This window comes from Rattus norvegicus, chromosome 8, assembly GCF_021556685.1.
Source record: "Rattus norvegicus strain SHRSP/BbbUtx chromosome 8, alternate assembly SHRSP_T2T, whole genome shotgun sequence".
NCBI lineage: Eukaryota > Metazoa > Chordata > Mammalia > Rodentia > Muridae > Rattus > Rattus norvegicus.
In genome coordinates, this window is record NC_141541.1 from 35,102,479 (window position 1) to 35,174,567 (window position 72,089).

At 44.3% G+C, this 72,089-nt stretch overlaps 1 protein-coding gene and 1 pseudogene across 5 annotated transcripts; both read left to right on the top strand.

Moving 5' to 3' along the window:
- The first annotated feature begins 9,941 nt into the window (after positions 1-9,941).
- On the top strand, positions 9,942-11,378 carry Rpl30-ps5 (ribosomal protein L30, pseudogene 5; annotated as a pseudogene).
- Positions 11,379-15,649: 4,271 nt separating this feature from the next.
- Positions 15,650-60,279, top strand: Snx19 (sorting nexin 19). Of its 5 annotated transcripts, none has more exons than XR_015626607.1 (12): positions 15,650-16,935; positions 17,227-17,829; positions 19,075-19,213; positions 20,193-20,293; positions 20,402-20,521; positions 21,849-21,963; positions 22,887-22,983; positions 23,450-23,630; positions 25,999-26,128; positions 47,910-48,094; positions 48,938-49,025; positions 50,058-51,612. XR_015626607.1 is itself a non-coding variant. In NM_001429801.1 (12 exon segments), coding segments are annotated over 12 exon segments (2,703 nt in total). In that variant the 5' UTR covers positions 15,650-16,140; the 3' UTR covers positions 50,191-60,279.
- Positions 60,280-72,089: the final 11,810 nt, after the last annotated feature.

Consider the following 72,089-nt stretch of genomic DNA (forward strand, 5'->3'; position numbering starts at 1 on the left):
GGATTTTTATTAGAATTGCATTAAAAATCAATTTGGGGAGAGTTGATATATTTCTCATACTGAGCCTTTTTTTCTTATGAACACTGAACATTAATGACTTTCAAAAAATTTTATAACTTCCTCCACAAAGTTCTTGCACATGTTTGCATATACTGACACCTACGTGTATTTTCTTTGGCAACTAAAGTTTTAATTTCTAATTTTTGTATATGATGTACAGAAACTTAAATGAGTTTCCTGGCCCATCACTTAGATAAACCTTCTTGTTACTTCTAATATTTTAAAGAAATTATAGGCAAGTCATTTTATCTAAAGTTTGCTTCTAGTTTCCAATCCATACTCGTTAGAGGATTCTAACTGCACTCAATGCAAATCATATCATATAATATTATATCATTTGTTTCTCGCTTTTAGGAAGAGAACAGCATGATTTTAGCTCATGCATTAGTGACTTTTCTCACTGCTGTGATAAAATATTTGACTGTATTTCATGCTGAATCCTTTACAGACAGATAGACATAAAAAAGAAAGCTGGATGGGTAGTGGAGCGCTCAGGTAGAGAAACCTCAGTACCCCAGAAGGTCACCGTTCACTACATGGTGGTTAACAGGGAGGTGGGGATTTTGCACACAGACAAATAGGAGGCAGAATTACTGCATACAGCTAAACAAGGAAGCCAGATTTATGGTATACAGTTGGGTCAAGGAGACAAATGTAGCTAATCTTGGTAGGAGTGCTCTCTGTAGGGGAGCAGTCTTCAGGCAGCGAACATCTGGGTGTGGGGGAAAGCAAACATTTTCCACACACACTATCAACACCAACACAGGCTAGAAGGGAAAGTTTTCTACATCTTTTTGGATCTGAGGCAACAATAATTGACATGGCTGAGCCCATTTCATCAATGTACGTGTAAAACTCAGACTGTAAGAATCAGCGTCTATAATTTCAACACTCTATGGAGAAGGAATGAGAGGCTGAGGCAGGCAAATCTCTGGAAGGTGATGAGCTCAATATTCTAATAGATACAGCAGGATACCCAGTGTCCTGATAGATACAGCAAGACACCGCAAAGAGACCTCATCTCAAGAAGGAAGGAAAGGACTGACACCTGAAATATAGGCTCCCTACTTACACAAGATCACACACACACACACACACACACACACACACACACACACACACACACACACCATACAGACACAGAGAGGGGAGGGAAGGGGAGGGAGATGGAGAGGAAGAGGGAGAGGGAGAGGGAGAGGGAGAGGGAGAGGGAGAGGGAGAGGGAGAGGGAGAGGGAGAGGGAGAGGAGAGGGAGAGGGAGAGGGAGAGGGAGAGGGAGAGGGAGAGGGAGAGGGAGAGGGAGAGGGAGAGAAGATTGGTTTCACTGAGTTGATTACTAAAACTCCCAAGTCCAAGAAACTCGATAAAGCCCAAGAAAAAGAAACTTGTAGAAGACCTAGAGAAATCTGTAAATCAGTGAAACTATGTGAAATATTTTTTATAGAGGAGGGGAAGTTAATGATGATAGATTCTTAGAAAAAAATAAAAGCAAAGCGACAGTAAAACACTACCTTTAAAGTGCAAAAATCTAAAAACAGACAAAAAACATCAATCCATCCTGTAATTCCAAACACAAAACTACATTTCCCCAAAGCCAACTATATCAGGTGTTCTCATTAGTTTTGCCATTGCTGTAATAAAGACCATGACCGAAGCTTCTTGATAAGTTAAGATTTCTTTGTTCTTACAACTCCCAGACACAGCCCATTGTTGAGAGAAGCCAAAGCAGGAACTGAAGGCAGAAGCCTAGAAGCAGGCACTGAAGTGGAATCACGGGGTGGGCTATTTGCTATTTGCTTGTCCAGCTTTCACACATGACCCAGGGACCTGCCTGTGTGGTCATCAACAATCATTCATCTAGAGAACGCTCCACAGACCTGCCCATGGCTTAATTTGATAGAAATAGATGGACAACTGTGGCTCTCTCCTCCCAGATTACTCTAGCTTCTGGCAAGTTGATAAATAGACTCATCAGCACACAAGACATAAAAAATACTATTTCCACCGGAACTACTGTACAAAACATGCTAAGTCCCCCAGACAGGAAGAAAACAATACTGGAAGAAGAAGAGAGGTCATACAAAGGTTTGAAGTACCACCAGCATCAGTAACTGTGCTCAGAAACGTAATGTGTGTCTTCATTACTTCAATCTCTTTAAAGCAAAGTAATGTGATATAGTCTAAGGATTTTAAAATGAGTTGAAGTCGGAATGTATAACAAAAAGAATATATTAGCCAGAAATAAAGAAGTGAAAATCCATTGTTGCAATATTCTTAAAGTATGTGTAAATTTTGTTGTGTTATTTGATGGGAGACCACATGAAATTGATTGATACTATAAACTCTCTCTCTCTCTCTCTCTCTCTCTCTACATATATATATATATATATATATATATATATATGTGTGTGTGTGTGTGTGTGTGTATGAATGTATACATATATGTATATGTATATATATGGTATTAAATACCTTAATAATTAAATACCTTATCTAAAACACAGAGATTGACAAACGGGAGGAGGGGGTCAATGGACTATCTTCAAGAAACTCTCCTTATATGTAACTCAAACACGATAAGAGGAACTACATGGTATATAGACTGTGCACTCTTCTGAACAAAAGAAAGCTTGAGTGTAATCTGAAAGTTATCTCCATAGCCAATTTCAATCTGTTAGAGCATCATAAAGCATCATGTCATATACCTGAAAATTAGAGGCTTCTCAACTCAACTCATTGTATAAGACAGCATTGCTGTCACACCCAATGGAAAGTCAAAAAGTGAAAACATACTGTGAGGAATATATTAAAAGTGTACGTTGCTTAATGTGTGCATGTTTTCCTTCCTTTTGCATTAATTAAATATTTTAATCATACTGCATTTTAAATTTCACTATTTTACACGCATGTACATTTATTCTTTATAAACTTTATTTGTTGGGGCATCTGTTCTGGTAAGTTTTTGGCAAGTTGACATTATATATAGTCATCTGGAAGAGGGACTCTCAACTGAGAAAATGTCTTCATCATACAGGACATACATCCCTAGATATACTTATACTTCTGTTGGGAATCCTTCAGCTATGGTGTGAGGTTTGGTATACCGACAGGATTCTTTCCATTGTAGGAAGCTTCTATGAGCCTTGGGGGATACCTTTCCTGAATCCTAGGCTTATACTGCCCCTTGCTGCCTAACTGTGGATGATAATGTTATTTTGTTTTTTATTTCTGCTTGTGCAAATAGTAGACACTGCATCTCAAGATGTTCGGAGTTGGACTGGCACCCAGTGGTTTGCACAGATACAGTTGATTTTTCCTTCTTCTGGAACAGCATGGTTGGCAGAATTCTTATACTGAGTGAACCTAGAGAAGCAGAATCTTAGTTTGTGATTTTATTCCTGGGGCATCTGGAGTTACTTCTCAAATCTGATAATGTTTAGACATTCATTATAATAAAGGGGACACTGAAAAACTTTTGGCATTCTGTAGCAATAGAAGTGTATAAAACATTTCAGGCAAAATGGCACACACACACACACACACACACACACACACACACACACGCAATCCAAGAACTAGGGAGACAGAGGTAAGATGATTGAGATGTTGATATATACAGAAAGCTTCAAGGCCAGCATGAGCTATGTAATGAATCTCTACTCCACCAAATATAAGTAAATAATACACAAAATGAAAACATATATATGCATATGTACGAAAATGAAAGAAATGTATGTGACTGACCTTGTTTGTGATGGAGTCGCATAAGCGTCTTTCATCTAAGGATGACACAGCTATCTCAGAGATGGAAGTGTATACAGTCTGCGGTGTTTGAACAACGACAAAAGCAAACAAACAAAACCCACCCAATGACACACTTATCGGTCATCCCCTCTTATTAAGCAGTGCACGTATATGCTTATAAAACGAACGGTTCTGGATGCCGGTATTTGATATTCAAAATATTTTAGTGAAACTATCTGGTTTAATGAAGCTGTTACAAATAGAAAGGGGAAGAAAGAGCTTGAGCCCCAGTATTGAAATCCTTAGTTCAAGTTTGGTATAAAGAAATAGTGCCTACATCCTCTCTGAAAGGAGCCTTATTCTATCAGAGCAGAGCTGGAATCTCTAAAAGCCAAACTCGGGTTTTTTGGATGAATGATAGCCCACATTGATTTTTGAACCTCACAGATTACTGACAGCATCCTTAGGAATCAATAGTAAAGCTACTTTTAGATTCCATCGCAGTGTCTATCATCGAGAAAACAAACATCAGTAACTGTGATGTAGACTCAGGGAAAGAGAAACCTTTACACACTGCTGGTGGGAATGTAAACTGATACAGACACTAGACAAATCAGTATAGAAGCTCCTAAAATAATACTACCACACGGGCCAACTATACCACTTCTGGGTATACAGCAAAGGACTGTCAGTCAGCCTGCTACACAGATTCTTTCATATCCATATTGCTATGAGATTCACAATAGTCAAGATATAGTGAGCCTAAATGCTAATGCTAATCGATGAGAAATGGTTAAAGACAATGTGATTTATATATATAAATATATATATATGTATATATATATATGTATATATACACATATATATATATGTATATATATATACACACACACATATATGAGTTTTATTTATTTATTTATTTATTTTTAAAAATAAAACTATATCAGTTTCAGGAAAATGTATGTAACTGGACATTTTCATGTAAGGGGAACTAAACTACACTTAGGTGAATAATGCTTTCCTATGTAGAAGAATACACACACACACACACACACACACACTGAAAACAGAAGTGGGATTAAGTAGGAAGACTGCAGCTATCTATAGTGAGAAGAAGAATAAGAGAACAAGAGAGGGTAATGGGAAGGAAGAGAGACAAAAGTATCACATTTCCTCTCATATGCAGGATGTAGGCTTAAATACACACATATACATATGCATAGACATATATACATACATATACATACATACAGAGTAGAGAGAGATGTATGGACCAAGTGCCCAATGAAGGGTTAACTAATGTTTATCTTACTGTGTCCTTTCTTCTCCTAGGTCTGGAGTGCAGAGTTAAAATAGACACTCTTGGCTCTGGAGGAATCCCCACCCTGCTTTCCTCACCAGTGGAATGAGGGCTGTTACAGCAGGCAAGGCCAAGGATGCCTATGTCAGGAAAGCAGGAAACCAAAGCAATTTTGCATTCCCAGAGGGATTTCGGGGCTTGGTGCCACATCAAGGCCTTGAAAGTTGGAAGGAGAGTGAGGTCCACCGCGTTGACATTCAACTCCTCTGCTGAAAAGTTGGAAACAGATGGGTTTTGAAAATGCAATGGGATATCATAAAGTCTTAAACAGGTGTCGATTCCAATCGCACCTGCCGTTCCAGATGTGACTTCAATGTTGGAACAAACCGACATCCACACTGCCACCTGGCATGCAGCTATTGAGGGAGAAAACACTTTTGTCTCTGTACCTGTTACTGAAGACCAGCAGGGCTCGGTTGCTCTCGGGTGGTAATGCAACTGCCGTCTCATTTCAGGACTGTATCGCATCTCATATCTCAGGTCACAATCTAGTCCACAGGGATTCTGATCACTGTGGTGTTTATAGGAAATCCACAGGTCCACCACATCAAAGGCACTGAGAATACCGTGCTGACTAAACCAAGCACGCCGGAAGCAGTGACTAGTGTAAATTGCGTGCCAGGTGGTAGGATAAAAAAATGACAAAATTTGAAGACTCTTCCACGGATTCAATATTGTGGTGCGTGTCAACACATCCTAGATATTGAGAGTACAAGCAAAGTGGCCTTCTTTATGCTGAACAGGAAACACGTTATTCATCTGAGAGTGTCTCCTAAGCCTTTGCAGAAAGTCCTTCACACAGCTACTAATTTCGAGTGGAACTTAGAGCAAGAGAAGGCTTACCAACTATCCAGAATGATGGTCAAAATGCTGTAGCACTTGGACCAAACCATCCATCAGACCCAATGAATATGAGAGTCTGTGCCAAATAGGAGAGTTCTACAGAACCTCTGTCTGGTCCTTACAGGTACAGTACAGAGTAGACCTTTAGGGCTGTATTGCAAATTCTTAACATTACAAGAAGAAAACTGTTTTCCTTTCCAGAAACAGCCTTTGGGTTGATACTGAGTCTTAGTTGACTTTGGTCTACCTAAACACTTGAGCTGCCTGTTAACTGGGAATTATCCAACTCTGTAGGCTGGGCATATACAACACCAACAACAGCGTGTGGTCTTCAGATGAACATACATACAAGATTGGGCCCAAATAAGTCCTCAAGATAAAAAGTGATGGGAAGCAGTTGCCCAGATATTTCTAGTCACCTGCCTGTTATGTTACTTTCTCTTCCCCAGTCTGCACCTATGGCATTGTATGATATTCCCGACAATCAGCTGGGGAGGAAGAGACAACTCATGGTTGGTTCACAGGTAGTTAAGCAGAGTGCTCAAGCATCATACAGATATGGACAAAGGCAGCAGTGCAGTCTCTCTCTCTCTGGGACACTGCAGAAAGACCGTGGTGAAGCATAGCCTTTAGGCAGTGTCCCCTGATTGCCCTCTTTGCTTGAGAAGAGAACAGACACATGACTGTATACCAGCTGACTGCCTCTGGCCAATTGTTTGGGTGGATGTCCACACCTTTGAAGGGAACATGGTCAGAACATGGTATCAAAGATGGCTGAGAAGAAATAGTATAAAGTTTTGTTATAAAGCAAGTAACATTCTGGAAGAAAATATTAATAATGTACTTGTGAAAAATGAATTTAAAGTCCAATAATAATAAAGCGAATAACCCAATAATAAAATTGGGTAAAGGTTTTTTAACACACATCATTGACACACATACACATAAACAAGGAATAAATAAACATTGTAAGATATTCATCAATGTTATTAATTAGAGGCATGCAAATAAAAACAATAACTGGATTAAAGCTATACAACAATTAGAATACCCAAAATCTAAGAGGCCATGAAGGGGGTTTGGAAAGGCAGCTTGGCAGTTCAAAGTGCTTGATGCTCTTCTAAAGGACCAGAGTTTGTTTCCAAGCACCCACATCAGGCAGTTCACAACTGACTGGAACTGTAGCTTTATAATCCCTGAAACCATCATATAGCTTCTGCTGCAACCTGCACACAAAAATGTACACACACACACACACACCTTAACAAAAGTAAAATCATTTTAAAACTTAAAAGAATTCTGGATTCTTCCCAAGCTTCTCGTGGTAATCCGAAACTGTAAGAACCTGGTGTGAAGACAGTCTGTAAGGTTTATCTCACATGAGCCATACAACCCAACCATTATTCTAGTAGCTAATTTTCATAAAGAAGCGAAAAGTGAAATGCATCCAGACATTCACACACTTACAGATATGCTAGATTCACTTGTAAGAACCTAAAATAGAAAACAACCCTCCACACATAGGTAAAAGAGGCACGTTATCGTGTCTGCATGATGGAATACTACTTAGCCATAAAAAGGCATAAAGTGTTGATCAAACAACACAAATGACTCCCAAAATAATAATTATGTCAAAAGGGAAATTCCAGGCACAAAGAAAGCCCATTATGTGTGGCTGCATTTATATAAATTTCTGGAAAATACTAACTGAACTGACAGACAGCGAGATGGCATGTCCGTTGGTTATCGTCCTGAATTTTGTTTAGTGAGTACCTGTGGGTGCTGATCCACCTGTATCAAAATGTTTCAAACTTTGCACTTTATGTGTTTGAAATTTATCTGCCAATTGTGCCGCAATAGAGCCATTGATATATCCAAGCGTAAGGAAGTCAGTGAATGTGAGATCCTGCTAATCTAATGCCCTTCACTCAGACGCTCTCTGGGAAGAATCTCCTAGGCAGGATCATTGCTTTTCCTTGAAACCATGAACAGATATTGCATGACTTTCCTGTACCTGCTGAGATAACATAAAGGTCCTCCACATACTGAAGCTCAGTGGTTCTCAACCTTCCTAATCTAATAAATCCTCTTTAACAGTTCTTCATGTGGTGACCACAGCCATAAAATGATTTACTTTGCTACTTCCTAACTATAATCCCGCTATTGTTATGAGTTGTAATCTAAGGATCTGCTATACAGGATATCTGTTACGTAATCTCTGTAAAAAGGTCAGTCAACCCCCAAGGGGGTCGCGACCCACAGGTTGAGAACCCCAGTTTGTACCATCTGTGTGTGGTTGTTATGATAAGGCACCTATAGGATTTCACTTCATGCCCACAGCTGCAGACTTAGTCAGCTTCTAACTTTAGGTGTTTCTTCACCCAGATCAATGCAGAAACAGGACCGTGTCTATAAATTTCCTTTCCTGTTCAGTTTTGATTTCAAGTTCCTAACATGTTTCCAAGTTATAACGCATGGGCCTTCTATCCTCTGAGCAGTAACATTCAGTTCTACAAATTTAGAGTGTTCCACTCTATTGGACGTCAGTTGGACAGGGTGACAGGTAGGGTACCTCTGTACTTCCTTGGCAGTAAACTTTCAAAATGCCATTCGATTTCATAATAGAAGGAGTTCTATTCAATCACTCCAATGCTCGTTGGGATTATCTTGTAGTTTTTATTTTTCTAATATTTTTCTCACTTTGAAGTTCCTACCATGAGGTTGCATCACTAATCGCTCATATATCTGCAATTATGTATCCTCTCTGGACTTAAGATCGTTTATTGTTTTTTTTCATCCAAAATTAATTTTCCTTAATTTTACAGCCATCACCCTTTGGGTTTGTTGGTCTGCTTAAGATTACTAATGCATCTCACTGATAAGTGGCTATTAGCCCAAATGCTTGAATTACCCTAGATGCCTAGAACAAATGAAACTCAAGACGGATGATCAAAATGTGAATGCTTCACTCCTTCTCTAAAAGGGGAACAAGAATACCCTTGGCAGGGAATAGAGAGGCAAAGATTAAAACAGACACAGAAGGAACACCCATTCAGAGCCTGCCCCACATGTGGCCCATACATATACAGCCACCCAATTAGACAAGATGGATGAAGCAAAGAAGTGCAGACCGACAGGAGCCGGATGTAGATCGCTCCTGAGAGACACAGCCAGAATACAGCAAACACAGAGGCGAATGCCAGCAGCAAACCACTGAACTGAGAATAGGACCCCCGTTGAAGGAATCAGAGAAAGAACTGGAAGAGCTTGAAGGGGCTCGAGACCCCATATATATAACAATGCCAAGCAACCAGAGCTTCCAGGGACTAAGCCACTACCTAAAGACTATACATGGACTGACCCTGGACTCTGACCTCATAGGTAGCAATGAATATCCTAGTAAGAGCACCAGTGGAAGGGGAAGCCCTGGGTCCTGCTAAGACTGAACCCCCAGTGAACTAGACTGTTTAGGGGAGGGTGGCAATGGGGGGAGGATGGGGAGGGGAACACCCATAAGGAAGGGGAGGGGGGAGGGGGATGTTTGCCTGGAAACCAAAGAATTATTATTAAGTATTAAATAAATTAAAAAAAAAGATGACTAATGCATCTTAGAGATATAGTCCTATGCCTTCACCACCATTTTGGAAAACTATCTGCCAAATGCTTAATGTTCCCTTTTCCTCCATTCTCTCTATTTTCTATATTAACAGGTGCTGGAGTCCTGAGTGTACCAGAATTTTCTCTCTGTCCTCCATCTCTCTTAATATCTCCTTTAACCACCCATCCTGCAGCTCTGTATGCCGTCTAAGCAATTTATTTCCACAAATGAGCTAGAGCGATGATTCTCTCTGCAGCTATACACAGTTAACTACTCTGTCCAACTTATTTAACATGCTTACTGAGAACCTTACTTTTCCTCCATGGTCATGCAACAATGGATGTCCCTTTCAGCTGCATTTTGAATCTGTACAGACATCCTCACACTCTGGGGTCCTTCCTTCTTCGGAACCCTTGCCTAGATCTTATGTTATCTCTGAGGATGTCGGTGTCTACAGCCCTATGTTCTGCATATGCTTCTCTCGGGATCCTCATTCGTGGGAGCTTTTTGTCCCTATATTTAATGGTCTTGAATCGAGACCTCGTATTTAGTCCATCTTAAGGTTACCCTTATTTTACTGTCTCCAAACGAGATCATTTTCTTCCAGAAAAGGTTTGCAACGATCAGTCACAAGCTTCCCCTAACCTAGCATCAAGCTTCCCTCAAAGACTGTAGATCAAACTAAATGTCCAGTTTGCTTTTTCTATAGGTACAATGAAGCTCTCCACTAAAATGTGTCCCTGTGGTCTCCTTCCCTCTCATCCGGTCACTGCCCACTACTCTCGGTTTTACCTTGCTTGCTGTACATTTTCTTATGAACCCATCTGTCCACCACAGTGTTTCCCCCTCAGTGTCTAGCTGGTACTGCAGGGGGAGCATCAACCAAAGCACCTAGGCAGACCTGGAAATGAAACCGAGAACTGTGCCTGTACGAAATTAAAAGGAACATTGAAAGCTTCCGGAGCTATCAGTCTCCATTTCTGTAGTCTGAGAGTGGAAACACGGTCTTTCACTAGCTTACAGGTAGGAAGGGAGAGAGGAACTGTCATGGACCAAATCACATCTTTTCAAAACTCACCCAATGCTCAGTTTATCTCAGAGTGAAGCTGTGTTTCGAGATTGGTAATTATAGTTGAACAAAGTCACGGCAGCCGGACTCAATATGCTAGTGTCTTTCTAGGAAAAGGTAGAGAAGGCAAGAATTCCCAAGCACAAGACATACCAAATGAAGACACAACGACAGCTACCTTCAAGGAAGGACCCCTAGAAGAGCCAACCATGTCAGCCCCTTGACTTTGAACTTCTAACGTCTTGCATTATAAGAACCAAATTCTGTTGTTTAGAAGACTTGTCTGGCCTTTCTCATTCTCCAGCCATCTTGGCAGCTGATCATGGTCTGGGGTCGTCCCGCACCTAAGGCAAGAAGATAGCGTCCACAAAAAAGACCGAAAAAGTCTCTGGACTCGAACAACTCTAGACTCCAGCTTGTTAGGAAGAGTGGAAAGTACATGCTAGGGTACAAACAGACTCTGAAGATGATCAGACAAGGCAAAGTGAAATTAGTTATCCTCGCCAACAACTGCCCAGCTTTGAGGAAATCTGAAATAGACTATTATGCCATGTTGGCTAAAACCGGTGTCCATCACTACAGTGGCAATAATATTGAATTGGGCACAGCATGTATAAAATACTAGAGTACGCACATTGGCTATCATTGACCCAGGTGATTCTGATATTATTAGAAGCATGCCAGAACAGACTGGTGAGGAGTAAACAAAAAAGTTTTCCTTTAATAAAACTTTGTCAGAACTCCTTTAAAAAAAAAAAAAGACTTGTCTGTAATGTTCTCTGGTGACTCCCAGCAAACTAATGCAGACTGCACAGAATTAAGTGTCTCCTCATTCTTATAATGACTTGTTCCTCTTGCCTTCCTGGGAAACTTTACTCATCTCTGAAGGCAGGCTCACAAATCCTATCTTCTAGGTAAATTTCTGTAACCTACCTTCTTCCCATACTTTGACATATTTCCATTATAGGGTTTTACACTGTATCAGTCTCTGTCTCTTATATTAAATGTGAATTCCTGAAGAGAAGTTACCTAAAGTCTATTTTTGAATTTCCAGTCCCTATGCCCATCCCTGTAGGCAGTGTGATTCGCTCAGGATATCGCACTCCTTGCTGCCCTCTGGTGGCTATCTGCTCTCAACACACCATTGAAGGCAGAATGGAGACAACACCCATGTTCTCCTGGCCTCTGTAAAGCAGTTAGTTGACTTTGCAGTTTACAAGAAGCTGCTTCCTTCTTTCCTGGTGTTAGCACACTCTCCTCCACTTTCTACACCATCTGCACCCTCCTGGTCACTAGCATTTATTAGTAACTTTTCTACCAAACATTCACTATCTATTAAAAAAACAAAAACAAAAACAAAAACAAAACAAAACAAAACAAAACAAGAACTTCTAAGCCTAGCTAGATTATACTCTTTACAAACCTAGACTTACCCAGGCACTATGGTGCACATCTGTAGTTCCTGTATTGGAAAGGTAGAACCACCAGACTCATAAATGTGTGGGCTATCAAGTGGGCTTGAGACCTTTTAAAAGAGATTTAAAATCCCTAATAATTTATTCATATCTTACTTCAGAAACCCATCATTTGACTGCACTCAAACATAACCATCAAAACCCCTTTCATCTACACACACACACACACACACACTTTAGCTCTGTTGTAGCTCTCACACCTTGTCTTCTGCTGACTCACACGTTCCGAGATTGTGTTACTTAAGAGCTTGTAGATTCGGTTAAGGACCTTGGGATGGGAAGAGAGTTCTGAATTACAGGAGAGGGTCTGATGTAATCACAGCAGCCCTGATGAGGAGGCAGGAGAGTCAGGAGTGGGAAAGAGCCAAGGCTGAAGAGGCAGAGGTGACAGGAATGTTAGAGCAGAAGCCAGAGAGCACGGGTGTCCCCTAGACTCTGGAAAGGACTGGAAAGCACATTCTCTTTTCTGGCCTCCTGGATGAGCACAGTTCTGCCAATCCAGTTGAGGCCAATAACTTCCCAAATGGTGAGAGGATAAACTGCGTGGCTGCCAGTGGCAAGGCTCATGGCAGTTTGACAGATCAGCAATAGGAAACTCCCATGGACTGACCTCTAGTCTACCATGAGCCTTTTTTTCTGGTTCGCACATACAATTCTACTATATTCAAGTATGTTCTCACAACCGATTGCCTCTCTCCTGCCTTTATTTCATTTCTCATGTACCTAGATAGTATGGTTTTAAACTTTAGCACCTCACTTCTCAGGGCAACAAGGGTTTGACCCTTGGCCATTTCTCTTTATCTATTCCAAAAAAATCTCGACATGACAACATGCTCAAATCCTGTTTGCTTCTCTCCTACATTGAGGGATCTGAGGAGAGAACACCTGAACAACATCTATTAATGCAATGCCAGACTCCTGCCTGGTGACCTTGGCTAGCTCCTGTAAACCTCTGTCTTGTGTGTGAATTCCATTACGTCCTCTTTTCCAGCAACAACTCTACCCCATCCCCACTCTCCACTTGGCTCACCTTCCCCATCATCAGAATTCTCCCCCTTACCTTCTGGCTTTAGTTTTGTTTCTGTTTTGTTTTGTTTTGTTTTTTCCGGCACCAGTGATTAAAGTCAAGGCCTTGAAGAATCTCAACTGCTGAGCTACATCAGTTCTAGACTTATGTCATTTATTATTTATTTATTTATTTAACAAATAAAGTTTGAGTAAGTTGTTCAGGCTGCCCTTGAGCTCACAATGTTGTCCAGGCAGATCTTTCAGCCCACCTGCTCAAGGCTCCCAAGTATCTTATAATGCAGCCCACAACACCAAGCCTGCCTTATCTTCTGTTTTTCAAGAGAATCTGAGGACTGGTATGGACTTTTTCCAACCTGGCCTCTTGTCACGGTGCCTTTTGTTCCCATAGTGCCTGAAAGATCATCCCTCCCTCTGCTCCTCTTTTTCCTAGTCTATATGTCTCTAAAATACACTCACTCCTTTTCTGTTTGCAAATGTAAGAGTGAGAATCGATCAACCACCCTAGTCCATAGGTTACTACCCATCCTTTGTGTTTGAGTTACATTGTACTGTCTTCTATTACAAGCGTCATGGCATCTCACGCTAAACATTATGTCATGCTTAAATACATTACTCTTTCCGAGTGTCTCTCCTTTGATTAGACTAAAAGTACCTTTTGGTGAATGGGTGACTTTTGCCTTCTTAGCACTAACACTCTAGCATTATGCCTTTAATGTTCTGAGAAAGAGCAAGTAGGAAGGCAATAGAGGTCTCTTGAGAGGTGAGTGATGGATCAGCCTCCCCCACCACAAGCACACACTATTCTGTATCAGGCACGACTCTTACCTCCTCCCAATGATTAATCTGTTTGGAGACTAAGATCTGTCCTAAGTCCCCAGGCAGAAGCTCATAGCCGTCCAAAAGACAAGTGCATTGGAACGTCCATCAACTGTGCTTCAGAATCAGGAAGACACTCTTGGCTACCTCAGAGCTCCAGACCATCTGGTCAGGTGGCACAGCGCCCATTTACAAGGTCAGTTCGTCGCTACCCTGCACTTTCCATCTCGTGATGCATGGGAACTTTTTTCTCTGAGCTACAAAGTGAAGTCTTAATGTGGCGCCATTAGTCCCTCAGCCGTTTAATTCTCTGCTGTAATACTCCAGTGGGCGGCAGGGATATTTACTTCTCCAGAGCATTACTGTCAGATAACTGTTCCCAGGGACAACATGATAGTTTGGGAGGATGTAACAGGCAGTATGCAGGTCTCGTTTTCCTTTCTACTGGGAGGAGGGTTGCAGTGAAGTGATGTTCACCATGGAAACATGGACTAGTGCTTTTTAACTTCAGAGATCACCTTGCCTGCTTAATAGACACTTTGATCCTAAATTATATTGTTGGCCTTAGAGGCCATTAGTTGTCAACCACATCCACTTGTAAATGACGGTTTCTTTTGTATCCAAATGAAGTTTTTACCTCAACACCAGCTGTGGAGATGAAAAAGACAGCTCTCTAATACCTCTCTTGGTGGTACAGGGTTGTTTTGGTTGGTTTGTTTGTTTGGGGAGTGTTTTGGTTTTTTGTCTTTTGTTGTTGTTGAGAGGTTTTTTTTGTTTGTTTGTTTGTTTGTTTTGGTTTGGTTTTTGAATTTGCCTAAATCCTTCAAGGCTACCAGAAGAGGACAGAATGATAAAGAACCACACGAATAGCATTCATCTACGCATAGCCTGTGTCACTTTTAGATGCCGACTCTCTTTGAGGGTCACTCTTTTTGAGTAGACAGCTGGCAGATGTATTCAATGCCAAACATGGGCAGAGGCATCTTCCAACCATTTCTTGGGAAGAAAAAGAAGGCAACAGACAGAAAACTCTTCAAGACTCAGCACAAAGCCTACCTTCTTAACGGCATCCCTTAAACTATTGCAATTCACTAAAATCATTCCCCAACATACTTAAGATTTTGCAATTCACTATATCTTATATGGACTCGCCTTACCGAAAGCTGATTTACGTCAAACTCATGTTCCCAGTTAGCTTCAGGGGCCCACTCTTCAATCCAGTGACTAAACATAGGAAATATTCTCTAGAAACCTGCCCCCACATCTTAATACTTATCTTTTACTACTCCGGAAGACTGAATGGAGGAAAGTTGGAGGTGGGGGGCGGGGGGTGGAGGTGGGATGTTCTGGAGGAAGCAGGGAGAAAAATCCATCATCCATCGAGCTCCTGAAAGTATGTCTCCCAGGGAATTAAAACAAAGTTCATTGAAACTGAAAGTTTCCCTAAAAGGCTAGAGATCTTTACAAACAACACTTTATAGAACCTGGGAGAGTATTGAAGACTTCCTATCCGTTTTGGTGCTGGTGAGTACCGGCTCTGGGCTCTCAGGTTGGCAGAGCGGTGTGCGCACCAGCCGTCACCACCAGGGGGCGCCCCTGACGTTGATTCACCGGGCCGCTCTCCCAGCGTACCCCGCTCCCGCCGGCCCTGACCCGGAAGCTGTCGCCGGCTGGCAGCCGGCCGGCGGCTCTGTCCGCTTTGGAGTTGTGAAGTGCAGTACCCTGGGCTGCCGGAGCTTGCTGTGGCTGCTGGCCGCGGCGGTCGGAAGGAACCCCCAATGAGTTCGTTCCCAGGGGCGCAGTCTGGGCACGCGTCCCCCGGCGACCCGATCTGCCCGCTACTGCTTCGGAGTTCGTAAGTGTCCGTGGGCCGCGCGGGGCTGCGAAGAGACTCACCGCCTGGGCCATGATGAAGGCCATCAAACTTTTCCTCATCTCATTTGGAAGAGGCTAGTTGATGGGTTCTGTGGACAGAAGCAAGCAGGAGAAGCAGGGCTTTCTCTGTCGCTTTGCAGTGCCCGTAGTATCGAGGGTCCAGAGTTCACTCAGTAGCATCCGGACTTGTTCTTTTCTCGGACAGTTCATGCTCTCATCAAAATAAAACAGAAGGCTGTCATCTGTAGAAACCCACCGGTCCACGAAGGCTATGAAGGCACAAACAGTGTCCCCTGCCCAGGGGAATATCCCCGAGTCCAGTTATGTCAACAGCAATCTATGGAGTAGCCGGAAGCTAATGGTCGTAGGAGTCTTGCTGGGCTGGCTACTGGTCATCCACCTTCTGGTCAACGTGTGGCTTCTGATCCTTCTGTGTGCATCGTTGGTAGTGCTGGGAGGATGGCTGGGCTCCACTGCCATTGTAGGGGCTTCAGGTCAATTGCACCTGGAACGATTCATTTCAATTACCACCTGCCCTCCATGTCCCGAGGCAGAAAGGCATCTGGAACAGGAGATTAACTGCACCATCCAGATGATTATCCGAGACTTCGTGCTATCCTGGTATCGTTCTGTGAGCCATGAGAAGACATTCGAGGCGGAGATGGAGGCATCCATGAAAGGGTTGGTTCAGGAGCTTCGAAGGCGGATGAGCATAGTGGACAGCCATGCTCTTACCCAGAGGGTTCTGACTCTCTGTGGCTGTCACCTGCAAAGCTATATTCAGGCGAAGGGGGCTACTGCAAAGGAGCAGAGCTGTCCAGTTGAGCCCTCCCAGCTGTGGGATGCTTACTGCCAGGTTACAACTCCCCATCCTGCCATGAGCTGTCCCACCACTGAGGTCACTTACGCACGTGGCATTGTGAATTTGATACTAAAAGAGTTAGTGCCCAAGCCCCACCTGGAGACTAGGACCGGACGCCATGTTGTAGTCGAACTCATTACTTGCAATGTAATCTTACCGCTGATCAGCAAGCTATCAGATCCTGACTGGATCCACCTTATACTTGTGAGTATCTTTTCCAAGTACAAACAGGATGCAGCACAAGGAACTAAACCCCCCAGCTCACCCTGTGTCCTAGAGCAGCCCTCAGTGCCCACATCTCTGCCATTGATGGTTGAAGTAGAGAGTCTGCCAGTAGGAAAAGCATCTTCTCCAGTAGCAGCCCCAGTACACTTAGCCTCCAGTGAGCCAGCCCCCTCCCCAGAGATTGAAGAAGGCCACGAAGCTGTAGAGGGAGAGTTGCCTGGGATGCTTGAAGAGAGAAAAGTAGGGAATAACTCATCCCATTTTCTACAGCCAGATATCCGAGGCCCCTTGTTCTTGTGTGAAGACTCAGAACTGGAGTCACCACTGTCTGAACTGGGCAAAGAAACCATCATGCTGATGACCCCAGGCAACTTCCTTTCGCACAGGATTCAGGATGCTCTGTGTGCCCTAGACGATTCCCAGGCTCTGGAGCCTAGGGATGGCGAGGGGTCTGAGTGCATGGAAGGAGCAGAAGCTGAGGAGGCTCCAGGAGCAGAAACAGAGACAGGCACGCTGGTCTCCATGCTTAATTGCCCAGAGATCCAGATTGACCCAGCAGACAAGGAGGCGGAGCAAGGAGATGACGCGTCTCTTACAGCCTTGCTGGAAGAACCGGAAAAACCCTGTCTCCAGCGACCTTCGTGCTTAGACAAAGGTCTCGGCAGTGGTGCGTGCTCCCTTGAGCCTGCTGTGCCTCCACTGTCACTTTCTTCCTCTCCCCCTGGTCCTCTCAGCTCAGCCACCTTCAGCTTTGAGTCCCTGAGCAGTCCTGATGGCCCAGTTGTCATCCAGAACCTTCGAATCACTGGCACCATCACGGCCCGAGAGCACAGTGGGACTGGATTCCACCCGTACACGCTGTACACCGTGAAGGTAACAGGCTGACGGCTGTGGTCGCTCACTCTGGGGATGGGGTTTAGAAATGGAGTCCGTAAACAGAATGTCGGAAGGGCAGATAAGAGTGTCCCATGTTAATTAAATAAACGTGTGAGTGATTTGAGCTCCTTTCAAAACCAGGGTCGGCTCTTACGGTAGAACCACACCAACAGCCCAGGAAGCTCGGTGTTAGAACACTAGGGATCAAAGTTTTCATTGGTTCTCAGACCTGCTTCCACGGGCTGCTTTAAACCCAACTTTTTTATTTTATGTGTATATTTTGCCTGCATGTATTGTAAGTGCATTGTGTGCCTGAGGCCTGTGGAGGCCAGAAGAGAGTTCTAGATCCTCTGAATGGAGTTACACACAGTCCTAAGCTGCCGTGTGTGGGTGCTGGGAACCAAACCCTGGTTCTCTGCAAGAGCATCAAGTGCTCTTAACTGCTGAGCCATTTCTCCGTCACCACACATTTGTTTTTTAAATGAAACTTTCCAGTTAACCCATCAGCCCACAGCCTGGCCTGAGGGGAGATCTGCTACTCTAACCGTTTTTCTCCAAATCATCTTTGCACAGTCATTCCCAAGTGAATGAATTTCAGTTCATTTTCCAGAGTGACAGTTAAAAAGATTAATCTTCCTAAAGCAGCAACAACAACAACGACGACGACTAAGAAAGGAAGGAAGGAGGGAGGGAGGTAGGGAAGGAGGGAGGGAGGAAGGAAGGGAAGAAGGGAGGGAGGGAGGAAGGAAATAATTATTCCAGGCAAAGTCATGATTTACGCTTATCTGATTTTTCTTCCTAAAACTAGTACAGACTATTAGTGACTAGTTGTCATGACAATTTACTTCTGATGAGGTCTCTCCGGTAATTCAGCAGTCGTCACTTTCGTAGGTATTATGTAGGCATAATGTCTTCTGCTCTATAATGGCTTTAGGATTAGAAAATGTTACAGAGTTTCTTTGGGGGTGGGGACTTCTGGATAGAAGCAATCATAAGAAACAGTGGCAAGTCTTTCTGACTGAGCAAGGGGTAGCAGGAAGTACAGCTCATTCGGCCTTGGAGTTTGGATTGTCAGTTACAACTAAGGATGACCATCAGACATCAGACACAATGGGTTCTTCAGCATAAATGAAGCTTTTCCCTTTTTCCATACTCTACGATGACCGTTGAACCACTCATTAGCCCCAGAATAGATTCCGTAAACCTCACTGGTTGTATGAATAATTCTGTTTCTTTTCACAGTATGAGACAGCCCTCAGTGGCGAGAACAGCAGCGGCCTACAGCAGCTGGCCTATCACACCGTAAACCGCCGCTACCGGGAGTTCTTGAATCTGCAGACCCGCCTGGAGGAGAAACCAGATCTACGAAAGTTTATCAAAAGTCAGACGTTCCCCAAGTTCCAAATGCCAGCCTGCATATCACATCTAGCTGCTCTAATCTGCATGCTTGGTGGCCTGTGGGTTTGTGGGGAAGAGAAGGAAGCACTGACAGTGTCCCATCCCCAAGTTTCCTTGAGAAGCCTGGGGTCTAGAGTTGGACAGCTGGGATGGAATCCTTCTGAGGTTGTTCTTAGAGATACATGTTGCTCTAGTGTCCCCACATAGTTTACACTTAAAAAGCAGACACATTTCTACCTGTGCTCGTAGAATAATGCAAGGAGCTAAATCAGTGTTTCCAGGTCTGTGGATTATCCGTCTTAAATAACCCAGAAATCCTTCTCTTCAGCAACCAAGCCTTTGTGTGCTGTTTGACACATCCACCACTCAGTGAAGAATTTAAAATGTAATAGAACTTAAGTACAAGTAAGCTGAGAACCAGCTGTGTTGTTTTGGTTGTTGTTTTTAGTTACTAATGATAAACAAATGTTAAATGTAAATTATGCTTTCTTATGTGATTACATAGCTAATATTGGGGCAAGCTCTAAAACTGCCTGATTCTCTTCTCCACACTTTATGTGAGTTAGCGCTTGTAATCCTCTAACAGCCTGAGGGGTAGATAGTGTCATTCCTAATAGAAAAGCAACAGTTACAGGTCCTGCAGCTTGCCTAAGGTCATTCTCACAGCAGGAATTGGAGCCCAGCCTCATGCTTGGGCCATTGGGCTTAAGAGGCCTGGTGTAAGTAACTGTAGTGTGGTGTCTTCTCTTCACATGAGGAGAGTAGATCGCTGCAGCACAACCCTGAGGACAGTTGGAAGTCCTGAAGTTAACAGAAACCCAAAGCCAAAGCCTAGTGAAATACATCCAGTGATTGATATCTTTAATATTTACCGCAACAAGTAATTGATTGTTTTCCATGAAATGTCTCTGTGTGGACGCTAAGTGGATGAATTTGCTGTTTTGATTTGCTTTGCTTTGTAGACGTGAAGGGTCCAAAAAAGCTCTTTCCAGATCTTCCATTTGGAAACATGGACAGTGACAGAGTAGAAGCCCGGAAGAGCCTCCTGGAGTCATTCCTGAGGGTCAGCATCTTCCCTTCTGGCCCTGCTCACATCCTCAGCCCACACGCCCAACCCAAGGCTCTGAGACTGGGCGCCTGGGATTTCTTCTAAGATGTTTTTCTCTTGCAGCAACTCTGTGCCATTCCTGAGATTGCCAACAGTGAGGAGGTGCAGGAGTTCCTCGCTCTGAACACAGATGCTCGGATTGCCTTTGTCAAGAAGCCGTTCATGGTCTCTCGGATAGACAAGGTAACAGCAGAGCCACTGTGCTCATCTTTGTTCCTGCCTGCAAGTGTGAGGTGTGCATTAGAGTGGACACTGCTGAGGAAATCAGAAGGGCTTAGTAAGAGGGAGCCCAGAGAAAGAGACGATAGAATATGAGGACTAACATTTTCAAGACCTGTATGTGTGTGTATATATACAATGATATGATATTGTTCTAATGGAAGCATTAAGGCTAGGAGTGGGTCTCCTCATCTCGGCTGAGAGGGACAAGAAAGATGAAATTCCATATGATAGGTATTAGGGGACATCCTTCATGGAGAAGAACCCAAACCAGAAAGATCAACTAGGTAAAAGCCCAGAGTTCTGAGCACATGTGTCCATTGGCTCTTTCCTCGTTTCCTTATGAGGAACTTTCCTTGTTATTGCCTGGTTCTTTGCTTTTGGCTTTTTGAGACAGATCTCATTAGAGCCTAGTCTGGGCTGGAACTACCAAGAGTTCAGCTGCTCTCAAACTCGTCATCGTCCTCAGCCTCTCAAATGCTGGATCACAGGCAGGTGCCATCACATTCAGCGAGGCTATTTTGAGCAAGGCACTGTACTAATTTCCAGTGAGGCCAATGTGGAAGGCACAGACTAAGGCCCTCCCATCAATTGCAACCCTTGCGGCTGGAAGGAAAGTTGTCTTACATGTGTGTGCTTGTGCAGCTAGTGCATTCACCCGTATATAGGTGATTCTTGTTTTGTTACAGATTTGTTTTTCTTTATAGCAATTCCAGATAGCTGAACCACAGGCCTGAGGGACTTTTATTCTTTCTGTACCTAAATAAGAGAATTGCTTGATTTGACTGCAAACCCGGCTTGTTACTCAGAATCCTTGCAACATGCTTATGTTATTTAAGCTGCTAAACTGTATTTTGTTTTTGCCTTTTATCATCTTCATTTTTCTTTCCTTGGGTACCTTCTTTATTTCTACTAATTCACACTTTGCTGTCAGTAATTCAGAAACTAGGGGCCCCATTTTCACATTAAAAAGTAAAAAAAAAAAAAAAAAAAAAAAAACCTAATTAAAAGTATTCTGTAGCCTGAAGAACTCTCTTGAGTTTTTCTTTCTTCTTCTTGTCCCTTTGCCTTCTTGCCCCTTGGTATGTCTTACTCTGTAGAGAACTGTTCCAGACACAGAGACAAAGTATTGATGCCATTGGTTGGTGGCTGATTTTTTCAAAGGCTCAGGCTCTGGATGGAGAGCTCTTTTCAGCCTGTGGTAAAGCACAGAGGATGACTGTGCTTCTCTCTAGCACTGCCCATCAAGGATGTGCATAACCAGACTAATCCTGTGCCTCCAACCCTGCAGATGGTGGTGAGTGCTATCGTGGACACCTTGAAGACAGCGTTTCCTCGCTCTGAACCCCAGAGTCCCACAGAGGAGCTGAGTGAAGCTGAGAATGAGAGCAAGCCCCAGACAGAAGGCAAGAAGGCTAGCAAGTGAGACGCCCTTCAGTGGCCCAGGGCTCCTTGATCCCCAGTCCTCAGCCAAAGCCCCCTTCCATTCTCAAGCCCTAGAAGAGAGGAAGTGCTTGCCACCCACCAGCTTCTTAGCAAAGCCAGAGTCTGGCTTCCACAGTGCTCTACCCCAGGAGTCTGAGGTGCTGGGAAGGCAGCACTACTAAGCGTTTGCTCCCACTCACGAAACCCTGGGCCCAGATCACTGGGAATTTTTGACTAGAAGGGAAAAGTGTAGAGGCTAGATACTCTTCTTTTTGTAGAAATTGAGATGTTTCTTTCCTACTAAGAATCGAGGCTTATAATTTATGTGTTTGCCATCATTTCTGGAAATTTTGGCTCAGAGAGTACTTGTCCAAGCACTAAGCAGGAAAGGGCTAGGACGGAAACCTGCAGGGTGTATTTTAGTAACTGTTTGATTGCTGCTGCTCTCTGCCACATTCCCGTCCCAGCTGGCCTCTGGAAGCACTCCACACCAGCATGTGGAAGTCAAGGAGGAAACAGCACCATTCCTGAAAATTCCGTGTAAATGTGGCCCATTGAGGAAAGAGACAGAAAGAGAGAGAGAGAGAGAGAGAGAGAGAGAGAGAGAGAGAGAGAGAGCGCCACGACACATGACAGACTAACCACTATTTTACTTGACAAAAGTCCTTTCATAGGTACCCTATAGACACAGTAAAATATGACACTGCCTTTGAAGAACTGCCACGTATATGTTGTTTGGTAGATTTCATTTTCTAGGTAGTTCTGAGCACACTAGGCCCCAGCCCTACCCCAGAGGAAGCATGGATGTTTCTGTTTTAATATGTTGTCATTACTTGACAGCTTCTCTTTTTAGGGAGCAAGATCCTGAATTGCATTCTGTTCTGCCTTTGTTTTTCTCTGCCAGGTCCAGACTGAGGTTTTCATCCAGTAAAATTGCCCCCGCACTGAGTATAGCTGAGGCACAGGACAAGATTCTGTACTGCCTCCAGGAAGGCAATTCGGTAAGAACCTGAACCCAGAGAACTAGAATTTCAGCCTGAGGTTTTGATCCTGCAGACATAGTATGTAGAAGGCATCTCTAAAGTCAAAGAAGAATCAGGTGACCAGGTCAAAGACTTAGCTGAGTCTTAAAATTTTATGGTAAAAGCATTTCCTCTGAGTGCTTAGAAATTCTATCAGGTCTAGATTGGCACGTTGGCTTCTTTAGGTAATGGGTTTGAGATAATGGTAACAGGATAAAAAGGGAAAGCAGTTCCTAGGTGAGGACAGGTGATCCATCCGTGTACAAAAGTGATTATCCCAGAACTTGCAGCTTGGGTAAGGTGTGGAAGCTTTCCTGAGGTGGCCATGGGTTAGCAGGCTCTGTGCATGGGACTTTTTCAGGTGACAGACAATGGGAAACCCAAATGCTACCTTTATTCCAACTTGCGCATTCTTGCTGACCTTTGCCACTTGCTGTTTGTTCAGGAGTCAGAGGTCCTGTCCATGTCTGGGATGGAATCTTTCATTGAAAAGCAGACAAAGTTACTGCAAATGCAGCCAGCGGAAGTCCCAGATAAAGAGCCCCAGCAAGTCCCCAAAGAATCTGTGGATAGTGGTTTGCTGGATAAAGCTGTGGTATCCCAAGAGCTCAACAAGAGTGACCCAGGTGAGTGGCAAGACCTTTGCTTCCACAGCAGAGAGCAAAGGAGGTGTCCGCTAGGATCAGTATCGGCAGACTGTAGTGCTGACCTCTGCTCCACAGAGATCCACGTGTTGAAGTTCTCCAGAGTTGGAGGTGCTGTGTTCCAGAAATGGAGATGGATTTTTGATCTAGTCAGGCAGCAGGGAAAGATTGGCATGTATAATATCAGTGTGTTATTGCTGGCATGAGGCTACTCTTTTTCTAGACAACTCCCTCTGCCAGTGTCTGTGGTACCACTTTCCTGATGTCTGTCTGTCTGTCTGTCTGTCTGTCTGTCTGTCTCTCTCTCTCTCTCTCTCTCCCTCTCCCTCTCCCTCCCTCCCTCCCTCCCTCCCTGCTTTCTCCCATTTTCTCTTACCCTCTCCATCTCCTCTCTTTGTTTCTGTCTCAGTCCCTTTCGGGGTTCCTTAACAGCATTCTTGAAATTAAGTTTGGGTTGTGTTCTTATTCTGGGTCCTCCAAGTGATCACTTCTGGACTGTCAGCTTCTGCCTTTGATGTGTACTCATGATGCCTAGCTACCAGATGGCATGCATGCATCTACATGGATAGACCACAGAACAGCTGAAACACGGCATCATCACATGGATTCATCTTCTCCCACATCTGCCCTGCTTTACTTCCTGTCATTGCAGATGAAGCTTTCACTTCCCCAGGCACACAGGCAGAAGAGGGGAAGGGCCTGAGTCCCACTTCCAAGCATTTTCTTCCCAGATGTTTCCCACAGAGGGAAAATTCTAATGTTTAGTGACATAGAACTTTAAAAAAAAATTTTATTGATTAACTAAAACAGAGACCTGCTAAGACTAATTGATGATAACATCTTGAGGGAAGATTTTGTGGGATGAAGAAGAAAAACTAATTTCATATTTACTCCCAGATGCTCAAAAACAAATCACCTGGCCTCTGCTATGTGAACCTCAATTTAAGTATGTGACACAGTGGGACTTCTAGTTAGCTATAATTGTCAACATGACACAGCCTAGATGAAAACCTCAGTTGGTTGAGGAATTGCCTAAGTCAGATGGCCTGTGGGCAAGTTTGTGAGGTCTGGTCTTGAGTACCAATGTATTTGTGTTGTGGAGTTTATCATTTTCTTCAACAGGACCTTGTGATTCTGTTTGCTTTACTTTTACTGCAGTGACTACATATTACCACAGGGTGGCAGCTGCAGACAGATGGCTGAAGACTGGTGGCATTGAGGAGGTGGTTTCCTGAGGGAGGAATAGTCTGCCTTTGAGCAAAGATCTAGAAAGCAACTCATATTTTCCAGACTTGACATTCACTAATTTCTTTTGTATTTGGAAGACTTTAGGGGCCACAGATGAACTCATGTTTATGCTGGGCTGGGCTTGAACATCTATTCATTGCACCTATTTACATACATGCATACATCACAGAAAAAGAAAATATGTCCTGGGCTGAGTCTAAAGTGAAGTGAGATTCAGTGTTAACAGATCTGCCCAAACCCCAAAGTGGTCTGTGTTCTAAAATACCCTTGGAGGAGAAAAGTTGGTGCAGGCTGGTCCAGAGGATCCCCATTGAGCCTAGACTAGAAGAACATTGATGATGATAATGACGATGATAGCATCAATCAATCATAGCAGAAATGAATGCCAGACCCCCTAGTCATTGCGGAACATCAGCATATCCTGGGACATTGGCATGAGGTGGGGATCCCGCACAGATTTAAAGAATAGATACTTCTTTCCAGTGAGTAGATGGTCAAGATAGTTCAGCCCAGCATAAACATGAGCTCAGCTGTGGTCCCTCAGGTCTTCCAAATGGGAAAGCAATCCGGTAAATGTCATGGCATTTTACTGGAGGTGTGGTACTCTTCCTAGAACCACATGTTATCGCAAAGTCAGACTCTAGCCTGCTGCGCCCCACCCCACAGCTCTGTGTAATGGAGGTGGCTCTCTAGGAGAATAAATCCCAGATCTTTCCCTTGATCAGCCCAGCTCTTTCCATTGTCCACTGTGGGGGTGAGTGGAAGGCACAGAGCCTTGCCAGTTCCAGTTAGTCAGCAGTTGTGAGCCCCTACTTAGAGTAGAACAGAGCCAGCATCCTGGAGAAATACAGGGGAAACCGATGCCAGATAGGTAAAATAATTATGTACAAGACCTGTCCTGACAGAACATCAGAAACTAGTTGTAAAATCATACAGAGCACATCACTGAGTGATAGATAAAAGCATTTCTTGATTTACATTGTGCGAAGGGATCTCTCTAAACTCAAGGATAATGGCAAGAAGCTAGAGAAGACCTGGCTGCACCAAAGCTCTGAAAGACGAGAGGTCTCTTCCTGAGTTACCTATGATGCTTTGTTCCCAGGAACAGAGACAGAGTTAGCTGACACGGCCTTCGATCTGATCCTCCTGCTGTTAATGGAGCAGTGGAAATGGCTGTGTACCGAAAACATGCAGAAGTTCCTCCGCCTTGTTTTTGGAACGCTAGTTCAGAGGTAAGGTTGCTGAGCACTCTGTCACTTTAGAGCCTCGTTGCTAAGAAATTGGACATGAAACTTGCTTCTGTACTAGGAAGATTTTACTATAGTATTTAAAGAGCCTGCGACCTCAGCATTCTGGGGATGTGGGGAAGAAAGCTTTGTGTGACCACCACCTTGTCTAGAGTTTGAGTGTATATAATTCTCTGAGGTTTCTGACCTAGATAGCACAATGAATTACAGACATCGCCTCTGTTCCTAGTGCTTTACCTCAGTCTGTCTACTCCAGAACATCAATGTAACACATTAGAGATTCCTCACATGAGACACTGATTATCTCAGTCACCACTATGCATTGGTGTGACATTAGGAAAAGAAATTAAAGCCTTTCCCCTTGGGTCATTTAATCAAAAGTGAGCCCAATTCTCTCCCAAGTCTTCTGTCTCTCTATAGCCTATGGTTTCTGGCCTAGCTGTGTCTATTGTGTGAGTTTAAATCTGGATCCCTATGCTTTGTCTGGATGCTGTTTCTTTGTCTGTATGTCCATAACAAATGGCTTCTGCTCTGACTGTATCAACAGCACAGAAAGCATCACATGGGGAAGGCATGATGCTTTGCAGAAATCCTCAACAGAGTTCTACAGGATGAAGTCACTCACTCTAACTGACCCCAAATAATACAGTACTGAGTTATTCAGTAGCACACATAGGCTGCTTGCAGTGTTTATGGTGGATATTTGTTTGATAAGGTTTCTTTCAGCCTACTTTCTGTTTTTAACTTTATTACCATAGGACACATAGGCACATGAGTTACCTTTGGGTCAGGGCATGAAAGAATACATAAGATTAAAGCCATGCATTATCTCAGGTAATGTAACCTTGATTCCATGGGAAATCCAAGGCAAGGAAGGTTGGTTGGTACATCGTTCACTTAAATCCAAGTTAAAAAGGTGGAGAATATAGTTTTAAGTCTCATGTGACCTCAGAGTGTATTATTATTAACTCAGCTGCAAGGACTAGCAAAAGTTCCAGCGTCTTAGAACGTAAAAGATAATCTCGTAACAATATGGAACCACGCTCTGGCTCTGGGCTCAGTTTCCCAGTTTTATATCCCAGGCCCTGTGTCTGTCTTTCATTGCTGGGCAGTGGACATTTCTCTTGATTGTACATAGTGCTGACAGGACGGTAAAGCAGAGAGAGAAACACAGACTTGTAGCTTAGCTTTGTCAGGGCCTTACAGAGAGCCTGAAAGATTTATGAATAGCTGAATGCTTCTATGACTGACTTCTTATCCATCTTTAGGACCTTCCCTGTTCTCATGCTTGACATAATAATAAACACCTTTTCAGATCCTGAAGACCAGATGTCATTCACTTTTTTAATGCCATCTTCTCTCACTTTCCCCTGAATTAAGGAGCCCCCTTCTCTACTCACTCTTGTTGACAGTGGTACTTGTATTATATAAATTAGCCAGCTTCCCCAACGTCATGATTCACAGTAGGTTTTCTTGTTCCCAGGAGACATTTAGCAACACAGGGGGAGGTTTGGGTTGTCACAAAGGGAAGGAGGGTTGAAATGCCCCTTGGAAGGTATCTGGTGGGTAGAGATGCTGCTTGCTTTCTTAGTTACATAGAACATCCCCTGCTGTACTCCCCCACCCCACCCCTCTGCACACACAGTGATGACATAGTCTTCCCACAATGCCTCTAATGCTAAGATTGAGAAATAACTCCTTCACTGTTATCTTAAGAGCCACGAGGACCTGCACAGGTGCTGGGCCTGTTACAACCTCTTGAAATATCTGGCTGAATAAACATTTTCCCTCTTGATATTTTGTAGTTGTAACTCTAGTTCTGTTGTGTTTTACTCTGTTACCTGTGAGTGTTGCTAATTGGGCTTTTATTTCTCTTCACCCTTTATTGAACTTCCCTGTATTGATCGTAATGCTTTCAAGAGTGAAAACGTCCTCAGTAATGTAATCTGAAGTCTGGTAGAGTATGTCTAAATGGCATCTTGTAATATGTGAGCACTGGGGACCCCATTCCTCTGACCATGTACATGGTGAGTTGGCTTATGAACCAAGAAGCTATTCGGTAGGAACAAGACAGCATAGAAACATGAGGAGAAATTGGAAAAGAGATTGAAATCCATAATTTAGAAGTTAGAAGAAGTTAAGTTGCAGTGTGAATAACCCAGAATATTAAAGGACTTGGGCCACTCCAAACTCAGAACTCAGACCTTTATCTAGTTCCAAGGAGACCACTGAAGTCTTGCTATCTCAAAGGGAAGTTTGATCCACAAGGCACACCCCCAGGGATACATACACAGAAAAGGCCAGCCTCATTTCAGCATTCAGGGCAAGTGCAGTACCTCAGCTGGGGCAAATGGGATAGGAAAGGTAATGATTTGCTAGTCTGAGCTTTCTCTTGGCCCATTGGTAGAAATTTGTCTACGTAGTCTTATAACGTTCAACTCTACTTTAAAATACTGTCATACTGTCCAACTGGGATTCATTTCAGTCTTCTATCTTCAGTCATTTTTTTAAGTATTACTAAAGGCTGGCCAATAATGTACAAAAAAGACACGGGCCCTACTGTTTTAAGTTTTAAGATGTAATGAAGGTGAGCACAGAAACTCAGGTGTCGCCTTAGGTTGAAAGTGAGTGGTAGCAGAGCCAGCATTCAGCCCAGTGCTCAAAGCCTCGTCTGCACTGCCACAGGCTACCCCCGTGTTTTATACCCTCAGCTTGGTTTCCCCATCTGGAAAAGGGATCAATAATGCTATTTTCCTTTATATATACTAAAAAGTATCCAAGAATGATATTTGTTCGTCAGACTAGGAAATGATTAAAACATGCCTCATGTTTCTAATGGCTCCAAATTAGTCCCACTCTGTATTTAAGATCTCCACCTCACTTGAGTCTTCTGTTCCCTACTACAGTCATCATCACGTTTGTGCCTTACTGACCAACACAGAGTATCCAAACAATAGAGGCTTCATGAGGCCTTTGAAGCTGATTTAAACCAGTGGGTTCTTTTGTTAAAACAGCAACCAGCTCCAGAGTTAACTCTGAAGCAGAGCACCTGTGCCCTAGTCCAAGACATACAGACATATACCGTACTTAGTTTCAGTCATGTTTTCTAGATTTACTGTTCCTGATGAAAAGAGTATGAGAGTCAAACTACGTACCTTCTCTTTCCATCCCTCCACCTGGACACTTCTGTTAGCCCAGTTAGCCATACAGACAGCTGTCTGACGAGTGCACAGTAGTGACGCCCGTAAGTGACTCTACCTGTAATGGAACCCAAGAGGATGCACCTCTGAGTGCCCCTGACTACTCAGCTTTTCACTTTCCATTCTCCGGGATTCTGTTGTTTGCCTCTGTTTTGTTTTATGAGGTGAAGATACTATTTGGAAAAGCAGGAACATTGCCATGTGTTTGGTAGCAGTAAATGGCCTGAACAAAAGAATCTTGTGGCCACCCTAGAGAAATCTGTAACTCTGGTCAGTACTATTGTTCACGCAAGCTCGGTTGTTGTTGTTGTTCTTCAGGGAGCTTCTGCCAGAAAGGTCTGCTTTTTATCTACCCACTTTCTTCTTGGCCATTTTACTGTCTGTTAGTGCAAAGTTTAGAACTGTGGTGGTTGGCACTGTACCGCACCCTTCCATAGGCTAAACTTAAATGAGAACCACCTCCTTCCCTGTTTAAGACCCCTTTTTACTTACAAATTGTTTTCCCCATCTTTTTATTGTGTTTTTATTTGGCTCTCAGAATGCAGTCTAGCTTTATAATGGTCTAAAGACTTTTGTAATAGGAGGAAAAAGAGGGGGAAATCATGGTCTTTGAAGAATGGACCATTCCTCTCCATCTAGAGGCTTCAAGGTTTGACTCCTATAACCCACAGTCTTCCATTAACAAGTCCCCACATGTGTAGTCACATGAAGAAAACAGGGCTCACTTCAGAAGTTAGTATTTCAATGGATAATCTTATCGGCTTATATCTATTTACAATGTAGCAAATGTCTATTGAGAGATTAATTCACGCAGACATTAAATGTGACATTTTGAGCCTGTTTTACAGTTTAATCCATTTAAAGAGCTCTGTGAAAGGCTGTTACAATCTCTGCTTCTAACCTGGGGAATCTATGGTTTGTAAGGAATTGGGGTTCTTAAATCAAACCATAAAGTTCATAAAGAACACATGCATAAGCCAGAGTACGCTTTCCACTTTCCATCTGTAGTGACTCAACTTTCAGGATCAGATCTTTGCCCCATGGCTTTAAGGATAAGAACCAACCTGAAAATCACTGTTCTGAGTGGCAAACATTGCCTAAGAGGAGATGATCACATAGTCTATAGACTCCAAACTGCATGCACATTTCTCCAAGGAGCAAAGATAGCACCTCTGACTTCTGATGATAACCTCCATAATTGTCCCCTGGGCAAACCGTACTCATTACTTTTAAAAAGGTGTTTGTGTGGTAAGCAAAGAGGCTGGGAATTTGATCTCTACTGGAGCTGCACGAAACACACACCCGACACACCTACCCTGACCCCACTACAAGGGATGGCATGTAAGGTCCTAGTGTCCCATGACTGTCACACACATTTCTGTCTGAAACCTTAAATACTGGAGCCATATCCTTTTGCTAGGCACTTTGCTAGGCTCCTGCCCTTTATGTGCTTTAAGAAACATGGTGGCCATCACTGGCCACAGATGGCTGCTGTTGCTACTTTACTTTTCCTGAGCACTGTGCAGTCTTGGTGTCCAGGAGGGGAGAACCACCTAAATGTAGGTGCTGTGCCCCCTTAAAATGTCCTCACTTCCCCCATGTGGCGTCATTATCTCCATGCAGACACGCTTCCTTCTGCTGCTTCCTCACTCCCTGCTCCCTCAAAAGACCTATATCCAGAGCTGCCCTGACTCCAGGGACTCCCGCCAGATTGTAAGCACACTCTCGCTAGCTGCAGAGGCGGGGCAGGGAGACACAGAGTAAATTCAACCTCATGACCCCTCCTTCTGAGCCAACATTGGAGGAGTTCTGCTCTGTGCCAGGCTTATAAATCTCCCTTGATTGTTGATGGTGTGGAGAGAGTGGGGGAGGAAAGCTCAAGAGAAGTTAGATGCCCAAAAAAGGCATCGTTAAGTCAAAGGCAAGTGTTGCACGCATGCGTGGCTGACCTGATGTCGGCTTCTGTGTTGGGAACATCCAATTATGTAACAAGGAGAACTCCTTATTTGGGAGGAAAGGGGAGTGAGGATAGCAGTCTAAGCCAGGGAACGAATGAATCCAGTTCGTGCAAACATCTTGTGTCTGAAAACAGAAGAAATTTTACAATTCCCTGTATGCATCAGAATTGGATGTAGGAAACTGGAAAAGTACTCAGAACTAGTCTGGGTTGGAGGGAAGGAGAGATGGACTGTGCCCCATTGATGGTAGAGGGTTTGTGGCAGGAAGACCCAGCCAAGGTAAGGGGTAAAATTATTTTGGAGCCCTGATGTAGAGAAAAGGAATGAGAAGAAGCTGGAGCTCCCTGCCGAGATGCCCAGAGCCGTGCCATGATAAAAATAGGAGCCAGGCCAGCATCGGAGTACGTGAGTGCCATGTCCACGGCTCTGCCCTCCCTGTGGCCCCACAGATGGCATCAGACCCTGTGTCAGAAGGGCAGCAGACACATTCCTGGCGTCTTTGTCTACATTTCTTAAAGTGAGAGTGAGAGAAAATGAATGTGTGTTTGTGCAGTGGGGACATCTGGAGATGAAATTACCTGACATGGTAGAGAGCAAAGTTTCAGTGACCTGGGAGGAGAGGAGAGTAAAAGTACATGAAGTCACTAAGTACAGCAAGAAAAAGAAAAGGACATGACAGTTGAAATCCAACAAGCAGTAAACTGAGGAGAAAAAGTAAATATTAAACAGCAATTTCTAGGGCTTATGCTAGGTCATGGAGTCCTCTTAGGAAAGCTATTGCTCAACAAGCCATCTCTCAAGAAAGTGTAGAAGGTGGTGGCAGAGATGGGACCATTGGAGTTTGTGGGCTGCCCAGTGGGATACCCATGTGTGTGTGTCTCCCAACGACAGTCAGTAATGGCTGATGTGAACACTATTGCTACTCTTCCCTTAGGTCACTCTGAAGTCATAGGTGTTATCTAGGTAGAACTCTGCTCCAGCTGACTTTCTTGGTGCATATTTAACAGCCCAAGGGGCCCTTGTGACATTAGTTACTTATTAAGGGAAACCCAAGGCCTGCCACCCAAAGAACACAAGCAGTTACAATAGGAAAGAACCTGGCATTTATTACATTCTCACTAGCAGGTCAGCCTACTCCTCACTGTATGTGCCGATGTGCAGTTCTACCTGATAGACATCCCACTCACTGCCTGAACAGTTCCTTCCGCACATGCTGCCTGCCTCCCTTTTGTACAGCTTCCTCACAAAACACAACCTGCTAAACTCTGCCTCACTACCCGCCAGGATCTTAGTCCCTCCTAGTCTTTAGTTTTCCCCAGACTGGTCTCTGGGTCAGATGCATCTGATGGTACTACATACATCCATTTCCATCAGCAGGCTCTGACTTTCCTCTAAAGCACTCCTGGGCCAGAGGTTAGTCTGTCCCAGTCTTTCTTTTCTACATCCTGTCCACAACTAGAGAAAGAATATCAAAACAGTTCAGTCACCGGGAGACAAGTGCTATGTCTCTTTACTCTAAACCTCACTCCTTCCAGTTCAGCTCCAGTGTCGTGCATTGTGTCACACCTGACTTCTTCCTGTAACAGCTTCTCTTAAAAAAGCATATGCTTTTGTGGGAGCACCAGATCCTTTAACTCAAGTAAGTCTTCAGTTTCTTGTATTAGGTCATTTCTGGCCTACCGTATCATTGACTTGGGCTGATTTTAACAGTGCTGAAATTAGAAGTTCTGTGCAGGGATAGCTTCCCTCAAATCGTATCGTGTCTCCATGATTGGAAGGAATACCACGCCTCATCCACTAGGCCTGTTACAGGGAAGCCCTCTGTGGCTGGGCCAGGAAGGACCCCAGCAGTTTTGTCTACCATATACACTGTCTGCTTTGCATTTGGGGGATGTCACTTGCTCTAAATTCATATTATGTTAAAGACACCTATTACCTGAGAATCTCCACTTACTGTGGTAATAAATAATATTTCAATATGTTATAATGTAATATAAGATTGTAATAGATGTGCAGTAACTTGAGTTTCTGTTGCCTGTGAATTGTGTGTTCTTCTGTGTATTTTGTAGTGTTCTTAAATTCTCATATATTCCAATGGAAGTACAGCATAATTTATAATAAAATGAAGGAGAAAACCAGAATATTGGGACATTTAAACCCAAAGAGACTGTCATTTCTCAAGCCACATTATTGGTACTTGGTCCCTACCTGCAACTACAACTAGGAAGCTGACAGTCTGAGGTTTTGGCAACAGCATTAGACTATGTAAGATTCTTGAGGGCAAAGATTCTGCTTATTCAGAGTTGTGTCTCGAACTCCTACTCTGACACACTGAAGACACTGCCTGAAATTACGTTAAATGAGCAGATGTGCAAGATCAGATGCAGTTTCATTTGTCTCAGTACGTCTCATGACTAGTGAGAACTCCAGACACCCTCAGCAGTGCCAGGGGACAAGAGGCACGAAGAAACAAAGTCCTCCCAGACTTTTCCCATAAAATATCTGCAGCTGATAAACTGAGCATCTCTAGTACCCAGAGCTGCGGTTGGACCTGCTCTCAGACTCTCCTTTAGGTATCTCCCACAGCAGGACCATTCTCCTTCCTGAAACAGCACAGTGCCCTTGCTCATCTTGGCCCCACTGTGAGGACCCACTGATGCTATGCTCTCTGGGAGCTGACCCTGATGTTGCACAATGTCTGCTCTCTACCCCCATCCACATAGAGAGAATGTAGGCATTGAAATCAGGCAGACTGCCTCACTCGCTGTGTGACTTAGGGAGCAAGTCTTACTCACTGACCGGAGTTGCTGTGTGACTTAGGGAGCAAGTCTTACTCACTGACTGGAGTTGCTGTGTGACTTAGGGAGCAAGTCTTACTCACTGACCGGAGTTGTTTGGGAGAAAGCTAATGTGGAATAATTTTAAAGAGGAAGGTATGTTTGGAGCCGGACCTTATCAGACAGGTATTGTTTAAGCTAAGTAGTATTTCAAATGGTGCAGCACGTGTAAATGGAGCACATTACTTATACTTTTAAATAGAAAATAACTCATTAATTTTGAATGTTTTTAATCTAGTTCTCTGAATGATGCATGTCTGTGGCTTGGAAAATGAGTGCCAAAGTTCTCCCTCTAAGCACCAGGTGGCACTGCAGGTTAAGAAATACCATTCCCTTCTGTAAGGAAGACTTAATTTCGCAGAGTAGTTCTGCCCGGGTGATGATAATACCTAAGTGTTGTTCCATAATTGAGAAGCCACTCCACGGTGTGGGTGACATCAACAGGCTGAGTGTCCTTCATCTTTCACATCCCCTCTTCTCCCTGGACCTGGTGGGTTCCAGCACACTGTTCTCTGGTGGCCTTTTGAGTGGATTCCATCCCTTAAGAGTTCAGTGCTGGAACTGTTGCATTCAGAACAGAATGAACTAGAGGTCTTTGGTAATAATGAGTCTGTCAGACATCTGAATTCTGGAAGAATTTTGTCAGTACTCTGAGATAGCCCATACTTAGGCCCTTTGGATCCTAAAGCCTTAGATATGCATGCATGAGACTGCCCTGGTGCTAGGAGCCTTAGGAACAGATCATACAGCCATGGGAATTTCATGTTTCTTTCAGCCAGGCACTGAGAGCCCATGGCTCACGGCTGTTAGCCTGCCTTAGAGAAGCAATCCATATTAATGCTCACTTTTGATCCCCTTCCCTCAGATTCAGCCTGGGGCTCCCACATGCTAGGCAAGTGCACTGCCACTGAACTGTACTCCATTATGAGCCTCACTCTGTCCTTAGAGTTGCCATCAAATGCCTGTCAGGGAAGAAAGTTGGACAGTGGAGCAGTGAAGGAACAGGTGTGCACTGCCAGTGAAGGAGCAGGTGTGCACTGCCAGTGAAGGAGCAGGTGTGCACTGCCAGTGAAGGAACAGGTGTGCACTGCCAGTGAAGGAGCAGGTGTGCACTGCCAGTGAAGGAGCAGGTGTGCACTGCCAGTGAAGGAGCAGGTGTGCACTGCCAGTGAAGGAACAGGTGTGCACTGCCAGTGAAGGAGCGGGTGTGCACTGCCAGTGAAGGAGCGGGTGTGCACTGCCAGTGAAGGAGCGGGTGTGCACTGCCAGTGAAGGAGCGGGTGTGCACTGCCAGTGAAGGAGCGGGTGTGAATTCCAGGGATGTGCTTCAGTCTCACTCCAAGGGTATGGCAGCAACAATGGGCTGCGGCTCTCAGGGAGAAATAGGGTTCCCTGTGCCTCAACCTTCTGCGTAGTGCAGCATCAAGATTAGCCCCCAACAGCCCTTCCTTTCTTCCTGGTGTCTTTTCTAGTTTTACACATTATTTCCCTATGCTTTCTAACTATAGCAGATTCACACAGAGTGCCACCATGCAGAAGCCCTGGAGCTGCTATAATGCCATCCTTGTGTCCTTAGTATCTTTCCTTGGTGTCAGGATAGCCTTCAACTTGAGAAACTTTTGAAAAATCATCCTAAAGACAGGAAAGCAGAAGCCAGGGCCATTAGATGACACCCACACCAAGTGGTTTCCCCATGCTGCTCACTTTTCTTCCTCTCCTGCTCTCCTGCTAGGATTTCCTGTATTTTTCTCTTGCACATCTGTTTCTCCTGTTGATCCATTTTCTACAAGACTGATATTTTCCAGCCTTCTGTAGCCATTTTCACAGCCTGTCTTGAAGTCTTGTGTCTGCATATTTAGACAGCATCCCAAGTAATTCTCTTCCAAATCTTGGCTGTGCATACTCTGGTGCTTCTAACACTGGTGACATTTGGAAGCAGGACCCCTCCTGATAAAGAGCTCACAATTACCTAGCTCTTTTTCCTCTGCCTCCTTTCTTCTTTCCCTGCAGTAGCGACTACACCCTCAGCCAAGAGGGGAGCACCCCTGTGAGTTAGTTACCAGGAACAGTAGGGGTCCTGGTTGTCAGGACAACTACTAACTTTCTGCTTCTTCCTTCCTTTGTGTCTGGCCTTTCTTCCTGGTACTCCAGTGCTAAGGACTTCCCACACCTCGCTGCCCTTTCCCCTTGGCTGACTCAATCTTCCTTTGAATGAGTGGCCCTTTTTACCTTCCCACCTCAGCCACCTCCCTGTCTTTGCCCTCCACTGAGAAAGGCAGGCTCAGGATTACAACCTGAAGATTGAATGAACCAGACCTGCAGTTCACATGGGGCCAAAGAGGGGACATGAGACATTGTGGGTCCTCTAGTCTCTGTAATGAAAGTGTCCTTGTTTAGAAAACTGAGATTAAACTTTGAGGAGATTCTGACATAACTTTCACCCTTCACCTAACAGGCTTCTCTGCAATCTGGTTAGTTACTCTACCAGTGGCTTACTGATCTTGTCTGTTTTCCTCAGCCTGCTGGAAAGGAGGGAAACTGAGGCATGAAGTGCAAAGCTCACTGTCTTCTGCTGTCCTATTCTCTGGGTCTGATAGGGTTCTTACTCTGTCACATGTACAAACACAGCATCTTCAGAAACATTTTCTGTTTTCATTTTTCTCATTTCATCTTGGTAACTTTTTGAAGATGGAGTAGGAATTGGTCCTGTTTTAAAAGCCAGTCAGAGGTGTTTGATGTTATGCTGTGGTTTCTAACAAACGGTGGCGGGAGAGGGCTTGGCCATCATCAGAGGCAGATTTATGTAATACATCGTCAAATTAAAATCTTAAAAGTATCACAGTGTCCAGCTCTGGAACAAATAACTTCAGACCACCTCTTGCAGTCAGTCTTATTTCTGCCAGAATCTACAAGTGTCTCCTTTCTGTGCCGTATTTATTAGAAAGGGAGCCAGCTTTTGATATTTGTCTGTGTCCCCACCCCATACCCCTCTGGCCATATTCTTTTCTTCTTTCTAATTTCAAAAAACAGTTTGGAAGCAGCTTGGCGTTGTTCCGTCCATCAGAAACGCTTCCTAAAGCACATGGTGACTTAGTCATCATAGACATCTCTCTCATGTTTGACTTTCAGTCCTTTCTGTCCTTGGGGCTTATTTGCCAAGAAAACCAACAGAAAGAGGCATAGGCAGCTGGCAGCTGTCTCCCTTCCCCAGGATTTATAGTGTGTAGAAGAAGCCATGGCTGGGCCACTAGCCCTCGCCTTCACCCCTTGTCCTTCTACTGTGATGCATAAGCACATGTGACTTGCCTGTGGCGTAGATTTTTTATAATAAATTCTTTATTCTAGATCACCTAACTTATTACCACCATATTCCTGACAACATCCACCTACAGCTGGTGTACTGGCACACAGGCTAACTTGATTGGTGATTGAGCTTTCAAAAAGTTCATTACTAGGAAAGTAGATCTAAGGTCTATGGCCAAACATTTATGCAAACACATAAACAAAGCATTTTTATATTGTATACAGTCTACTGGAGTTTTGTTTTGTACGGGTTGATTGGTTGGTGGTCTGCTCTGGGAGTTTGTTTGGCTTGTTTTGGTTCTGTTCACCACGGGTTCACCATGTAGCCCAGGCTAGCTTCAAACTCTTGATCCTTCTATCTCATTTTCCAAAGTTCTGGGATTGCAAGTCAATGCCACCATGCCCATTGCTTGCTTTTTTGCTTGTTTTGGGACAGTCTCACTTTGTAGCCTAGGTTGGCCTCACTGGGATTCTCTTGCCTCAGCCTCAAAGTGCTGGGATTACAGGTTTACACTGCCATATTCCTTCTTGTGTTTTAAACCTGTCACTGGCCCCCACCAGTGTTTTGTGTTGCTTTGGTCTTAGTGGTTTGTTTTTATTTGTTTGTTTGTTTTGTGGATCGTTTATCTGTATGTCTGTTTGTTTAAGATGGGGCTTCATGTATCCAAGGAGACCTCAGATTCAATATGTAGCCGAGGATACCCATGAAGGTCTAATCCTGTTGCCTCTACCTCTTGAGTGCTGGGATGACAGATGTAGGTCACCACACCAGGTTTGTGTTTGGTGTCATAGTCTGCAGTAACTCACAGATTCTGACCACAGACACCAGAAAGTATAGAAAAGAAGTTCTGCCGAAAGCCATCATTCAAGGACAAGAGAGGAGTTGAAGACAATAGGTAAAGTAAAAACTGGAAAAGCATTGCTTCCCATGGAAAATCAAAGCAGATGAGAGAAACTAGGATTCGCAGAAAACAAAACAGAGTGAGACTTTAAAGCATACTGCTTTATGAGCTATTTAAGCAATGGAATTGAAATATTGGCACCAGAAGTATTCATGAAGGTTATAGACTAGAACTGGGTAGATATTGGATAGATCACTATGTGTTTGTCACTGCTTTGATAAATGCTCCATGAGGTAGCCTAGTAGGTAAGCTAGACTCCTGCCCTCCAAACTGTAAGGCTTATTCTTTGGAAACATACAAAAAGCTGTACTCCAGTACAGAGGTTTGGTGAATGTGTGAACAAATTGCACACACACACACACACACAAGTCTAATGAGGGGAAACAAGAATCAGCATCAAGTGAGATGAAGATTGATACTGAGATCAGATCTAGGTGAACACTAAGAAATGGAGCGGGGATGTAGACTGAGTAATGCAGTTCAAGTGGTGATGGAGCTGATGGAGCAGTGGCCGGCACACTAGCATACAGGAGCTAAGGTGTGGCTCAAACTTAGGAAAGAATGGCTTTTAAAGAGAGCCAGTAATGGATTTCAACGTCATGCCGATTGGGATAGCTGGACTATGAGCTACTTACACTGAGAAAGTGGTTATTCAACAAACAAATGGTGTGTAGTCTATGTTGTATCACTTCCGTTTTGGTTTCTTTGAAAGGAAAATGGTCTAATAAGAATGAACAAACATGATGAGGGTAGACTTGAAGTCTACAATAAAAATGGAAATAATAATAGAGAATTTAAAGTATTTTGTATGTTTTGGTTTGTTGTTGTTCTTGTTGTTGTTTTTGCTAAGAATTATACCTATGCCAGGCATATAATAGACAAGCATTCTTCCCCTGAGCTGTGTTTGCAGCCTGGAGATACAGCTCAGCTAACCTGGAACCTGTGATCTCCTCACTGGTCCTTGTCAGCAATCCCTTCTTCATGTACCACTACAACTGGCTTTATGTATCCATGTACCTAACATAGGTAAATCCAGTCCATGAAACTGGATGAATTTATATCTGCCACTAGAGATCCAAGATCCATAAAAAGGATGGGTTGTGATCATTTGGAGATGAACTGCAGATGACAAATGTCTTGCCTTAAAAAAAAAATGGTTACAGGTTATGGCTCCTAACATTCTATCTCTGGAAGTTTCTGAAGCACATTATGAAATAGATGTTATCTGAACATTCAGGAAAGAAAACAGTGAGTTCGAGAGAATGGAATAGACTCTGTAGGGAACATGTTCTGCCTGGTTATGGTAGCTTCTTTGACAGGATTATGAAAGGAAATAGTGTCTGAATTTTAACAGCTAGCTGTTTCTTATGATATGTGTATAGAAAAGATGGGCATACTAGACACACACATATAGATGGTGATGATGATGGTGGTGATAATGATGGTGGTGGTGATAATGATGGTGATGGTGATGATGATGGTGGTGATGGTGATGATGATGGTGGTGATAATGATGATGATGGTGATGATGATGGTGGTGGTGATGGTGGTGGTGGTGATGATGATGGTGATGATGATGGTGATGGTGATGATGATGATGTCGTCATCCGGGGAAGCAATTTCTAGTGATGGAGCAATTGTTCCTCCCGGTCCCCTCTTCTGTGTTTTTTTTTCATAAATAACTTTGGAAGCAACTCAACCCTAGAGGAATGACAAGGCGAATACTGCTGACATTGCTGGCTTAACTGAAGGCTATGAATGTTTTAATGTACATGTGTGGACTGCAGATGCAGGATCAGTTAGTGCCTTTGTGTGTGCCTAAAAGTCATGGACTTTTGACAGAATTTATCCAGATCAAAGAAGGTCTGGCTGCTAAGCAGGTCACTTCTCAGGCAAGCTTGGTTCTGGTGAAGAAAGGAATCATGAAGCAACACAAGTCCACAGGATGGAGTCTTTTTCTCCATCACTCAAGACATCATGAGGTGGCTGATGGGTGTCCTGCTTTGAAGTTAAAGGAGTCAAGTGTGTATAATGTATGGAAGAAACGTAAGAGAGGAGTAAAACTGCAATGCACCCTCCTTAGAGATTTACCCAGAGGCTAGAACCAAAACAAGTGACTGGAATTCACAGAGACAACATTTTAAAGGTACTTCTAATATTCCAAAATTATACTTTTAATTAAGCTTCCATAGAATCACAATGCTAATGGATGGCAGAAGTAAAATAAAAGCCAATTTCTAGACTCAACAGACAAGCCCTGATTGTGCCTTGAACTTATAGAGAGGGCTATGCTTCAATGGAAGTTGAATAGGAGTAAGTTCCCTATCAGTTCTTAAGTTGTTTGTTCTTTTAAGCCACCTATTATAAAGGTCTTTCACTGTTCCCAGCATGGACATGTGTAGAATTACTGAAACTGAGAAAGTCACCTCTATGGAGGACCTTGCTTAAGATCCTCAATTTTTTAATGAATAATAGCTTAGCATTTCTAACTTGTAGATTCCTAATATTTAAAAAATAAAACAATAACTGTTAGGGGATAGAGAGATAGCTCCAAGGCTAAGAGCATTTGCTGCTCTCCTAGAAGTCCTGGGTTTGATTCCCAGCACCCACATAATGATAACTCCGATCCCAGAGGATATGCTGCCCTCCTGTGACCCCTACAGGTATCAGCCACATATGTGGTACATAAGCAGACATGGAGGCAATATACCTATGCACATAAAATAAATTAAAAAATATGTTACCTGCAATTCTTAATTATTAAAAATATTTTTTTTACTAAAACCATTGCCTGTTTGCCCTAGATATCAAAATACAAAACCAGATTCTTAAGTTGTAGTGTTAAGGTCTCATTTTGGTGGACATGACTTAAAGATGTGGCCCATGAAGCGTGGATCTGACCACAAAAGCAAAGGTCACCGAAGGCTTGTGCATACTCGGTAAGCCATTTTAGATTTCACAGTAGGTGCATGGAGGAAGATGCTAGGGCTCCTCACCCTCAGACTTCATTTCCTCCTGATTCTTCTCCAGTGGAGGACAGGAAAGGACGCTGACCTAAATCCACAGTCAGGGCAGCAGAAGTGAACTTTCTCAGACAGCTGAGGAACTTGGTCTGGCTGGGTTATCAGACTGAGGGCAGTAAAGCTTCAGACTGATGCGGGGCTTGTGACTAAAACACAAGGAGGGGCCGTGGCAGGAAGACAGGCTGAGACAGGAAGCAGAGGGAAAGAAGCTGCTTTATCAAGTGTGAAATTGACAAAAGCAACTTACTTAATGGAAAAGGCCCTGAGTCCGCACTGTGCCTCCCCAGGGCCTGCTTCCTCTCCCGCTCTATAGATCGGTGCTGCTAAGCCAGTGTGCAGCGTGCTAAGTATATAATTTGCAGGTACCCTGAGGTGGCTGATGTTTCTAGGAAATTAAAAATGGCTTGGGATGTCTCAAAATTCCTATTCCATTATACTGTATTATTGTATTAAAACTTTTCTAAAAACTTCTATCCACAGTAAAGGAACAAATTCTATATTGAAACTGAATGCACATGTATACAGACATGCATACAGGTACACATGCATATTTATTTTTTTCCATTTTTTCTTTATTAACTTGAGTATTTCTTATTTACATTTCGAATGTTATTCCTTTCCCAGTTTCCGGGCCAACATCCCCCTAACCCCTCCCCCTCCCCTTCTCTATGGCTGTTCCCCTCCCCATCCTCCCCCCATTACCGCCCTCCCCCCAACAATCACGTTCACTGGGGATTCAGTCTTGGCAGGACCAAGGGCTTCCTCTTCCACTGGTGCTCATTGCTACCTATGAGGTTGGAGCCCAGGGTCAGTCCATGTATAGTCTTTGGGTAGTGGCTTAGTCCCTGGAAGCTCTGGTTGCTTGGCATTGTTGTTCATATGGGGTCTTGAGCCCCTTCAAGCTCTTCCAGTTCTTTCTCTGATTCCTTCAACGAGGGTCCCGTTCCCAGTTCAGTGGTTTGCTGCTGGCATTCGCCTATGTATTTACTGTATTCTGGCTGTGTCTCTCAGGAGCGATCTACATCCGGTTCCTGTCAGCCTGTACTTCTTTGCTTCATCCATCTTGTCTAATTGGGTGGCTGTATATGTATGGACCACAACACATGCATATTTAATCTGTATATACTTAGGCACATACATACATGAGAAACAAAAGTATCCATATATATACTCTTCTATATTTTCTACTCTGTTTCTAGATTTCTTAAAATGTTGATACAAGCAATAACACATGTTCTCCAATGCTGTTCAATCACAATTTGAGGGATATTGTGCTAAACTGCCAAGCTTTTAAAACCACTGTGAAAGTAGCCTGATATATTGGCTATGAAAGACCTAAGTCTAAGGCGGTGATTCTCAGCCAGAACCATTTTATTCTCAGGGGACATGTGGCAATGTCTGGAGATGCTTTTGGTTGTCATACCATCTAGTTAAGGTAGAGGATCAGAGATATTAGCTCAATATTCCCTAATATGCAGAATAGCCCCTCACAGTGATGAGTTAGCAGTCAAACCATCAGGGAGTATTATGCTTGAAAACCTTGCTTCAGGGTCCTAAGGTGAGTCACCAGTTTCAATTGACTGTAGGTCTATTTCACATGGTAGAAAATGTCCATACATAGAAGGACAGGTCCTTAAAGGTAATCTCTAACCTGGTCATTTTCTTCTCTTTTTCTTTGAACCAGTAGATAAAGAGATCTGATATTTTCTTTCGTTTACAATGCACTAGAAATTTTTGTTAGAATATTACTATTATACATATTTTCTATTTCATGAAAATATTCACTTTCTCATGTATTTAAGCCACATCAATCCAGAACCTCTCTCACTAAGCCTGCAGCTCTGTTAGACAAGAAAAGAGAGGCAGCTCAATGACTTCCATTAGACAGGGGCTCCAGCATCTTCTCCCTTCTCTCTTGAGACTTGATTCTGCTGTTTGGATGGGAAGTGACCTTCTACTCACCTTGAAGTGCCATCCTAAGCCCTGGTATTAAACTGTCTCTGTTTCAGGCCTGCTCCATTTCTCTATTTGTAGCTATTTTGGACCAGGTTCTCCTGAGCATAGAGTAGCATGCATTCCTCTATAACTACAAGCCCTAATTTTCACACTCTCCTTTAATACCTGGCCTAACAGAAGGCCCTCCAGTGTCCCAAATGTCCCAGTGCAATCTATTTGTCCTTTTTTGTTATTGTTGCTTTGTTTTGTTTTGAATTTTGGTCATGGTATTTACTATTTTGGAGTCTCCCTCCCGTTCAGAAGTGGCTTGACAGACTAAGCTTGTGAGTGACAGTTGGGGTTGAAGCGATAAAGGTGGAGTGACAGAAAAAGACCTCTCTAAATGAAATATCAGACCTGGAATAGTGACGGCAAATAAAACCGGTGCTGCTGAGGCTATTCTCTACCGTTTATTTCAGTGTGTTTACTTCATGTGTCTTGTGTTACATAAACAATGGTATTTGTGTTAATAAATAATGCAGCAGAAGTGATTTCTGATAACCTGTGAAGAGATGTGTGTGTTTATAGCCACCTTGAAACTTAAGATTTTGGTTAGGCAAAGGGTAAGTGAGCTGGTAATGGTGGAACATTCCCATAATCCCAGCATCACAGGCTGAAGGTAGGAAGATGACAGGTTCAGGTCAGTCTGCCTTACATGAGGTTAGAAACCCTACTGCTGTACAATGTCCCATCCCTTTCTTTAAGGGAGCCGTACAATACGTATCTTTTTAACCTGTCCATTCTGCTGTTAAGAATAGGAGAAGACAGGGCTGGAAAGATGGCTCAACACTCAAGAGAGCATCATGCTTTTACAGAGGGCCCAAGTAGGTGGCTCACAGCTTCCTGTAACTCTAGCTCCAGTGGAGCCAAAGTCTTCTTATCTCCCTGTATGCCAACATGCATTTATATATACGCAGACACACATGCACACATAATAAATAATAAACTATGTTTCAAAAAGAGAAATGTTAAAAGACTAGGGTAACATGGAATATAGAGAGGAAATGAACCAAATAAGGAAGGGTCACAGGTCATGTGATCTTGAATGAACCAAATAAGGAAGGGTCACAGGTCATGTGATCTTGAATGAACCAAATAAGGAAGGGTCACAGGTCATGTGATCTTGAATACTCTCGTGTTTCTCTTCCCTGTGGTAGGTAGCTCAATCTCTGACTGAGCCCAGTGGGATGTAGAAGTTAAAGTTTGATAGAGAAATGGAAGGAGCTGGAGAGAGGGTTCAGGGGTGAATTGCCTGGCAGCTCTTACAGAGGACCTGGGTTAAATTCCCAGCACCACATGGTGGCTGGCAGTGGTCTATAACTACAGCCCCAGGGGATCTAACCCCTTCTTCTGGACTCCACAGGCCCTGTACACACATGGTACACAGACTTAGATGCATGTAAAATACCCACACACATAAACAATCTCCAGACAACTTTTAAAATGAATGATGTATGAAACTTTAGAGGAAAAAATACAAATAAAAGAAAGGGACCTTGGGAGAGAGAATCTCATCCCTCTTTATTTTCAAGAATCTCCTGGTGTTTGCCTCTATCTAGACACCAAGAAAGGCAAATTATACCACATATCTGAATCTACAGGCTTTGAAATACACCCTGTGTAGTATTGAATGAAACACGTCTCAGAGACTGGATTCAATGACAGTCTAGACACTGAAGCAGCAATAGTACATGAGGAGCATGACATTTAGGCAGGAACAGTTATGGTGGCAGTCTTCTCAGTTTGCACTTAGCTGTTTTTCTCTGCTGGACTGAAGTACCCATTATTTATGATGAGGTACCACCATGCCCTCCGGTTCAGAACACAGGATTTGTTGCCTAGGACCAGGAAGTGAAATGAGGCTTGGAAAAGCAGGACCACAGGAAAAACCTGGAAAGAGGAGAATTTGCGATTGTAAATCATCAATGCTGGTAGAGTAGATAGACCACTTTAGAATAGAGGAGAATGCTGGGAAGAACAAGTGTTTAGGTCACATGTGATCCATGTGATCTGAGATCCACTCTAGAACCTTCTCCCTTTGTAGACCTGAATCCTTCTGTTTCAGCCAGTTTGCCACAGGCTTGCTTCAGACATTGCTAGGGCTGACTTCGGGGCCCTCAGCTGATCAGCTCTGTGCTCCAACTTTGCCCTGCCTCCCAGTGACTGCGTTTCACTAGCTTGGAGCTTCCAAGCCTCACTGCCAGTTCCACGAGCTGAATTTTACCTTCGTGGACTTTGATTCTTCTTCCCTACATTCCTAGGATTTGAAGAATCATAGTCAGACTTGTATCTGTTCATGCTTTATGACATACTAAAAGTTGTTTGTACCCCACATCTGAACATGAAGACACCAAATTCCTGTAGAAGAAAGCAAAGCAGACATCCTTGCCATAATGGAATTTGAGTTCCTATCCTCATTGGATAAATTATTATACACTCAAATGTATCCAACTCCTGTTCTCTGAGACATGGCCAGAGATGCCTCAGGTACTCAGGTGCTTCCTCATGTGAGGAAAGGTTCCATGGACGCAGAGGTGGCTCGGAAGAGTTTGGATTCTTGTGTATTACTAGCCCCAGAAGACAGAAATAGAAGCAAACTGCTCATTTCATGCTCATGATAACACAAAGCTGAGCTAAACTTCATCCTGGCTAACGAGTCTTCTGCTCAGATTCCCCAGTTTTCTCTAAGTTAGCACAGCTTCGCCCATTTCCTCCAGTCTCAGATGAGAGCAGCACACGTGAATCACCTTAGTAACAATTGCGTAAGTGTGTGTGGCTTTCAGTGAAGAGGGAGGCCTGAATCACTTTATCCCCCGAAAAGAACCTGATCAGGTCGCTGCAGCCACCTCCCTCGGGTACTGCTCTTCTATAAACAGGGACAGGAATTCTTCTTGCCACCAGATCCCTCTCGTCAGGCGGCTTAGGAGCGCTGAATGAAAAGCCCCGTGGAAAGGAGCTAGGGCCCTAATAATAACAGATGCGGTCCTCTTGGCTATTCTGGGCAGGAGCGGCTTTGTGCCGCTCTTGATCTCTATCGAAGCTTGCCATTCTTGCCCTGCTGTTACCTTTGGACTTCCTATTCTTAGAATAGGTTGTGAGCCCTGGGCTTGGGGGACTGCAGCCCCCAGGACTGGAATGCCCAGCTTGAGTGGAATGCAGACAGTCTGACAGAATGGAGGTTAAATAAAGTTTGTCCTGTCAGCCCCTCTGCTCTTGGATGGATGACAAGTAATTTGGATATAAGAGCAATGGCATGAGCTGCCACGCAGTATGGTTCTAAACAGCCCTCTGGACATAAGTAGAAGTGGTTGGTGGTCCTTCAATGGTCAGCATAGTCATGCCAGTCCCCAAGGAGATACATACATACATACTCAGAGGCCTCAACAGTGACCATTTGTCACTATGAAAAAATGCAGAAACAAAAAGAATAATGTTGACACGCCTTCTAATTTTTGTAGCTAAGCTCCAGAATTGGCTTATCTGCTCCTTAGAGTTACTAACTCATATTTGAAATGAAAACAAGGGGGAAATCTTCATAACCATGAAAATAGATGTCAATCAAACACATCTTGAGCTGTAAGGTACTCTGGGGGATTTTTCAAGTAGTCTAAGACATAGGACTCCTGCAACAGTGGTAATCTGTTAGAAAGCAAAGCTATAAACACACGGTAAAGGAATTCATATTCGAGAGTGAGACATTAGCTACACACCTTTCCCACAGCAGCAAGTGCCAAAGGAGACATCAGGAGGAGAGCTCTTCTGGCTTGGCCTCTCAAGGGGGATTCCATGTACCGGTGTTCAGATGCAGAGAAGAGAGGCTAGAAGCAGCGTGTGGTGTAGAGCATCCTGAACACAGGTCAGAGGCCTTGCAGGTCCCCTACCATACCAGAATGGCAAGGAGAAAAAGAAAGGGAATGTGTGAAAGTTACCAAAGCCTTAACTCTTAGGCAGTGTCTACAGGTTACTGAGGCCACAGTGATTTTCACTAGAGCAGTGATAAAGTTGGGTGCAGCCCTGTTCCAACATGGGGGCCCTTTAGCATCTTCCGTGCAGTGCCTAGTATAGTATTATCATAGTTACTTATCTTGAAATGATGGGATCCCAGTGTTGAGCTGGCTTGGTTTCCATTATGAAGGCTCGTGCTGGCAGTGTCCATTTATCAGGACAACTGTAAGAAAATACAGTGAAGACCCTAAAGCTTGTACCAGCAGAAATCCACTTCTCACCCTTGACTCTGGGTGAGGGAGGGTCCAGGCACTGACAGACTCAGTCAAAGATTTTGATTCACAGACTCTATCTCCTGCCAATGTCCTTACATGGTAAAAGGTGAAGTATCTGTTTGGAGGTTTGGATCTTTTTAGAAAGGGCCCTATATTCATATTCACAAGGGCTGTGGCCCATGCCCTCATTACCTCAGAGGCCATGTGCACAAATACTGTCCATTCACCATTGAGATTATAAAATATGAGTGTGAGAAAATAAGTAGACACACACCCATTGTCTAGAAAATGCTGGGTTTTCTGAGCTTTCTTCTCTCTTCTCCCACAGGTGGCTAGAAGTACAGGTGGCTAATCTAACATGTCCCCAGCGCTGGGCACAATACCTCCGCCTTCTTCGGGAATCTATCTGGCCTGGTGGAGTGCTGCCCAAGTTTCCACGGCCTGGAAGGACTCAGGCACAGAAAGCAGCTACTGAGAAGCAGGCTTTGCAGAGTTTGATGGGTCTCCTTCCAGGTAATGGGTCCAGTGAGATGGTGATCATGGTAATGTAGTCTTCCTCCCTGCCTGCTCTGTCACCACTGCCTGACAGCCCTCCCCTTCTCCAGAAGAGCAATCAAAGTCCACACTGCCTGACAGCCCTCCCCTTCTCCAGAAGAGCAATCAAAGTCCAACTGAGCCATTTCTCCAACTGATGGAAAGGTGGTCTTGGCTGCTACAATTCTCCTGTCCCTCACCCAAGTGATAGCAAGGAGTGGAAGGTCACTAATGAACAGTCCTGCAGACATGTGGCTTTAAAACTTTGGGACAGTTCCAGACAAGCTGTTACTGCAGCGCCAGGTATCAGCACCATTCCCACCAAATGGAGATGTTGGGTTCTCTGCTGCCATCGTGTTTGGGGACCAGAGAAGAACATGAGTCTCCTGCAGAGCTCACACTTGATGAACTGTGTCCTTAGCAAAAACACAGACGGGTGTTTGTCTTCTCTTGAGTCGCTTTTCATGGGCAGGGAAAGCAGTTTGTTGCCTGTGGCTGTTGTAACGGGAAGAGTAATGAACTCAGCCCTGAACAATCAGTTTGAGTTAACTTTTTCCAACCTAAACAGTGACGTGAAAAACACCCCTGCACCTTTGTGGCAAATTATAAAGCCATTTTGAGGCTCATTGTCAGTTACACACTCCAGAACCATGTTTTTCACAACTTTCCTCTGTTCTATGGGGTTTCATTTGGCTGTACAGCTTAGGGCTACGTCAGAAGTAGCTGACCTGTGATATGGCAAAAGTTCTAGAAGATGCTCTTCTTTGATGCTAAGGCTGAAGTGGTGACACAACTGTCTCATTTGTTTGTTTCTTCCTTCAGATTTTTTAGTAGAAATCTTGGGGGTGCACAAGTGCCAGCTGAGCTGGAGTCTTGTCTTGGAATCATTCCAGCAGCCCCTCATCAACAGGTAGGCTGGAACACACATGCCTAGCAAGCATAGGTAAAGCTGTCCACTGTCGAGAATAGTAAGGTTGGTAAGCACAGAGCCCATTATCAGAACAGGACTGCACTTGACGTGCTGGCCAAAGGGTTCAATAGCCTGATTCCGCACACACTCGGAGAAAACCAGGCTGCCAGCTTTGGAGTGGATTGGTGGTAGTAAGCAGCTGTGTGACCAGCCACTATTTCTACTTGAAAGAACTCAGTGCAGACCCAGCATGAGCTACTAAAAATGCCCTGTTAACCTCCGGGCAAGAATATTCCTCGTATCTAAATGGCATAAAATGCCATACTGTTGATACAGTTACATCAGCAGTTAAGCACTATGCTGAAGAAGTGTGATCAATGGTTTTCCCCAACATCTGCAAGTCCCTATGGCAGGAACCTACCCTGGCTTTTGCCATTCAGGTTACGTGGCGACTTGTAGCACAAGTTCCCAGACTCACAGCAAAGCTGTGGTTAGAACTGAGATCAGAAATTGTCATTGTTTAAGGGGATAGTAAGAGCAGAATCATGTAAAGGGACTAGAACCTAGAAATTTTCAGAAGAGATAGCTTCCATTTCTAAGGCTTTGGGAAGTATCAAGTGCCCTTGCAGCTGCCCTCCCAAGCCTACACCAGAGTGTTTGTCTAATCTCTCAGCTCTCAGTCCTCAAGGATTCAGTTCATTGAGAGTAAATTCACAGGAATGCATCATCACAAGCAGGAGTCAACTGTAATCTGACATCACAACAGTTCTCAAGTTCTACAGAGTAGTGCTACTGTGCTGACGTAACTGTAGACAATGTTATTTCATGTAGCCTGTTCTCAGGTACTGTCCTTGATGTACTGAGCTGTAGTGTTTGGAGTGCAGTAAAGACTGATTCATGGCAGCTGCCTCACAGACTCTGCAGCTTCTGGTGACCTTGAGGCCTCTTTGAGTTCTCTATAAGATGGGAGCTGTCAGCTTCGCTAGAAGGCAGGCCCTCTTCTCAACTGGTTGTTCTATGCATTCGTTTCAGACATTTGATTTACTGCCTTGGAGACATTATCCTGGAGTTCCTAGACCTCAGTGCCGCTGTTGAAGAGTGTGCCCCAACCACCTCTGCCTCAGATTCCCCAGGCAGCCTCAAGAAGATGGCGGTCTCCACTTAGCCAGGAGTTATTCACACCATCTTCAAAGACTTGAAAAGGAGAACTATTCCACTTCCAGAGCAGCTACGATGCCTGTGCCCTCTGGAGCTAGGCTAGCTTAGCTGGCCCCCGTCTCAGGGACTCAGCTGCCCTACCAGGCCTCCCTCAGTAGCATGTGACAGAGCTGCATAGCCTCCTTGCATGTGTAGCTGTTTCCACAGTCTTTGGCGTGTGGATTGCTGTGAGGAGGTCTTGTTTCCTTGGGAACAGAAGCTATGAGGCAGAGGCTTTTCCTTTGCCATCTCGCCATCGTGGTTTGCCAACAGCATGGCCCTACGCGTGCATGCACTTAATCCACAATGTACAAGTGGTAGGTAATACAGAAGAAAGACTGTAGCCAGATTTCCTGGGAGGAGAAAATGGTCTCCTGAGCTCTCTTTTCCTACCTGGAAACTAAACATTCGTTCAGGATCACTCCCTCACCCTGCCTAGTTTCCCAACAATTCCAGAAGAGGGAAGGAAAGTATGTCTCCAGGGACTTGCTATTTTCTAACACAGAGGACTTCTAAGGGGTGTCAAGAACACTGTTTCCTTGGGTGGCTATACTTTTCCTGTCCTTCTGGCCTCAAAGCACGATGTCAAACTTCTGGTAATTCCACTCCACCCTTCACACCCTTTCCTGCGATGGGATTACACAGCAGATTTTCTTAACTTTCCTCCCAGTCCATACCCAAGAGCAAATGCGTTTTGAATTTGTAACTTTCCCTCTATCAACAGCATCACATGGCAGGTTACGTATTTGGCCTCAGTATTTCCAAAGAGAAGGGAAAGTACTTGTTCCAGGGCTGAGGGTGTACAAAGAATAGAAGTCAGGGGGTCTGTGGGGATCCTTCCACAAGACTTTGGCAAGAATAATATAACAGACTTGCAGGAAACAGATTGTAGTTTCTGTTCCTTAAAGATTGAGTTAGTCCTTAGGAGTCCAACACTAAAAGCAGAGCGCTCTGTGTCCACTGGAAAGAAGGAACAACTGAGAGCAGTTAGAAGGAAAGGGAGTTGGAGGAGAAGTCACAAGAGAAGCTGCTGCCCGGGAAATGCAGGGCAGCCATAGGAGACCATAGCCAACCCTCAGCTCAGTAGACCTGTGTAGCTCTGGCCTGGCTACACTAAACTACGGGATCCACGTGAATTAGGGTTATGGAGAAAGCCGGTGAGAATTGGGAAGGCATCAAGAGCCAGCATCAACACAGACTCTGAAGTATGTGATGAACACACAATTAAAGTTGTTCATAGAAAAGGGGTTGTGAGACTGTGTTACTCTCCTGCCCTGAGAGACTCCTAACTGGACATTGTAATGTGACTGGGAGGCTTGCCATGCTGTTCTTACTTAAAAGGAGAAAACAGTGAATGAGATAAAGTTTCATTGCCTCTTCTGGTCTTGAAGCTTGGCTTGATGTCTCCACAGTTCTTGAAGTATCCCCTTCCCTAGGCCTGCAGAGACAAAGGTAATTCAGCATGTTGTCCTCTGAGTGCCTGCTAGGGATATGGTTTCCAGGGATACCTTAGAGCTGATCCTGTGGCTCCTGGAGTCAAGGCTACTTCTGTATTGGTGGAATGAGCAACCCTGATTTCTGAAAGTCTTCTCTCCCAACGCCCACCCCTTCACATGGCCGTAGCCACCCGTGTGCATTTGAGTCTGCTGTCATTTCTGGTGCACACACCCACAAACACTGTTACTAACCCAACGCACCATGAGTTCCTGTGGCAGTGAAGTCTAAGGGGTCTTTTCATTCCTGCAGCCCAGAGAACATCCTTATGTTTCATTTTATATAAGAGGGTCCATTTTACTCCTCCTGCCCTCAAAGGATAAACTATCCTAAAGAAAGAAATAATATCAAAACCCATCCAGCTTTGAAAAAGACCTGTGAAGTTTGATAGCAGCTTCAGGCCACAAGATCTCCATCCTATGGGAGAGAGCCACTGGCGTTAGAATGATGCTCCAGGCTGGAAGTGGAAAAGCAGGGAGAACTGAGCCCACATTGGTCCACTTCATTTCTTTCCTGTTTGGCCGTTTTAAGACTCAGTTTACTCATTTAAGTCAGAATATTAAAATCTGAAATAAGACCAATACCCATTCTGTCTTGATTGCCCATTTGTAGAAAGATGAGGGCTGAGTGGATACTGAGCTCTCTCTGGCAATTTCTAATTGCCGTCATTGCTGTTAATTATTGAAGTTCAGGAACTCTGTATGTAATTATGTAATTTTATATAAGTACAATATATAATAGCCCACAATTTTTATTTCTAAGCTTTTGGATTAGGTTTTGTAGAACCTAGAAGGAAAACACTCTCCTAAATCTAAGCTTAGGAAATGTGAAATTTTTAAAATTAATGGAAGTTTCTAGCATATAACATGATCTTTTGTTGTAAGGGTGCCATGGAATTTTCTCTATAAACACTGTTGTACACCACATCTCTAGAACATTTCCCTTGTGGATAACACTATACTCAGTAAACAGCAAGCTCCCCTGTTCCCTGGAGGGCGGTGGTATTTGACAGTCGCCATTCCACATTCTGTGTATGTGCATCTATAAACTGCAAGTGAGTGGAGTTGTGTAGTGTTTGCCCTGTAACGGACTTATTTCTCTTGGCATTATGGCCTCAGGTTCATCTATGCTTCACCATGTGAAAAGTTCTTTCTTAGTCTTGACAATGTTCTATCATACGAACATGCTCCATTTTCCTCCTTTGTCCGGTGTGGACATTTAGGCTGCTTTCATTTCTTGGCTATTGTGAATGCAATGGAAAGGGGACTGCAAGTATTTCTATGGATCCCCAGATTCAAGACACTTTCTAGATGTACGTACTGCAAAGTAAGATTGCTAGATGATATAGTTGTATTTGAGTATTTGAAGCATCTTCACACTGTTCTGTGTAGCCGCTGTATTTCCACCAAGAGTGCCTAGAGGTGTATGTGCAGTCACACAATAATGCCTCCCTCACATGTGGGGTGCCACTCCACTGTGGTCTTCATCTGTATAACCCTGATCTTCTTGAGTCCTCTGTTGTTTTACTCAGTCCATTCCTTTCCCAAAATCTATATATATATATATATATATATATATATATATATATATATATATATATATATACATGTGTGTATATATATAATTATTTAATTATATACAGCTTTCTTGAACTTCAATAAATAACAGCAAGAATGGCATTCACTTAATCCATTCCTTTCCAAAGACCAAAGTCCAAAGACTGGAGCGATGATTTGCTCTTTGGATCCTTTGCTCTTAGCACCTAACAGCTGTTAGGTCCTAGATGAGGTGACAATGTAAACACAGTCCCTGGCTTGTGAGTTAGGGTGTTCTCGACAGGATTGAAGGTGCTAGGAACATCGTGTTTTCTTCCATAAAGTCAGTGCACATAAGATAATGAGTCCCAGGGGCTCACTGATTCAGCAACTCTGGGACCACACAAGAACTGTTTTTGTTGTTTGTTTTTCTGCTTTCCCATCTTAAACAGTTGAGGTCTGCCCTGAGACTCCCTGATCCATGCTTACTATGCTCCTGACAAGGCATCCAGACCTACCGACTGAAAGGATAGGGCTTCTCTTTCCAAGAATGAGGGATCCATTCAGGAGCCCCTCCCAGGATTCGTACTTAATACCCAACCCTCAGTGCCAGTCCATGCACATTAAGAATGGTTGGCTTGTGGTAGTACTTTACTTCCACAGACAAGGCATGTGCTAAATGAAAGATAAGAGTTTATCAAGAAGCAATTGATAGGCATTGTCTCCCTCAGGAGTCATTCTACCCATAAGTCTCCACCAAAGTCTAAGAACTGGCATCTGTTGAGGTCATTGCTTGAAGTACTGCATATATCATTGTTTACCCAGAAGTCAACACTGTGAGATTAAGTTCTGCCATGTTCTATTTTATAGATGTGGTACAGGACACCTATGTGGACACATGACATACTAGTTACTTGCCAGGAAGTGACAGAGCCTAGAAACGAATCTCATCAATCCCTCTCCAGATACTGTACTAAGCTGCCTTTTTGTCTTACAAAGCAAGATCCAATCAGGTTCTCATTTTCTGAGGCCCCTCTGGCCTACTACAGTAGCCAGGAAGCTTCTGAAAAGCATCAGAAAGCAAATGTTTCAGGCATTGTGACTGCGTCCTAAGCTGTAACCACTCAGTTCTTCACGGTAGCATGAAAATCTCCATCAACAATTCATAAGTAAGTGAGCAGTGTTCTAGTAAAGTGTGAATTAACACAGGCAGCTGGCCAGACAGTCCATGAGCAGTAGTTTGCACATCCCATCCAGTGCATGAGAAGAGTGCTTCTCAAGCTGTTGCGCTTGCAATTCACCTGGAATCTTGTTTCTTTCCTTTTGCTAAAAAATAAATGCAAATTTTGACTTGGTAGTCTGGGATGAGACCCAAGAAAATTACAAACGAGATGAGATGTTGATGACACACTTTCCACCCCTGGACCGGGGAAGCAAGTGAAAGGCTTCCTTCAGAGACCCTAGTAGCACCTGTCCTGTGTCCTTCCTAACTCACTAATATGACTTTCTCCAGCCGAAGGCTAGTCTGTCCTGAATAGGAAAGGATGGGCACCAGGGAAGGGCTCATCATTGCCAAAGAGAGGAGCTATGATGTGCTTGTAGTTGAAGGCCCAGCTGGATGACCTCTGCCATAACTTGGCCTCCTGTGTTTCCTTTCCCACTGGAAATGCCAGAACTCACAGGACAGTCATTCTCACTGCCTTTGTGGAAAAGAGAATGGAACCACTGAAGGGTAAAGTTCAGCTAGCAAGCCTGGGTCACTTTGGGCGGGGGGGGGGGGGGGAGAACCTAAGGATTTCTCAGGAGAGCATCAGGAGGGAGGAATTGTCGCAAGCATCATCTCAATTCCTAAATCTTACCTGATCATCCCCATTGCAGGGACAGCACTGACAGTCTTTTTACTTAAGTACTATCCTGCAAAGAACCAGAGATCAGCTCCCAGCACCTATGTCAGGCAGCTCACAGCCTATAACTCTAGCACCAGGAGATTGGCCATCATCTTCAGACTCTGCTGGCACCTGCGCTCACACATGCACATTCTCCTGTGCACACATATACACATCATTTAAAAATCCAAACCCAAAAGGGAGTTCATGCACCATGAAAGAAACAAATAATCAGTTAGGACCCATTCCTGCAGCAAGGCGGCAACAACAAATGGGCAGATTCTGTTCTGAGGTGGCAGAGGCACCAATCACCCGGCAGGTCCACAGAACTCCTCTCGCTCTAACTGAGGCTTCTGGTCACCTCCCCAGTACTACTCACCCGATCAAAGGCCCATGGCAACTCTGCCTCTTTGGAAGCAGAACAAGATTGTAGGAGGACAGGAGCAGCTTCTGTTATCTCCTCATCAATGTGGCACTGGATTTCTCTGAATACTTCCTGCATTCTGCCTTTACCTGCAGACATGTCAATAGAAGTAAGTGTTACAGGTTTTGAAGTGAGAGTAGTTGGGGACTGGGAGGTAGAATGAATGGGAAAGAAGGAGGAACTGAGTTGAGATCCAAATGTAGAGAACATGGCTTGCTTCTTGAGAAAGTTCTCTGTGTAGCCCAGGATAATCCTAAACTGATGATCCTTCCTCCTTTTTATCTCCAAAGTGCTATGATTATAAGTGCCAAAACCCATCTCCCTAAGTAAGATTATCTACTTAACCCAAGGTAGCCCCTGTGGTCAACAATATTTAGGAAATAGAAACTAATTTTAGTATTAAAGTTTTACTGTAGTAGCCAATGTGTCTACATGTGGATAAGCCACATGGGGCCTTTGCTGACAGCTCCATTACCCCATGTCTTCACTGCCCTTGCTTGGTACATGCAAGGGAGAATTGGCTAAGATTACCCCAGAAACTTTAATTCATGAGGGAGAAAACCAAGCTCAGGAGTCTCTGAGAACAAATAAATGGACTAATGTGGAACTGGAGAAATGACTTGGGGGTTAAAAGTGCTTGTTGATCTTCCAGAAGACCCAGCTCAGTCCCCAGTGCTCTTGTGGGGCAGCTGACAACCACCTAGAAGTATAGATCCAAGTGGTCCAATGGCTTCTTCTGGCTGAGATAACTGTATTCACACACACACACACACACACACACACACACACACACGCACACACACCCCGTACACAGAGAAAGAGACATTCATATACATAATTAAAATAACATGTTAAAAGAGAGAGACTTTTTAACAAACTGTGACTTTCCTATGAAGGTTAACTGGTTTGGAGACCCGTACCAGTCCACTGACTCCCTTCCCTGTGCCCCTTGCTGTGGATTCGTTCTGTCCTCATGGCTACTAGAAAGATTAGCCTTGAGGCTTTGTATACAGTGCCTGCATGTCATATCTTGCCACCAGGAGAAGTAGATCTTGCTGAGGAAGGTAAATCTCTTCTACAATTCACATCCTTTATTAGTGTCACTCCTGTGAACTCCAACTACAGCAACATGAGAGCAGGCTAGCTCCTTTTCATCTTCACATGCTTGTGGTGAAACAACCTTCTATTATTTTGGAAAACAATTACTTCAAGTAGAGAGAAAATATCTTTCATTAAGGTTCCCTGGGCCAGTGGAAGGGTCACAGGTTTGTTTGACTCTAGGACTTTTTCTTGGGAACAGACTCTATTCTGGAGTTGGTTGAGTCAGGAAGTAGGTTAAGAAAGCTTTATAGAAATTTTGAGGTTAGCCTTAAAAAACAACCATGCTCTCCTCTGCCTCTTTCTAGCCTCTGTCCTCTTACCTTGCTCTTGTTTCCACTGCGGAGATGACCTGATTCCTGTCCATGCTCCATATGTGCCTGTGGCTTCCCCTCCAGGACCAAGTCAAGTCTCATCTTCTCCAATACGCATTGTGGGTCTTACAGCCAAGGCTGTCTCTCTCCTTCTAGATTGTTTACGTTATCTCTGTGGTCAACCATATACACATATTGACTTCCATAACATTATTTGAGAGCAGTGAGCACAAGTGTCTCTTTAGTTCCCATTGTATCCCTGTATCTGTTTGTATGCCTATCTGTCTATCTGTATCTAAATATATAGCTATTGCATAGTTGATACAACATAAATACTATTTACCTGGAGATTATGTTTATTAACCCTAAGATATAAAATATGTGAATAATTCCAAAGAAGTAATTTTCAAGAGAAGAAATAGACACAGAAACAAAAGTGGGTGGCAAATGTTCACTGTAAAGACCTTATTATGTCCTCCTGCCCAGCAAATATCAAATAACAGAAGTGCATTCTTGTGTTTCCCAAGAACCTGCACAAGTTTAGGATGTGCTGTGTAAAGTGGCCATATAGGCCACGCAAGGTTCAAAAACTGTAGTCCAGGCTGACCGCAAAGTTACCAATCCTCTCACTTCTGTCTCCCAGAGCTGAGATTACGTTCATATGCCACCATCCTGCCCCACCCCCGCCAAACAAACAAACCAAAAAACCCTAAGTTCTTCAAATGAATGGGTCCTACCATGAAAATGTTTCTTAAAAGTCAGCGAATCATAAAATAGCCAGCGTCCTCACTGGCGATCGCTTGTAATTTACAAATTCACTGAGATTGGACAGTCCATGTCTACCTAAAGAAAACATTGTCCTCACCTTCTCATACCCAACTGGAAGGAAAGCCTCTACCAAGAAGAGAAAATAAAGACAACCCCCTCCACTTCCACACACTGTCTGAGTTCCTTAACATGGTGGAGCAGTGAACAACAATAAAAGATTTTACCAGTCCTACCTAGAGTGGGCTCCACGTGGCGTCTGCCAGGTATTTTCATGTCAAAGAGAAAAGCATCTCAACCACCAAGCCCCCATCTCCACCCTACACTGCCGCTGCCTCTGGCTACTCTCTGAGCCCAGCAGCAGGGCCCTCTCGCAACTCCCTTGCTGTGGACTCTGCTCACATTCCTAGCATCTGCCCTCTGTGATTATAGTCACGACCCCCAGTAACCTGTTAAAACCAAAACTTAGTAAGCTTGTAATTGAGCAATTAGACTTATATTAAATTCTCATTCCACAAACCATCCGCATAATAAGCTCACAACCAGTTGATAATGGTATGAACCTAGATAAGATAAATTGTCATATAAAAATCCATCCCTTATGAAATATTCATAACTACCTGTGACCCTTTAAGGTCACACAGATCTGGGTCTTCCTTCTCCTCCTCCGTCTTGGTTCATCCCCTTCTTTTTCCTCTCTCCCGCCTTACAAAACACTGTCCCTGCCTTACCTTTTTTCACTGCCCAATCCCAGACCTTGCCTTGTTTTGTGCTTGCCCTCACCTGCATATAGACACCAACGACAACATGGCCCTTGGGTTTCTTTGGCTCACACACCTTCTCAAATGGTGTCTAAGCAACATCCGAGGTACCAACAGGAAACCCTTCAAAGTTGAAGTATGGTTTTAAGGGAAAGAAACCATAAATTCCTTACACACATGGATGTTTGATATCTTCCATGCTGTGTTTGCTGCTGTAGCTTTGTATTCAAACCCAGATCAAAATGAGGCTACCGCCATACACTGAAAACTGAAGGACCCAAGCCATCTGGCCACCTGTGTAAGGTCTGTAGGGACAAGGTCACCTGTTTCTAAGTCTGCAGAATCAGGTGGTCCATAGCCCCCTAGCCATAGTAGGAAAGAGGAAAGGTCAGACGGAGGAATGAAGAAGAACTTTCAGTCAGTCAGAGAACCAAAGCAATATTGGTTTTCATAAAAGGAATCTCGACACCTCAGTGCTTGGTTTCTATGCTGGAGTACACTTGCATAAGGCGTTTGTCTGCTATGGAGTAATGCCTGTTCCTTGTTCCAGGGCACATTTACACAGCACATGATGGGAAATCGTATGGAGCCAAGGCTGATTCTGTATCCACCCTTGGGGCAGGTTGGTCATTCTCCAGTGTAAACCTCCTTGGGATTAACCACTTATTCCAATGGAGAGCTCTGGATAATTAATACCAGACCTGCCCCGGCCCACACTGAATGTCTTGCATATGGGTGAGGACCCATAAAGTTTCCTCTGCCTATTTATATGAGGCAGAATAATCTTCTGCTGTAATGTGTGAGTGGAGAGGGTGTTACTTGCCGAGATGCCTTTGTGTGTGGTGCCTTTACCTTTATAGGGCAGAGTAGTGATGAGCATGTACCAACCCAGCAGTAACACCAGAGAGCTTTCTGCTTGCTAACAACAGAACTGGATCCTTCTTTTTAGCACTCTGGAGACACGGAGGCAAAGGCTTGTGTTTCTACACCTCTATACTCTATAGCTTGAGGAATGAAAGAATGAGCTGAATTGTTTGTGGTGTTGGTGTTTCTGTGTTTTCCCCCTCCAAATAATAGGAATTTTCCTGCTTTAGTTCCCTTCCTAGTAGCCAGCCTTGAGCTGATGGTTCACTCTGTCCAGTTCCTCTCTAGGTTCATTTCTGGAGTAGTGTTCTTAAAAACTAGGCACATGGCAACAGAGGGGGGAGAATGTACAAGTTCTCCCTATCTCTGTCATCTCTCCTTACCTTGTACAGCCCCCAGATTGAATTTTTCTCAGCATATTTTTTTCATGGTTGACTTGAACACCTCATTATCTTTTTGATCATTTACATGGCTATCCAGTTATTGAGATGGCCTTTCCCTCAGTTGGGAGTCTACCCGAAGGTGGGCCCTGTGAAATCAGAGGCTCTGCCAAGGTTAAGGGAAGTTGCAATGAACTCTCTCCATCATGCACACTGTTCCCAAGGCTGCAGTTTAGCTCTCTTGACTTTTACTTCAGATTGCAAAGCTCAGGAGCTTTAATGACATGTTGAGCATTCTGCTAGGAGGACTGTTTTGATGCTGGACTGGGTACCATAGCCTTTGGAAACAATGATGAAGATGCTTCTGTCCCTGCATCCTACCCCAGTTATTAACACAGGGTGAGCCTCTTAGAGAAACTTACCAAAGGTATGAGGACTCGGGTAGAACACATGTGAAATCAAAAATGCTCTTCTCTGCATCCCTCCTGTGTGCCTGCTGATGGGCTACGTCAATAAAAAGATCCTTTGAGAGTGTCTGCAGGTACCTGCATGAAACACACGCCGCTGTCTTCACTGAGACGTATCCAGCTGGCAGAGTTCCTTTCGAGTCCGCCTTCAGACGGTCTACAGTGTCTATCTTCCCTTCTGGGTTGTAAACTCCTCACAAGCAAACTGATGGACAGTCTTTCCAGCACTGAACAATATGCTTGGCTTCCTCCTTCTTCCTTTTATATTCTGTCCCATAGAAAATTCTTAGACTCAGTCTTCTGCCCTCACTCAGGCTAATGATGTTGGTGACACACTTTGTGCAACATTACTGTCCTATGGCAATGGACACTTTTTTTCTTTCTGCTGGACTTAGAAGGCCCGGTGCCATCTGGAAGTTTTCTTCCCATCTTTTTACAGATGTAAGAGCCCCTGTGCGCCCATGGCCCCTTCTGTTTACTTGAGACAGCAAGAACACCCTGTTCTGAGCAAGAAAAGGGGGTCGCATCAGGTGCTGCTTCCCCTAAAACTTTCTTCTGCTATGAAAAGAGGCCACGCCATCTTTCTCTCAGAAGCAGGGCTCTCAAGTGAGTTTCACAGCTTCAGTTGCTTCTCCCTGAAACTTTCTGAGCTCCTGAGCTGTTGCCACAGTAGCCACTAGCCTCTGTCTCCGACGGGTCAGCCTGTCTGATCCGAGGTGGAGATGGGTCTCAGGCTGACAGCCCTTCCCTCTGGTCACCTCATAAGCACATATCCAGCTGCAAAATCTCTCCATGGTGAAAGAATCTTGATACCACTGGAGGGTCAGATGGGCTCAAATAAGGTGCAGGTTTATTTTCAATACTGGACTGACCACAATCCCTTGACCAAAGAGTTTTCTAAACATTATTTTATTTTGTAATAAGGCTTTCTGGTGTATTTGTTGCTATCTAATAGCTACAAGTGGTTCTTCCTGCTCTCAGGAGTACCCAGCACAGTAAGCGGATACTGGTTTCCAAACCGGAAGAGAAGCATGTCCTTGTCAAAGGAAAACAGATGATTACTAGAACCCATGAGATTCCTGTACATTACCCACATTCAGCTCTCGGATAACACAAAAGAAAAGATGGGCCATTTGAGAGGTGAGCTCAAAAGCAAAGCCTCATATCGTGCTTTGTGGTTGATATAGGACACACCATGGATCTGTGATAATTCCTACTTAGCCCAGCCCTTCCAGAAAGGGAAGCAATGGCATGGGACAGAATTGTCCCAGCCGCCATACTCCCAGAACTAAGACTCAGATTCAAAATATATTTACAAATACCTCGGCCATAGAGCTAGTCTCTTCTCTGACTAGATATAGCTTAAAATATCCCGTTTATTTGAGCCCATGTTCCACCACATGGCTGGTTACCTGCGATCAGGTACTATGCGTGCAGCTCATCACATCTTTCCGGCCAATCACCCACCTCCTTCTCTCCCAGAATTCTTTCTCTTCCCGACATCCCACCATTTCCTGCCTAAGCCATAGGTCATAGGCCTTTTAGTTGATAGGCGATATACCCCTGTAATACACAAGATGTTCTCTCTACAGAGAAATTTGTTTTCCTGTTATCAGAATGGCCGACTTCACTGGTGCCAGGGACTATGGACCAGTAATCTCACCATCCCAGTCTTTGATTTCTTACATACAAAGAGGTTGCATGGGACCATAGCAGTCCTTGTCCCATCTGACAATGTCATTAGAGTTAGACCCAGTCCAGTCTGTGGAACAATGACGGTAGTCTCTGAAGTATGTCATAGGATGAATAGATGGTGACTGTGTTCAGCTTGGCTTTTACTTGAGGTTCTCTTCAATTTCCTATGGGTTTCAGCCTAGGGAAGGAAGAACAGAAGCACAAGGAAAAGTGAAGGAGAGAAGGAACATCTTTAGGAGGAGTGTGCTTGACTTGTCTCTTCTAGCCTCCTCAAAGGAAAGGTTCTGTCCTGCACTTTTCTTCTCTGAACCTGATACAGACCTGGTGATTTTCGATGCCATAGTGATCTGAAGAAGTCACACCCTCAAATGTTCATGAAATGCAAGGACCTTACCTCCCATTGACCTTTCCCAGGAGGGAGGGGGTGTGGATCCATGGGCCTTTCACCAGTATTTTGTACAATTATCCATATCATTTTATTGTTTGTTCATTCTTCTGAGGTATATACTTCACATGTGTATAGGGTTTCCTCATTCACAAAGAATTTCCTCTCTAACATCCAACTTAGAGCTTACTAACGGCTCTCAGGTAATTTAAGAGTTATCCATGTCTTCATTTGTCTAAAGAAAAATCCGAAAGGCAGTTTATCATTGACACAGGCTTGCTATACCATTGGGCAGGGATTGGAGACTTGAATGGGCTATGCCAACAGACAGTCAAGGAGCACAGTAACTCTGCCAGTGGCTAGCCCTGGATCCCTGGGTAAATTGTGTAGAGACCCTGTAGCTTAGATTCCTTATCCGTGAAATGGGAACAAGTATGATGTTCTCTCACAGAGACAGGCTGGCAAGAGATCTCAGTGAGTTAGTGCATGTAAGGACAACACCTGGTAATGGTGTGTAATGCACATCCATTATTATCACTGACAAAACTACGTCTGGAACCTGAGCCTTCCATGCCCTAATGCAATGATGGATGTCCCCGCTGTCCCACACCACTGTTAGAGTAACAAGTAGATGCCAATCTCAGCCTCCACCTTCCAGGGAAGAGCAACTCCACAGGCTTCCTGCTCCGTCAGTCCAGTCGTAAGGGCAGCACTCGGTTGAGCCACTTTGCGGCTTATGTCTCTGCACAGGTGTCAACCTTCCTCTGGTTTTTAGATTACAAGCTAGGCACTCTCTTCCCCTATGACTGTCAGCTGAACACAGACTGTCCTAATTCTCTGGGGGAAAGGATCTTCGATCCTTACAGCCTTGTAACTCATTGTACAGTTGTATGCCAGCTGTTGACCTCTGCTCTTTGGCCTTTTCTCAGGCCGTATTTCCATTGTAGTGACCCAGAGCAGCGGACCACTTGAATTTTGGAAGATTTGTAGGTGTCTTGTTTCCATGTGCTCTCCGTCAGTATGTGGGCTACATGGAGTGCAGAAGGTCTATCTTCCACAACAAAATGCTTGGTGAATAGCAGGCACGCAAATAGCTCCTGCTTCATGAGTTGGCTGATGGGATAACAGAGACCTCTCAAAGACAATCATAGGGCCCCCTTCTCTGTGTTACAAGTTCAGAGTGATCAAAGACCATGCCTAGATACATTCAATACCACAGTGGCTAGGCTCAGGGAGGGCTTTCAGGACCTGGACATGGAGAAGAGGTTCATTTTTCCTGCATCCCAGCATTGCTGCAAATCCTAGACTGTGACCCATGCTTGTTGTCAGATGCACACTGAGCCATAGACAAGCAGGCCAGACCCAAGGCTCCTGCTCCCATGCGGTGTCTGTACACCTTGCAGTGTACCTTGCAGTACCTGATCTCCAATTCAAAATGAGTGAAAGTCTGTCAGGGTCACCTGGGACCAAAGCCCTGTGATGGGAGGGTCTCTGGTTGAAGGACAGCTCAAATCCAGGCGTTAAAATAACCCAAATGGTGATGCTTTCTGATCAGATTCCTTTCCGTGTCGGGTTTGTGATTCTTGAGCCCGAGAATGTCCTTCTCGGCTCAGGTTTCTCTGCTGTCACGCTAGTCTCAAGCCTGGAATGTGAGCACTGGCCATTGAGATCTGATGTAACTATGTCACCATCCCAAAATGGAGAGACATTATCTCATAGATGGTAGCAGCAGGCAGACACCAGAGTGCTGCTGGCAGCCATGGCCTGGCACTCAACCGTGGGCACCTTCCACATCGTCAGTCCTCAGGGACCGTGCCCCATACTCCAGTCTGTGCTCTGTGAGTGGGAGGCTTGCACATCATCATCCCTGGGAGGATACAGGGCTAGAATCGAGGCATCCACATTTTTGGTAGCCACATCGTTGTCAGATGATCCCTGGTCGTAAGACCCAGAATCACCTGAAGCCTTGGACAGAACGCAAAGACAGCCATCCACACAGTAGAAGACATGCTTCATCCTTTCCAAGCCAGTCCCAGGGACAGGGCTGCTTGACTCAAGGGCAAGTGGGTCCGCTGACCTATGAGGTAACCATCCCTTTCAGCACTTGGAGAGGATGAAGCCTCTGGGGAGCCCATTAACCTCTCTTCAAATAGTAGCATCAGAGTCCTGGTCACTTTGACCCTGAATGAGACTTTGGATTAAGGAGCAAATCTGATCTAACATTGGGAAGAGGGGGACCTTCCTGCTTCCTTTCTCCTTAGTCTGCTTCCTCACTTTGGGTACCATTACTTCATTGTGAGACAGCGTGGCTCATTGACCAACTAGGCCATATCTACTCTTCCCTTCTTTGCTACCCACTCTTCCTTAACTAGATGGGCATTCTCAAGATATAACTTAAACTGCTCCTGTGCATCCGGATGTACTTGAGTACCCCCATCTGCTCCTCATCTCTAGAACTCCTTCAGACCAGCACCTTCACGTGCCACACCCTCTACTTGCAATAGGATCTCACGGGTGCTAGACAAATGCTCCCTCTGAGCTGTACGCCCCCACTCCCTGAATATGCATTTGATACTTAGCCCACACCTCCGATCTCCATACACTTCTGCCTCTTATGTAGATTAGTGTGTGTCTTTAGAGCATCCTCCAGTATGGACTAGGGACGCAGGGGTCCCCAGAGCTTATTAGTTTGCTCACCACTGACTCAGGAACGTCTCTTCATCACACTAACTCTAATTGCTTCTTAGAATCAAAGCCCAAGACTGATTCCTGGATATGGTCTCCTTCCCAGATCTCCCTCGTTTCCTTATCATCTTCAAGCAAATCAAGCACCACCCCCTGACTCAGTCCTGTGCTGGGAATCCTTCCCTGGATGCTAATGGCTCATTCCTCACTATTCTTTCCGCCTTGCCACCGCCTTCTCAGAGACCACTGTCCTGACTAAAGATAGCAAGCATCCTTCATAACTATAATACTGACCTGCCTAATTTTCCTTCATAACACTTATCAGCACTGGGTTTGCATAGCTACATTACAATATATTATATCATGCTACATTTTGCAAAATTTTTAAATTAAAAATACTGTTTTGGGGGACAAAGCACTACATTATATGTATGAATTAGGAACTAGATAAATAATAGTTTTTAAAATATATACATTATCCTCAGCACTGCCTTGTGTAATGAGAACACTTAAAATGTATACTCTGGGTAATTTTCAAATGTGTAATATGCTTTTATTTCTGAGGGCACCATGCTGTGTGATTGATCCTGTAAAGGTATGTGAAATTCTCTGTCATGAGGCCGACATCTCCCAAATTCTCTAACCCCTCAGCCTCTAGCCACCATCACCTACTCTGCTTCTGTGGTTTGAGTTTTAAAATGCTTCCTTTCAAAAAGCTAAAATGATAAAGGTCCTTAAAATTAGACCAACTCCCAAACACCCCAGAAAGGGAGGAAAAACGGAAAGGAATGCTTGGAAAATCATTGTCTTCTTTATCTAACAGTAATCCCTCCCTATTAGGTGGTCTGGGTATATTTTGAATTATCTGTGTGTTTGCATTAGAATAGATTTTACTATAAAAAGATCAAATTAAATAAGAAAATAATGGCAACAGAATAAAACGCTGCCCACTTTGCCTTCCCAGATGTTTTGAGAAGTATTCTGGAAAGGGAACCACTGTAGTTATTTGTACCACTGTCCCTGCAACAGTTCAGTGGTGAACAAACACTGCCAGGATACTGTTTCCCCATTCTTCCTTACCTCTCTGTTAGGCCGGACCCTGCAGGACTGTGTGCATTTGGAATAGAGGGTAAAGCCAAGCATATGATCAAAGCGAAGTTGTACTTATGGCCACAGGTCTCCATTTGATCTCCCTAGGGACTATGAGATACTGGTGGGGGTCTTGTAGTTAGTAGGATGCCCCTGAGGGATCCCTAAGGATGACTGGCTCAACTACACTATCAACAACCATCCTGAAGAGTTTCTGTTGTTTTTAATTCTCCCAAAGGGGTCTAGAGAAGTCCCGCAAAGGCAAAAGCCTTCTCTTCCAGCAGGCCTTCAAGGAGAACTGCCCAGTACTTTCCTGGGAAGATTGTGTTTGACAGCAGTGAAAACCAACAGTTTAACAGCAGTAATTTCTTGGCAGGACAGATTGGTATGAGACTTGTCCCCAAACAAAATAAGCCTTTCAGGGAAGTATATTTCAAGCCTAGCTCACGTTCCCAAGTCACTGAGATTCTTCTATGGCTGACACAGGAGCCGAGGCTGAGCCCCCGCCAGGGGCAGCTAATTACTGCCAATAACACAGAGGGCCCCTCAGTTCAAACAGGGAACTGAACAGGCCATGGAACACCTCCCGGGGAAAGGCTGGCTCCTCCGCACTGGTCTTGTTGGTGGCTCCAGAATGCCACAGAACAACACTCTCCTCTCTTTCCCTCTGCCTTGCTTCTTTCTCAGCTCCTTTCCACCATGTTCCATAGTTCCTTCCTCTCCACCAACACCATTTCACTGCTGTTATTTGCCACCTGGAGGAACTTTCTAGGCACTTTGCCACCAGAGAATATAAGATCTCGTGTGGGTCTGGAAACTCATCGTAGCTATGCCTCTGACCTTCTGCACCAAAGTTGTTGCAAAGCCTTAGTTTCCAGGCTTTCTTCTACGCCAGCCAACAAAAATCAGAAACCACTTGGGAGGTTCTTCAGTCACCAAGTCACTCTGTGTCTCATCGTTCACCAGTCCACAAGAGGGCGCGCAAGAGCATCCAAGAGCACCCGCGATCACCACAGCTGTAGCACTAATACCAGGAGGTGGCGCTATTGGTTCAGCCATGGAGTAAGCCCCAGCTGTGACAGCTAGCTTGAGGACAGAGCTTTTGTGTGTGGAGTCATGGGAAAGTGAAGCCAGGATAGGCTGCACCTGTCCCAGACTAAGGTCACCAACGACCCTGGGAAACAATAACAAGTCCCCAGCGCTGGGTGTGAAAAAGAAGAGATCCAAACAGCGTCTGAGGAGGCCCAGCGCTCTTGGGCTCATATTCTGGCTATGAGAGGAGACCCTTCTTCCTTACAGCGTCTTCTGCCTTCTCTGCATCCAGCCTAAATCTATAGTGTCAGATGGCTGGGAGTCAGGAATAGAAAAGGCTAAAAATCCTACTTTGGTGAGTTCATCCTGGGTACAAGGATGAGGATGCTGGGGGCCTGGGATGAGGAGTCAGTGTCAGGTCACCCCCTGGCACTTACCAGAGAAAACCTCACCGATGCATCTGGGAGCTGCAGAGGGCAGAGTTGGGCACTACTGGCTTCCTTGGGAAGGATTTAGGAAGGGCTTCTTAGACATGGGTAGGAGGAGATGAACACCCACAGAGATGGGGCTCTAGCATAAAAGAACTCAGCTAAGGAATGAATTGGGGCCCAAGAACCAGGGGGCTGAGGGCAGCAGGTGGTCCCTGACAGACTTCCTCCCCTACATGCTTTATATAATTACAAACAGCAACAATGTCCCTAGTACATGCATCCATTTACAAGTATGCAAAGAGATGCTCTTGTGCAGATACATGAGTATAGGAGACCTGGAGAGGACACTGCAGCTGTGTCCACTTTCTGTGATTGACCTTGACTTGATGTCAACACTAGGAACTCTTCTCTCTCTCCCCTCACTTCCTTCCCCTCTCTTTCCCTTCCTTTCTCCTCTCTTCTCTTTCTTCCCCTACCAAGAAAAACAATAAACATTACGTGATATCAATTTATTACTATCCAGAGTTAACACTCTGTCATCTGTTGACTCGGTCAGATCAACATCCACATCCCTTCTTACAGGATAAATAGTCACCGTAAGTAAGTCCAAAAATAAGGCACATGTCATTGATTCATAAAATCTTAGGCTTCAGTTTTAGTGAGGAGAAGCTGAGATCTGCAGAATTTAGATGGCTTTCTAAAATCATTGGTGAGAGTTGGTGTTGGCTCTCATCCAAGCTGTCTTACCCAATGGCTCACTGACCCACCACACATGATGTGCCCCACTCCGTTCACTCAGGAGCTTACCACCTTGATGAGGAAGAGAAGCTGACTATCACTAGCAATCAGCACGTTCTGTGCAAGACTCCATGCTGCATGACCCACGGGTGAAGAGACGAGAACCCACAAGCACGTGCTGCCTTAGAGTCAGTAAGTGGCTGGTGTCGCTTTCCTCGATACACCCTACTGCCATGCCAGTGTGAGCACTGAGTGGTTATCCTCACAGATGTGGCAGACACTGTGCTATCAGGACTAATGTAGCAGAATAACAGAAGTTCATCTTCACCGTTCCAGAAACTGCTAGTCAAGGTCAAGGTGCTAAGGGATTCAGCTTCTGGTGAGGACCCATTTCCTTGTGAACAGTGGTCTTCTCGCTGTGTCTTCATGTGCCTAAGGGGCCAAACAAACTCTCTCTGGCCTCTTCTAGGAAGGCACTAATCCCAATCTTGAGGACCCCACCTTCATGATCTAATCTCCTCCCAAAGGGCCCCACCTACCAATACCATCACTCTGAGGGGCTTAAATGTCAACATGTGAATTTGAGGAAGATACAGGCATTCAGTTCACAGAGGTACTGCTTTACAAGGTCACTTACTGAGGCACCGTGGCATCTATGACAGTGTGGCAGGGAGGGTCATCTGGGAGCGTCTCTGAGTTGGTACACCCAGAGTTAAAGTGGCTTCCTTCCCAAATGTTTGCTTTCCACACAAAGAAGCCTGTAATTTCATTCTTGGGAGTTTCTGTGGCAAAGATCCCTTGCCAGTGTGTTGAAGTTTATGGAGAGAATGTTTTTAATCAGTGAAGTGTATCGAAGTGGTGCACAAAGTTCCAGAAAAGAACAAAACCCACCAGTGAGGCAAAGAAGTCTTGAAGAGACAAATAAAGGAACCTGTGCTAAGCCTCACTGGGAAAAAGAGAAACCCCGTAAGGAAGCTGTGCTGGGGACAGATCCTGAGGAATACCATAGAACAAATAGCTGGTAGCCGACAGTCACGTGAGCACCAGCTTTGGATTTCCTCAGAGAATTTTGTAGGGAGAAGAGCCTAGGCACTTTCTTTCAACCGATAATGGTGCTCAGTTTGAAAGAGGGAATGCCTTCTCTGACAAGAGTAGCTAACATCCAGAAGAGTTCTCAGTGTATCAGGCTTTGGCTTCACTGCTCTTAGTAGTAAACCCTCCAAGGTTACTTTAACTGTGAAGTTTTCAGTCATGTTTTACACCCTTGTGGATGGGGACATAGATGCTTCAAACTAAAGTAACTTGTGTGTCTCAGTAAGAAAGGGGCAAGGCAGGGACTCAAACCCAGGTCAACTAGTTCTCCAGCACATTCCACATAGACACTTTGCTATATTGCCAAGTCCAAAGACAACAGCAAATGGACAAGAGAACCAGGGTCAATCTCCAATGTCTCATCTCCTAGTCTTCCCACCATTCTACTCTTACTAAAACACAAGCTCCACAAAGGCCAGCATCGTTATCTTCTTCAACGGTGGTACCTGAGGACCTAGCACATAGAGACATTCGGTAAACCGCTAATAGATAAGTCAACGAATCAGCAAACAAATGGGCAGGTACTGAAAGCATCCATACACGAAAGAACTATAAACACTGTGCTGGGTGTTAAAATCCTCCCTGGATGCTTCTTACCAAAGCGCTTCTTACCAAAGCTTGGATGTTCCAACCACTTCAGGTGGCTCCTCCTCCATGAAACCCCCTTAGTCTTTCCAGCCCCTGGCCAAAATGGATTCCTTGAGTTTAACGTCATGTACTATGAATCTTCTCTTAAAGAGTAGGGTTAGGAACTTCTGGAAAAGAGTCATAATACATCAGTAACTAACTAGCTAGCAACATTTTTAAATATATTAAAGTAATACCTATACACTACTTTATGGATAAAAGATCTGAAGTGAAGTGTAGCTAGCATGAAGTGAGTACAGAGAGTGTTGCCAGACGTGGCGCTAAGTACTTTATGTGCTGCCTACAACATCTCCGACTCTGTTTTCCTGGCACCAATGGGAAATGTATCATCCAAACCTATGTGGTTGGGTGATACCACATGACTAGTTCTGGCCAATCAGGCGTAGGTTGATTTGCTACCCACCTAAGGTGCTAAAGAGATAACCCTTCAGAGCTCTTCTCCTTCTGGCTCAGTCAGCTGGCAACTGCAGACTGTCTGTCCTGTCAGCTTAAGTCCCCAGTGATAGTGATGAGCACGTCCCAGTCTCACTCATGTCCCCAGCTGAACTGCACAACGCTTTGCTCCACAAAGCAACAAGATATGAAACAAAGCCAGTCAGGTTGCACATCTCTACATGACAAGAGCAGGAAGTAGATCCCAGGAGTTAGATGCCAGAACCCAGAACTCACATCTTCTTGTTCTTTCACCTAAATCCTCTTGAGTAGAAATAATATACAAACATATAAAGATAAGAAATTCTTTGTAAAGAAGGGAAGGGTTTTTCAGGGCACCGTGGGGAATCATGAGAGTCAAGAGGAGACAAGAGGATGCCAGGATGCTAGGAAAGGGTTATGACCACTATGGGTTGTGCTGTGTGAGCCACTGGCAGGGCTGGTAAGCCCACAGCTACTCGGTGCTTTACTTGTTGAAGAGGAACATCCTCACTCAATCTTGAGTTTGCTCGTCTCACAGAATAATTGTCAGCAGAAATCTCACACCCAACAATGCAGTCACTCTGCTCAGAGTACTGCAATGAGGGACTCTCAATGATGCCAGCACCCAGAACCTCTGCTCTTACAGGCTATCAGTAGGCCACTTACCTCATCTTTTCTCACAGCATATGGGCATTACCTTTGAGATAACAGGAAGCTGTGTGCCCTGTAGGTTGCTGCTCAGTGGTTTCCAGAAAGAAGACCTGATATCAAATAAATTCCAGCTCTAACACATACACATAAAACCATTTGGCACTTCTACGAATCCACACAGCTGCAATTCTCTTTGACCTGTTCTTGCAGTTGTTGGGTAGAAGTAGAGTCTGGAAAATGCTCCTGAAAATTCAATGTATAGAAGTGCTTTAATTATTTTTAATTTGCACCCAAACATATGTGTGGCATGGTGGTGGTAGAGTTGGTGGTGGTGGTGGTGGTGTGTGTGTGTGTGTGTGTGTGTGTGTGTGTGTGTGTGTGTGTGTGTGTGTGTTGGGGCATACCTGTGTAGTTCTCATAGAGGCCAGATGGCACCATATCCCCTGTACTTGTTACAGATGATTATGAGCCTCCCAACAGCAGCAAACCCTAGTGCTTTGAAAGAGCAGCAAGTGCTTTTAAATGCTGAGCCAAATCTCTAACCCCCGTGATGTGTTATTGGAATTAAAAGACTCCGCCTCCCAGCATCTGGGAATATGCAGACTGAAATGGCCACTGCCTGTAACCAGGCGGGACTTCCAGGGGAAAGAAGGGGATACCAACCCTCACAAAACTTTTGACCCAAAATTCGTCCTGCCTACAGGATATACAGGGATAGAAATGGAGAAGAGACTGAGGGAATGGCCGACCAACGACTGGCCCAACTCATCTCATGGGAGAGAGCCAACCCCTGACACTACTAATGACTCTCTGCTATGCTCGCAGACAGAAACCTAGCCTAACTGTCTCCTAAGAGACTTAATCCATCAGCTGATGGAAACAGATGCAGAGACCCACAGCCAAACATTAGGTGGAGATGGAGGAGACTTGTGGAAGTATTGGGGGAAGGATTGAGGCATCAGGAGGGAGGCAAGGACACCCCAAAAGGACCTACGGAGTCAACTAACCTGCCACCATGG